General features: G+C 33.1%; 1 protein-coding gene and 1 long non-coding RNA gene across 2 annotated transcripts; both read left to right on the top strand.

Moving 5' to 3' along the window:
- Nucleotides 1-7,155: 7,155 nt before the first annotated feature.
- On the top strand, nucleotides 7,156-15,278 carry LOC138342296 (uncharacterized). The gene is made up of 3 exons (XR_011215148.1): nucleotides 7,156-7,579; nucleotides 7,658-7,830; nucleotides 15,060-15,278. It is a non-coding gene; the product is annotated as an uncharacterized lncRNA (long non-coding RNA).
- Nucleotides 15,279-27,489: 12,211 nt separating this feature from the next.
- LOC104645568 (protein RGF1 INDUCIBLE TRANSCRIPTION FACTOR 1-like) lies at nucleotides 27,490-30,496 on the top strand. The gene is made up of 3 exons (XM_069294635.1): nucleotides 27,490-27,750; nucleotides 28,446-28,598; nucleotides 30,255-30,496. The coding sequence occupies exons 1-3, from the start codon at nucleotides 27,508-27,510 to the stop codon at nucleotides 30,336-30,338; spliced, it is 480 nt and encodes a 159-aa protein (XP_069150736.1). The 5' UTR covers nucleotides 27,490-27,507; the 3' UTR covers nucleotides 30,339-30,496.
- Nucleotides 30,497-60,948: the final 30,452 nt, after the last annotated feature.

Here is a 60,948-nt window from a genome sequence, read left to right as displayed (position 1 = left end):
ATGATGCGAAATTTCAAAGAAGATATGATGCAAGCTTATGAAATGAGTGATCTTGAATTGCTAAATTATTTCTTGGGCATCGAAGTTTCTCAAGTGAAAGAAGAAATTTTTATTTCTCAAAAGAAGTATACTAAAAGTATTCTTCAAAAATTCAAAATGATGGATTGCAGGTCTGTGGCCATACCACTAGCAGCAAATGAGAAGTTTAGAAAAGATGATGGAGAAAAGAAAGTTAATAGCTCACTTTTTAGGAGTTTGATTGGAAGTTTGCTGTATCTTACTTCAACAAGGCCAGATATTATGTTTGCTGCTAGTTTATTTTCCAGATTCATGCAAGAACCAAGCCAAGTGCATTTTGGAGCTGCAAAACGTGTTTTACGCTACTTGCAAGGAACAATGCATTATGGGATAATGTACAAATTTGGTGGAAATTTGAACTTAATTGGTTATTCGGATAGTGATTGGGCTGGAAGTATAGATGACATGAAGAGTACTTCTGCTTATGCTTTCTTTTGGATCAAACATTTGTTCTTGGTTATCAATAAAACAAAGTGTTGTTGCTCAATCCACTGCCGAAGCAGAATATGTTTCAGCATCCAAGGTTACTTCTCAAGCTATTTGGCTTACGAGAATATTTGAAGACATTGGTGAAAAATAAAAAAAATGGACTATTCTGTATTGTGATAACAAATCAGCAATTGCAATTGCCAAGAATCTAGTCAGCCATGAAAGATCAAAACATATTTCCATCAAGTATTATTTTATCTGAGAAGCACAAGAGAAAGACGAAATTCAATTGCATTATTGTCAGACAGGAGAACAACTTGCTAACATCTTCACCAAAGCACTTCCTAGAGAAAAATTTTGCTACTTCCTAGAGAAAAATTTTGCTATCTTCGAGAACGCATTGGAGTTATCAAGCAAATGCATTAAGGGGGAGAGTTGAAATTAATGCATCAATGTTCAGTCTTCCAAAATTGTCTCTTAGTTTTTCAAGAAGTCTTTTTAGAATTCCGTAGTACATGAATCTAGTAAATTGTGATACATGTATTTAGTTATTTGTGCAAGACTTTTTGTTTTCTATTTTGAGTAGTATAAATAGAGATGTAGTTGATGATTGTAATAATCTCAAGTGGCCTTAAATAGCCTATAATAAACTTGAGAATTTTCTAACAGAATCAACATACTACTTGTTTCAGCATTCACAGTTCTTGCAAAATCAACCCAAAAATATAAAATGGCATTCTAAACCATATGAGCTAAATGTGACGTCCTGCCACATTTTCAGCAAAATTCGCAGCATCCAGATGGGGCAGGCGGCCCGGGCGATCCAAGAGCCTTGGAGAGGCTTGTGGAAGACTCTAGAGCATTCTAGAGACTTGAGTTAGACTTTGAGGCAGACTTTGAGGCAGACTAGAGAATTCTAGGAGCCTTTTTAGAAGAGCTAGAGACATGTTCTAGGAATGAAGAACATGTTCTAAAGTGCATGTACTTAGGGACTTGTAAATCAGCATTTATTTACTCTTAGGCATTAGAGTAGTATAAATAGTAGAATCATTTCATTTGTAAGGCATCCAATAATCCAAAAAATAATATAAGTCCCCTCTTCCAAAATTCTGTCTTTGTCTTTCTTCTAATTCTCTTAGCGTTCCGAGTAAAAGGCTTAATTGAGTTTACGAGATCGTGAAAGAATCGTGAATAAACCGTCAAGTGCCGCACGAAGTCTTTTCAGAATCTATAGGTCTGTGACAAGTGGTATCAGAGCAGGTTCATCGTAAGAGAATGACGAACGAAGGAGACGTTATTGGCGCTAGCACCACCACCAACGTCCGCACGGATGGAGTAAAGAAGAACATGAAAGGGAAGAAGAAACAGAAGGGAAATGAATGGATTCTTCCCAAACCCACACCAAGCGAGGTGCAAACATCTCACCTGCCCACAATTGTCGATGGAAGTGACGAAAAGACCGGCGAGGATGTCGTAGTTGCACTATCGGAGAAGAGTGGGTTGCAAGGGTAGAAATGGCCAGGCAGACCATTGAGATCTTAGACCAGCGCTTGAACGGGACGGACAACAAATTCAAAACCCTTGAAGACTTCGCCCTTGAGGAGATTGACAACATCCAAAAGGAGTTGGAGGTACGCCAGCGGGCCGAATTCAAGACGAAGGAAGCCATTACTTCCTTAGAGTTCAAGTTCTTGGAAGCCCTTGAGACGATTGAGGTGAAAACTCTCCAGGAAGATAGGGAGGTTGGTGGATCAACATCACTTGACCGGGAAAGGGAGGCCAGAGTCGAGGCTCCCAAGCCACCGATATTCAAAGGTGTCCGCGACGCCCTAGAGGTAGAAAGTTTCCTCTGGCACTTGGAGAATTATTTCAAGTGTAATAGGGTGAGGAGTGATGGGAACAAGATCAACACCACCGTGTCATATCTTGCCGATATGGCGATATTGTGGTGGAAGCGCAAGGAAGTCGAGATTAGGAAGGGCACATGTACCATTGATACATGGGAACAATTTCGTGAGGAATTTAAGAAGGCTTTCTTCCCTAATAATGCTGTTTATGAGGTGAAACGCAAATTTCGGGAGCTAAGACAGACGGGAAGTATCCGGGCATATGTGAAAGAGTTCACAACTCTAACAATCCAACTTCCCAACCTCAAGGATGAAGAAATGATGTTCAACTTCATGGACGAACTGCAGAATTGGGCCAAGACCGAGTTGGAGCGACGCCAAGTCAAGACCATAGACGAAGCCATCTCTCAAGCCGAAACCTTGACAGATTTCAAACATGATCGTCAAGACAAGGCGAAGGGCAAGGAGGTAAGGGGAATTCATGCTAAAAGTGGGGAGACCATGGCCGAAGCAGGCACACCCCAAGCAACATGACACTCCCAAACCGGATGGCAGACGGTTTGAACGTCAGAAGTACTCGGAGAAGCTGACGCAGTCCAGCAAAGGAGATGGGTGCTATATATGCGGCGGACCACACGGCTATGCCAGGTGCCCCGAGATGAAGAGACTTGGTGCCATCCTACGTGAGCGGAAGGAAAAGGATGCACAAGAGCAGGGGAAAACGGCAGGCACGACTCAGTTAGGCATGGTTGGACTGTGCGGTGCCATAGCTAAACAGATTGACAAGCCAGGGGACTTCAGTACGCAGTATATGGACCTTTACATAAATGGGAAACAAGCTCATGCCATGGTATATTCCGGGGCTGAAGCAAACATCATGACCAAGACGGCGGCAGAAAAGTTGGGACTGAAAATTGTTCCAAGCAACAATCGCCTCAAGATGGTCAACGCTCCACCAACTCCCGTATGTGGAATCGCTCATGGAGTCAGCATCACATTAGGGAAATGGCAAGGTAAAACGAATTTTACCGTCGCTCCTTTGGACATATCCGATATCATTCTCGGGCAAAAATTCTTTTAGCGTTGCCACACAATGATTGATCCCTACCTTCAACAACTCATGGTGATGGAAGGGGAAGGATCATGTATGGTACCTCTTGTTAAGGTGCCAAAGAAAGATGGATATGCCCACTTATCGGCCATGTAGATTGTGAAGGGCCTGAAGAAAGGTGCACCGACCTTCTTAGCCACCATTGCAAGTTCGGGTGAAGAACATGGTGTTATGGAGCCCTTGCCACCAATCATAGAAACTGTTTTGGAGGAAAACAAAGATGTGATGCCGGATGAGCTGCCAAAGACGCTACCTCCAAGGCGCGAGGTAGACCACACGATAGAGTTAGAGGCTGGACCCAAGCCACCTGTGCATGCACCTTACCGCATGGCTCCACCCGAGTTAGAGGAGCTAAGGAAGCAGTTGAAAGAACTCCTCAAATCTGGTAGCATCCATCCATCTAAGACACCTTATGGCGCGCCAGTGCTGTTCCAGAAAAAGAAAGACGGGTCGATGCGCATGTGCATTGACTATAGGGCGCTCAATAAGGTCACAATTAGGAACAAATATCCGATCCCGCTGATTGCAGATTTATTTGACCGTCTTGGACAGGCCAAGTACTTTACCAAGATGGATCTCCGGAAAGGCTACTACCAAGTGCGCATCGCAGAGGGAGATGAACCAAAGACAACATGCGTAACCAGGTACGGAGCATATGAGTGGTTGGTGATGCCCTTCGGCTTAACCAACGCACATGCCACTTTTTGAATGCTGATGAACGAAATTTTACATCCCTACTTAGACCAGTTCGTGGTGGTGTACTTAGATGACATAGTCATCTACAGTGACACTTTGGAGGAGCATGTGGTGCACTTGAAGAAAGTCTTCAAAATCTTGCGGGAGAACCAACTCTACGTCAAGCGGGAGAAGTGCGAGTTTGCCCAACCCAAGGTACATTTCTTAGGACATATTATCAGCCAAGGAGAACTTCGGATGGACGAGGCAAAAAAAAAAGGCAATCCAAGAGTGGGAAGCGCCTATGAAGGTGGCCGAGCTGCGTTCATTTCTTGGACTTGCGAACTATTATCGCAGGTTCATTAGTGGGTACTCCGCTAAAGCCACCCCACTAACCGAACTATTGAAGAAGAATAAGCCATGGGTGTGGAGCCAGGAGTGCAGGGAGCATTCGAAGGTCTCAAGACTGCGGTTGTAGAAGAACCAGTCTTAATGCTGCCCGATTTCACAAAGACCTTAGAGATCCATACAGATGCCTCTGATTTTGCCATTGGGGGAGTCTTGATGCAGGAGAGACACCCAATAGCATTTGAAAGCCGGAAGTTAAATGAAGCTGAACGACGGTACACAGTGCAGGAAAAGGAGATGACGGCCATTGTACATTGTCTACGCACATGGAGACATTATCTACTAGGAACCAAATTCGTGGTGAAAACCGACAATGTTGCCACTAGCTATTTTCAGTCGCAGAAGAAGATCACACCAAAGTAGGCTAGATGACAAGATTTCTTGGCAGAATTTGACTACATATTGGAGTACAAACCGGGAAGGGGCAATGTAGTGGCCGATGCATTGAGCAGGAAGATTGATCTAGCGACCATTTCCTCAGTTCGTAGTGAATTCCAAGGCGCAATCAAAGATGGTATGCAACACGATCCGGAAGCCAAGAAGATAATGGAACTGGCTGCCCAAGGCCAAACCAAGCGTTTTTGGGTAGAAGATGGATTCTTGCTTACCACTGGCCGGAGAGTTTATGTACCCAAGTTTGGATTTATCAGACGGCGTATTATAAAAGAGAGCCACGACACTCCGTGGGCTGGGCATCCAGGGCAGCGAAGAACGAGGGCGTTGATTGAGGCTCTTTATTTCTGACCACGTATGCGGGAAGATATTGAGCAGTATGTGCAGACTTGTCTTGTGTGCCAACAAGACAAGGTAGAGCAGAGGCAACCAGGAGGGCTGTTCGAGCCACTACCCGTAGCAGATCATCCATGGGAGAGCATATCTATGGACTTCATCACTTCTTTGCCGAAGTCAAACGGGTTTGGCACGATTATGGTCGTGGTAGATAGATTCTCCAAATATGCTACCTTCATACCTGCCACAGCCGGTTGCACTGCTAAGGAAGCCGCTCTTTTGTTCTTCAAAAATGTAGTTAAATATTGGGGGCTGCCGAGGTACATCATCAGCGACCGGGATCCTCGTTTAACTGGAACTTTTGGAATGAACTCTTCGAAATTCTTGATTCAAGACTTCACTTCTCCACAAGTTTCCACCCGTAAACTGATGGCCAGACTGAACGCGTCAACACCTTGTTAGAGTGCTATCTTAGGCAATATGTCAGTGCGCACCAGAAAGATTGGGCTAAGCTCCTAGACATGGCGCAATTTTCTTATAATTTGCAGAGGAGTGAATCTACAGGGCGCACACCATTCGAGTTGGCAACGGTTCAGCAACCCCAAACTCCATATTCACTGCCAACTTCGTTTGAGGGGAAGAGCTTGGGCGCTTACCATCTTGCCAAAGGATGGGAAGAACAACTTGACACTGCCAAGGCTTACTTGGATAAGAAATCCAAGAGGATGAAAAATTGTGCCGACCGCAAGCGTCGTCCCACGAACTACAAAGAAGGCGACATGATTTTGGTAAATTTCAATCCGAGGCAGTTTAAGGCACTGAGAGGCGTCCATCACAACTTAGTACGAAAATATGAAGGTCCGTTCAAAATTGTTGCCAAGGTGGGAAAGATTTCAAACAAGTTGGAGTTGCCTCCACACTTAAAGATCCACCCGGTCTTTTATGAAAGCGTTCTTAAGCCATATCATGAAGATAAGGATGATCCCAGCCGGAACAAATCGCAACGGGCCCCTTTCACTGTCACTACCTCGCAAGATCGAGAAATTGAAACCATCATAGATTACCAAGCCTAACGGAAACGAGGAAAACAAGCCAGTGTTATGTTTCTCGCTCATTGGAAGGGACAGACTCCTAAATAAGCCAGATGGGAGAAGTACGAAGACTTGTGGCAATTCAAGGACAAAGTCCAGGAGTTTTTGCAGCGATGCATCACGGTCATCGCATCATTAAGTGGGGGAGAATGTGACGTCCTGTCACATTTTCAACCAAATTCCCAGCATCCAGATGGGGCAGGCGGCCCAGGCGACCCAAGAGCCTTGGAGAGGCTTGTGGAAGACTCTAGAGCATTCTAGAGACTTGAGGCAGACTTTGAGGCAGACTAGAGAATTTTAGGAGCTTTTTTGGAAGAGCTAGAGACATGTTATAGGAATGAAGAACATGTTTTAAAGTGCATGTACTTAGGAACTTGTAAATCAGCATTTATTTACTCTTAGGCATTAGAGTAGTATAAATAGTAGAATCATTTCATTTGTAAGGCATCCAATAATCCAAAAAATAATATAAGTCCCCTCTTCCAAAATTCTGTCTTTGTCTTTCTTCTAATTCTCTTAGCGTTCCGAGTAAAAGGCTTACTTGAGTTTACGAGATCGTTAAAGAATCGTGAGTAAACCGTCAAGTGCCGCACGGAGTCTTGTCAGAATCTATAGGTCCGTGACATAAAGCTGATATTACTTTGAGGATATCCAAGGTTGCACTATCCAATCACAGAATGCTTATTCTGTCCATAGTACTTGATAAATCTGACACCACACTATAATTCTGATATTACATTACAATAACTGAACAGCCAAAAAGAACCCAACTTTCTCAACCACAAGGAAATTCTAATTCATCTACAAAGAATTCAACTTTTTTACACACGCGACGTCTCGCATCAGTGTATAGGTCATTCACTTCGTATTCTAAGTTACAGAATTAGATTTATTACTTGTCATTGCAGGTAATGTAAAGTTTTGTAAAAAGAAACATTTTGTACAAAAACAACAACTCTTCGAAGAGGAGGAACTATCCAATCACAGAATGCTTATTCTGCCCATAGTACTTGATAAATTTGACACCACACTATAATTCCTCTATTAGTTTTGGTTGATAGATATTAATTAACATTGGTTTTCCCCAGAAATTACAATGTTGTGTAAAACGTCATTGTCATTTTGTCTTGTAACTGCTTTCTTCATTTTGTCATCTGTCACCCTTTGCCTGGCAGGATCTGACTTTGATTTTCCTTCCTTACAAGCTACAGGTATTCTATGATTGCAGTTTCCTTGTTTGTTTTTATTTTTCTGTTTTTGCTGATAAATGGGTTTGTTTTCATTTTAAGGTGAAAATGATGTGGTGGTTTGATGGGGGACAAAAAGGGTACTTACTGAAGAAGAACCTCCATTGAACTCATCACTTATCTTGGCTGCTAAGAGAACATATAGAAAAGATCCTCTTAACAATTTCAAAAGATACACTGGAGGATGGAATATCAGTAACCGACATTACTGGGCTGTAAGTATTCAAACCTTTTATTTGTAAATCTCTCTTTTAAGGAACACATCTTTCAAACTTGATAATGGAGTAGTAACATCTCTTATGCTGCCAAGACAGCATTAACTGCTTTATATTTTGGAATTCAGACATAAAATCACCACCTACTCTGCCCTTGGAATGTAAACTTAAGTTTAAACTTTTCTGTAAATATAGTATTAATTTAGTTATATCAAATCTTTATTTACACATCATGGAAGGCTAGTTTGAAAAGTTAAACACCTCTTTTCTTGGGTTGTATAGATAAGAGAAAAGGGAAAAAGAATATAAAGATTCTTCACTTCTGTATTCAAATATGATTTTAGAACAATAAGACTCAATCTTACCTCGATTACTTCAAGGATTTTTATATTATCTTAAGTATTGTGTAGCTAGACATTACAATTATTCATTACGTGCATTAAAGTTTTTCATATATTGTCAGATCAAAAAAAAACTCATTGCATCCACCAAAAGAGAAAACTCTCCAATAATGTCAGGATTTTTGCGATAAACTTTTATGCCCCAAGGCACAAGCCGTATTTGATATCTTACGGTTATACTATCGCATAATAATTTATATGTACCCCACTAACATTATACCTTGATTTATGGACTATCAGTCCAAAATGTCACTTTTCTAAGTAAAACAAAATATACTTGAATTGTACATTTTACTTGGCCAACTATTTATATGTCCACACTATATGACAAATTTGAATTCAAGATCCTCGTCACAATTTATATCATTGAGCGCTACCTCATATCAAAGATACCGTCTACGGTTATTTGATATCGATTTCAACAAGACATAACTTATTGAGATCTCTTCATTTTTCTTCATTTTTCAGATACCTGAACCTTTTTCAAGATTTTATGAAGTGTTATGCCAATGTGCTCTTTTATAACACTTGCCTCATTATCACAACCATATTGATCATTTGCTCCTTCTTTTTTCAAGGAATTTTATATTTGGAATCGATTGGTCTATTACGCTTCTGGCGTATCATAGACTCTGTCCTTCAAGGACTTCATATTGGAGCATTTGCAGCTGAATTATATCACAGGGTCAGTGCATTCAACTGGCAACTGATTTGCAACATTATGCAACTGAATTATCCCTTGAACTTTAAGTTCAAACATTTATTTAACGAGGATCTAGATAATTAAAAATTAATCTCACACATAATTTTCAGTTGTCAATCATCTCTCCCCCTAATGTTAGAAAAATCTAACATTCATTCCAACCTTATTTGGAAGTTCATCTTTGTGCGTGGTGGAGCAATTAAAATCTTAGCCACACATTCAACATTTTAGATGAAAATTATATGGTTCCTGACCCTGAACCACTTTTAATGGGGAAACCTTGTTGGTTTGATGCATACATGTATTGCTACATGTTAAATAAAATTATCTCATACCAAATCTTATTTGAAAGTTTTGTTCTCATAACCATGATTTAGCTATAATTGGAGGCATACGATTTCTGCTAAATCAACCAGCATTATTAATATAATTTCATAGTTTGAAACTGTGCTCTTAATTTTAACAATTTAAGCAAACAACCTTACAAAAACCAATTTGTAAGTTGACAACAAAATACATGTGACCATCGCATAGATGTATCGATCATATAGTTGCAAATGATCCACATGACAGGTGCACGGGCCCATATTCACCTTTTTATATGTTCCAAAAATTTTAGGGAATTACAATCCCAACCTTAACTGGTACAATGATCATTTTATGAACAGAACAAGCAACACATGAGAATTCTTGAAGAATCTTTTATTTCTTCATCATGTAATCCACATGAATTCTCAATTACGTTTGCATCATATTTTAACCAGAATGGTCCACCGGTCATGCCAACTAATCTTTATTTCAGTACACTTATAATTTACTTTCTCATGTGATTTCATCAGCATGTTCATGTTTGCCTGCAACAAATAAGAGGAAAAGTGGGGTAATCTTTTACATAAATATTTATAACCCTCTTCGGTTGTAGTGATTTATAGTCTCAATATTTAATCTCAATTCATCCGAAACTTAAAAAATTTCTTTTGAGACTTACTACAATCCCAATATTATTCCTCTGATAATAGCTCAACTCGTTAGAGCTTGCAATTAATTTTGTGTACTATCACATATTGCATGACACCATCCCTATGGTGAACATCTCCTTCAAGGAGGAAATTATATTATTATTGTCATGGTCAAAAATCATTACGAGCAAGACATCTTTCTTGCTTTACTTTTGTTGTACCATAGGTACACAACAAATGACAAATTTGTATTACCACACAATAATGACCACAACCATTATAGGAAAGACCTATTTCTTTCTTTTTTCCCTTTAGGTAGTTCATAATAAACATACCATGGTGACGTATAAACGTACAATACGATTAGCCATTTCTGTCAAATAAAATTTATTTCCTCTCAAACCTCTCGTAGAGGTGAGTTTTGACATATATCATTTTTTTTCAAACCTTCCATAGAGGTGAGTTGTGACATATATCCAATCCATAATGATTTTACCACATCTAGACCTATTCTCTTATAGAATGGTCGAGCATGCACGATACTCATCACAAGTCACATTCTCTTCAAGGAATGGACTAATCATTTATATGTACTTCATAAATTTGTATTATAAGCACATTGTCATGACTTTAAAATTCATCATATTTCCATGATACACCTCAACATCACTTTGAAAGATCAAGTGTACCATCACTTTATCTTGTTGTCTTTTGATGGAGGATTTATAATTTTTTCAAATTATTAGGTCGACAACATTCAAAACTCTAATGACCTCTCATACCATTTTGATAATAATAATTGTCTTCACATTTTGAAGGACAATTTGAAGAACTCATAGTGTTCTTCCTTTTATTATTACCACAATGATGACTATTATAATTTTGTCCCTCCACGCCCTTATTCGTATCATTAATTATTTGTCATCTTTCAGACTAATCATTCACTGCTAACACATTCATATGATTGAATGGAGCAAGTCAACAGACGAATTTCAGAGTTATCACATTTTGCTACCACATTCCTTTCAACGAATGGAGCAAATTCAATATGATGAATTTCTAGACATTTCATCAAAAATATATTATTTTTACCTTAATCATCATTTTATCACCATTATGGTGCATTGAGACTCAAACTCAATGTCTTATCCATATATTATTATCACGGTGCATCAAAATTGATGTCTTACCCTTTTGGTGCGATAGAATTTGAATCTATCGTCTTATCCTCAAATAATTTTCATTATGTGCATCTGGACTTAACCTGATGTCTTACCCTTTTTGGTGCGATGAGACTTGAACCCATCGTCTTATCCTTAACCAACGGTATAATAGACCGAAGTACAATATGACTAACCCTTTGAGTCTTTCAAAACAATCAGAATAATATTCAACCAATAGTAGTATATGTCTTCGGATCCTCATAATTGTTTGTCACCGAATACTATTTTATTCTAAATCATAAAAATATTTTAGAAAATACATACCTGATTTTATGCTAATAATAGCTTGACTCTCATAACGACACCAATCAAAACATGATTTAAAGAAAAATGAAAACTCACTCTCAATTGGCTAGAGACTCGTGCTGATAACGTGTTGTTAAATCAAACTCATAAGAATATAATTATAAAGAGAAGAAGACAAGAGAAGTATATAGATAGAAGAAGAAGTTTCTTCTTATTCAAGTGTATGTAAGTCTCATTTGTATATCATACAATAGTGAATGAACAACCCTATTTATAGGTTGAGAAATCACTCCAAAAGTCACCATATTAAGTACCATAATAAATAAATACATTCGTATCCAAAAAGGTTCATGAAACCTAGTGAATATGGATAGCTATTCATGCACTTACTTTATGGATTATCCTCTCATTTAATGAATTTATAACAAAAATCATTATATAATATTCTCAAATATCAAACCTTTTGAATTCATCTCATTATTTCAAATTACGAGATGAACTCACATATCGAAATACCGATTCTATCTCATTAACAAAACAAAATTACATGTCCAAACACCTATTAGTATAACCATTGAATATTGAATAGTCAACTAAAAAAAAAGGACCAAAAGGCGGAATTGATTGCGTGCTTCATATTGATAGTTTAACTTCTTCAATTTTTTTAAAAAAGTCAATAGTCATATGTTTCTTGCCTTAATTAAATTCTTATATTACTTCCTTTTGTTGAGGCATCACATATCCATTAAAAAAAGGTTTAGGACATAAGTTATACATCAGTTTTGCCATATAGTTATTTTAAAATTAATCTGGAAAATATAAATAATTTAAAGTAAAATTATAAATATGAGCAATTAACTCTTGAAATATCACCTAGAAAATGTAAATGAGAGACAAAAATGAAAAAGAAATTCAAAAATTCTATAGAACTTTGAACAATTTACTTCTTTTAAATTATGAAGAGAAAACTCAACAAGTAACTTATTTGAAATGGGGGAATATTAATGAGAAAACATGGTTTGCTACTTGGAGACCTATTGATAATAGAGAAAAAAAATTCAAATATGCCATTAAACTTTGAGAAAAAGACTTGTGTATGATATCCATTAAAAAAATAGGCTTATCTATGTCATTTTTTCATTTGAGAAAATGTCATCTATGTCATTATTTGTAAAATGAAATTAGTTTCAATTTGCAAAATTATTTTTTACACGCGGTCAAATATGATTATGTTAATTATATCATTTTTTTTAAATGAAAAAGATTCAAAATGTCATCAAACTTTGAAAAAAAGGCTCATCTATGTTATAAGTTGAAAATTTAGCTCAAATATGTCATTTTAATTAACAAATAATGACATGAATGAGCCTTTTTTCAAACGACAATGATATAAATGAACCGAACTTTTAATGAATAACATAAATAAGCTTTTTTTACAAAATCTGATAATATATTTAAGCATTTTCCCTTGATAAAAGATCACATGCAGGAAAAAGGATAACACAGAGAGAAAAGAGAGAGGAACCATCTTGTTGAAATTTGAGTGACATGTCTTGATATGTTATATTTAGGGCCTAAAATTGTAACCCTAAAAGAAGATACATCTAAACAGGAAGGACTAGATCTTACTCTCTATTACAATTGAGAATTAAATAAGAAGTAACTAGAAAACTAGTTACTATTTGCAAAAAAAAAAATTAAAAAAATAACAAAACATGGTGGCAATAAAGGTGAAAATAGACCTAAGGTGGATCATGATCTATTAATCTTGATCTTCTTTTTTTGAGTAAAATTAAGGAATTCACTAATTAAGTTAACTTTTGATTATGTTCCTCTCTGCATAGTTTCCGAAACCAGAAATTTTTAATTAGAAAAATAACTTTACGTCTAGTGCCCGATGTTAAGCTACAAAAGTTGATCCTCGATAAATAAAATGTGTCAAACAAATAAAAAATGATATATTTTTTTAATGGAGGTAAGGAAAGGAGAAATTGAAGAGGTATTACAAATGAATTGAACCTTCATTAATAAGGTGAAGGTTCAGATATAGCAAATCAACTGAGTTATTAAGATTTCTAAAACATAAAGAAAAAAGAGAAGACATTTTATTAATCATACTTTATTCAAGCCATATATCTAAAGGTGATTTTTCAGTTTAACTAATGAGATTTGACTTGGGAATAAATCACCTTTACTACCTCATGAGCTCAAACAATATCTGGAGATTTAGAAATCAACATAAGAAATTTCCTGTAACGACCTGTTTAGTCGTTTTGAGCAGCAGATTTTATTTCTGGAAAACTGGCTGAGGCGACGGACCCCACGACGGACCGTCATGAGCACGACGGACCGTCGCAGGGTCTTGTTTCAAAACACTTAGAAATTCTGAAATTTGGGTACTGAAATCGACTCTCTGAACTTCGTAACGGAATGGCAGGACGGACCGTCGTGGGCACGACGGACCGTCACAGACTCTTCAGGGAAATTGAGTCTCTGAACTCTGTGACGGGAAAGCAGGACGGACCGTCGCAGGCACGACGGGCCGTCACAGACTGCGTAATCCCAGTCTGGGTCGAATTTCCTTAAGTGATTTAAGGGACGTTTTTGGACTATTCCTGCTTTAATTATAAAGTTAGAGGGTTAATGTTAAAAAGTCTAATTACTTGGGGGTTAAAAGAGGTAGCCTTAAGTTAATTAGTGGGTTATTATTGCCATCTTTCATTCTTAATTATATTCTAATTAGGGTAAAAGAAAGAGGGTTTGAATAAGAAAAATAGAAAGAACAAGAGAGAGAGAGAGAGAGGATCGATCGAACGAGGAAGAGAGAAAACAAAGCTTTGGGAAATTGCTTGCTTGATCATTAATCTTCGGTGGATGTAGGTTATGATTTTTATGCTACTCGTAGTAAACTCTTAATAGCGAATGATATGTATTGGTAGTATTGTAAACCATGCTATATGCTTAATTGTATGCTTGCATGAATGTGATTATATGATTGTGATAAAATAAGCATGATGAAGCTATTGAATCCCAAATCTTGATAAGAACCTAATCTCTTGTTAATGATGATGCCTTGGTATAAAAGAAGGCTTGATGAACTAAAGTAATGAGATTGATGATGCCTTGGTAAGAGAGAAGGCTTGATGAATTGATAGAATGAGATTAGGGGATCGGGTGTCACGAACCGACACGTAGATTTAGGAGATCGGGTGTCACGAACCGACACGTAGATTTAGGGGATCGGGTGTCACGAACCAACACGTAGATTTAGGGGATCAGGTGTCACGAACCGACATGTAGATTTAGGGGATCGGGTGTCACGAACCGACACGTAGATTTAGGGGATCGGAGTGTCACGTTCCGACACATAGTAGTAGGGGATCGGAGTGTCACGTACCGACACAAGAGGAATAAAGATAATGAATCTTAAAAGGTGTTAATATACTCAATCTAATGAACCTAATTCCCAAATGAGTATGGTATTGAGGCGTGAGTCCTCATGTATGAACTTGACGGTACTTATTGATGATTATAGTACTTGTTGTTGCTACATGTTGAGTATTGTAGTTGATTTATGATATCACTTGACAAATATATTGCTTTCTATTTTGAGTTGGCCGATGATACTTACTCAGTACTCGTGTTTGTACTGACCCCCTACTTTTATGTTTTCTTCCTTGTTATTTGTGGAGTGCAGCAAACGGACCGTCGTCTTCAACTCAACCGCAATTCTAGCCAGTCTTCATCACACCGGATCTTCAGGGTGAGCTAATGCTTCTAGCTTGGACTGGATCTTTTTCCTCATGTCTTGATGCCTTGAAGTTCCGGCATGGACTAGCTTTTACTTGTTTTAGCTTCTTAGAATACTCTTAGTTTAGTAAATTGATCATAGATGTTCTTGTGGTGATGACTTCCAGATTTTGGGAATAATGATAAGTTTTGAGTTATAGAAGTTGATTATTGATTTTATTAATGAGTTAAGTCTTCTGCATTACTTTCTGTTGATATTATATTGAAATGTTAGAGTTTAGATTGGTTGGTTCGCTCACATAGGAGGGTAAGTGTGGGTGCCAGTCGCGGCTCGATTTTGGGTCGTGACATTTCCTCTTAACATCCTTGGTTAATTATCAGTATAGCCACTTGCTCTACAACACTTTCAAGGTTCATCTCCTTTTTCCTTATTTACACAAACATAATTCAAGTTTTCCAGTAATTCCATTCCTTCTTAGGCCAAACTTTCATCACTTGAATTTTGATGTAACAATATTCACATTGATAGAGACTACCATTAAACAAAATTTCATTCTTGAAAAAAAATATTCCCTATAAATACCACTTGGTATATTCACCTTTTATTTTCAAATCAAGCTAGTGATCAAACTTTAAGTATTACAAAACTCCGTAATTACTAATAAAATGAATTCATTCAAGTTCTTATTTGTTATCTTACTATCAATTTCCATAACCATGGCTCTCTTTCCTTCATTATCTAGTCAAGAATTACACCTTGAAGCCCTAGATGCATCTTATTCGCGAGGAAAGACCTCTTTTCTTGCCCCAGAACAACGATATGTTGCAACCTGTGATAAATACCCTAGGGTTTGTGCTGCAAAGGGCAGTCGAGGGCCAGATTGTTGCAAAAAACAATGTGTGAACGTCCTCAATGATAGATCCAATTGTGGGAAATGTGGTAACAAGTGCAAGTACTCTGAGAGATGCTGCCAAGGGTGGTGTGTGGACATATATGTTAACAAGAAGCATTGTGGCAAGTGCAACAATGAATGCGAGGTAGTTCATGCTCTTATGGAATGTGCAACTATGCTTAATTAATTAAGTGATTACACTTTAGGTGTATAGAAGTTAAATTCCAATCAATTATATACACTTAAGTAAAATGTGTTGGTTTCATGTAAGGGATTTCATTATTTGTCGTATGGGAATTAATTTATGTTTAGAATAATAATTTCATCTTTAGATCTTCTATTTAGAAGTTTACGTATAGCTATTTGTTTTTGTGTCCAAGTATATAATTAAGCAGACTAAAAAACTTTCTTTTTAGATGGTTCTAAATTGTAATACCAAAAAATTTCTAAACTAAGATCTAAATATTTTTTCATATGCATATAGACCGGATACTTTCCTAATGATGCATTGGTGCTAAGATCCAATTTTTAAGTGTGGTAAGTGTATTAGATGTGAATTAAGATCTAGAAATTCTCTAGCACAAAGTTGAGTAGGAAGCTTCCTTACCGATTGAGTTTCACTACAAGATTTTACTTGAGTCAACTTCAAACGATCATATATCTCTTAGAATATGCAGAGTTATGTGTCTCATTAGCTATCAAGTTAAAGGGTTACGAGTTTTCTTTCCAACACCACCAAATTTGCATCAATTTGAGTCCAGAGTAAAGAGTTACAATCGTTTTATAACTACAAATACTCCAATCTGAGAATTTTGTTCCCAATTTCCACGAATTGAAAACTACCTTCCGTGAAGCCATTTACGAGCAGTGGTTCTAGCTCATGCAATTGAACTTAAAGTTCTCGCATGAATTCCAAGAAACAACCAATCCATGAGTTGTGTATCATTCTACAGACCCATGTATATCATATATATTAGTTATATATCAATGTTTTAAGATTTCACAAGAACAATATTTTGAGTTTTTTTCCTCACTTTTCACTCTTTGGTCTATCCCAACAGCTCCCAAGAGCTCTCTTAAACCCTACTAAGTCATGGTAAGTGTTTTCCATGATCTTAAAACATAAATCCAAAAATTTCAATAAGATTCAAACATCAAATCATCTTAAAACATAAATCCAAAAATTTCAATAAGATTCAAACATCAAATCCTCTTTCTATCTTTAGTGAATATAAAAAATTCAATTCTAGGATTTGAGAATTCCTTGAATTGAATTTTATAGAAAAAATGTCACGAATTATTCCTTGAGAATCAAGATAAGCACACACTCACAATTTTTAGTGATTTTGACTTCTAGTTATGTAGCCTAAGCAAGAATCTACCGTAAAAAAAACATGGGATTTTCACGAAATGAACCCAAGAATTTCAAGAAAAGACTCTTCATGTTAAAGTTCTTCTTCTAGATTTTTGTGGAGAATTTAAGTTAAGTAAGACTATCATAGTGAGGAACTAAATTCTTCTCCACGCCCTGTATCTACAATTTCAGTTAGTAAGATCAAAGCTAACTTTTTTACCCAAAGCTTGTGATTTTCAAATTGCTCTATTTTCCTATTGAATTGATTCTTGATTTTAGTATTGAAATTATAGTACTTCATATAGTTTATGATCTTCGATTTATGGTTCATGCTGATTTTACCACATGGATCCTTTCTAGCTAAAAGTTATTTGAAAATCTTGTCATGGTAATTTGTATGTATTGTTTTCATGAGTAAAGTAAGTTTCAAAATTTTAAAGAAGTCTTTCAAGAAAAAGTTCAAGTAAGTATATTTTGATTGAAGTGCATTATTTTAGAAACTTTCAAGAACATATTTTTCTTCAAGTGATTATTTTAGAAAAATTCAATATATTTTAACATCATGATGCATATTTTCCGAAAGAAAGAATAGGCATATTCTTAAATAAAACATGATCAACTTTATAAAAAATCATAGTCAAGTTTTATTAAAGTTTAGTTCTAAAAAAGTATTAATAAACATAAACTTAAAATATCAATTTTTCAGTTTTTTTCTCTCTTAAAATGAAATGTCTTTCTTAAATTTGATATCATACAATTATTGAATAATATTACGTTATTTTGATAGTAGTATTTAACACCGAGTTGGGTAAGAGTTCATCTAATTCATTGTTAGGGCTTAGAGATTAGATCTATTAGTTTTGTTCGTTCTTTATCTTGACAAGGTATAGGATGACTCTGTCTACAGGAAAAAGACGTTGTACCATCATGATGCTCAAAGTGATGACTGTCGATTAGAGAGATTTTCCAAGGAAAGTGAAGTCAATATTATATTAAGTATTCCCTGTTATTGCATACATTCAGTTTTAATGTCTTGTTGTTAACGTACACATGCATGTTTTACTATTAGGTTGACCTTATTTTAATCTATCTTTACAGTTCTTTATTTAGCTAAGTATGTTCAGTTTCAACCAATTGTTTTATTCGACTTTTTTACATGACGTACATTTTATGTACAGATGTTATTCGATGTTGAATCGTTTTATGACGTGGATTCAATTACTTTGTTAATGTGACAAATGGGTCCTTGTCCATGATCTTGCATATTCGAGTATACTACTTCTACATGAAACAACCCTTACAATCGCATTATTGGCTATAGATTGGTTTATGGAGCAAGCCTTACATAATATTTCTCGAGAAGAACATTATTACTAAAAAATTAGAGAAAAATGATGACAAAAAGCGACGGATTGTGTCGCCTGTTTGGTCAAAATCCACGGAAAAATGATGCAGTCAAGTTTGTTGCTTTTTGGCTTGACGCTTTTTAAAGAGCGTCGGACAACATCAGAAGACTACTTCGCTTTCTGTTTTTTTAATAAAAAATATTTTCTTAAATAATGTGACGCTGTCTGTCGATTTTTTTTTTAGTTTTCCCCCCCTAAAAGCAACATAGTTAACAAGCAACCTTCACGTTATTAGCACGACGCTCTAACCAAGTGAGGTTATGGGCCTCAATATTGATTTTTAGCTAATATTAAGGCAAAATTATGCGGATAAATAAACATATACTAGTTAATTAGTTAATATAGCTATAGTTTGAATCAATTACAACTCACAACTTAATTAACCTGTAATTAGGTCGCTTATACATATACAAATGCAAATTATACATACATACATACATACATACATACATACATACATATATACATATATATATATATATATATATACTCTTCATTCTCTACCCTCTCTCCTCGTTCTCCCAATATCTGTTGCCTCTCTCCTCCCTCTCTCACTCTAGCTCGCCAGATATACAAATGCATATGTATTCTCACTCATCTCTCTCCTCCCTATCCCAATCTCGCTCGCCTCTCTCCATCCTCTCTCACTAGCCTCTTTTCTCCCTCTAACGTGTAACTACAAATCGTGATTAGCAAACTATAGCTATAAAACATAATTAACTTATTTTTGAGTGACCATACGCAAAAATTCTCCCACCATTAATCGGATGTTTTTTCCAAATAATGTATACGAAAATATTTTTATAAAAAAGTAGTACTTCTAAACCACAAAGTAAAGGACTAGTGTACAAAAGAAAGTGAAAGTGCATTGTCAGATAAAAAAATTTGTAAGATTTGAGTTAGTATCAACAATCGACAACTCTTAACTCCATAGATCTATAAAATCAATATAAAAATCTTCGTCAAATGTGAGTGCTGCAAAAGAAGAAGAATGCTCTGTTTCTGGACTAAACTAACAGAGGAGTAGAAAAGAAAGAAGAAGAAGAAGATAGATTACATATTGTAGAAAGAAAATTAAGAAGAAACCGTGTAAACAAGAAACACTCAACAATTCACACGTTGTAACTATTAGGACTACCGTGGAATATTTTTGTTTATCACATCCTATATATACCAAACGACTGCTTAAGAATTTTCAAAGGCACTACCATGTCTTTGAGTAAGCAAGCTAGAAGGTTCAAAATCGAATCGAAATTGATAATTCGAATAAAAAAAGTTATTGGTTTATCAGTTTTAAGTTATTGTTAGTGGTTTTAATAATGTTTATAATTTTTTTGTTATCGGGTTATTGATTCTTAACGGCTTAAAATTCTTCTTAACGGGTTAATCGATAATTAATCCCATAGTAAATTTAAATAATGAAAAAATGACGGAAATCCCACCTTTAAGTTCTCTTATTACCATTATCCCCTATTAGTTTTACAAATTCCAAAAATCTCTTATTTTCACGCATCAGATTAATGTATTAGCGCATCAAAATAATGTATCTCCCGCATCAGATTAGTGTATCTCACACATCAGATTAATGTATCATGTATAAAATGTAATGTATCTTACTTAACGATTAATGTATCAGATTAGTGTATCATGTATAAAATGTAATGTATCTTACTTAACGATTAATGTATGTCGCGCATCACAGTAATGTATCAACACTTATATTTTTGTATCAGTTTGAGAGATTTATGTAATTATAAACTTATAAGGGACAAATGGTAATTTTGCCTTAAAAGTATGTGATTTGTGTCCTTTGTTTTTTTATTATGTTTATACCATTTTGTATATAAAGTTCTTGACTTAGAGTTTGATTTCCTACTTTTATTTTTGGTTGAACAAAATGTAACTTGTGAACTCATGTGCGTAGTTTATTTGGTTTGTCACCTTGTTTCTAAGTGATTTTCAATGATTTTTTGTGTCAAATCTTATAGATTAAAACGTAACTAAACCGAACCGATAAACCAATAACATAAAAGTCAGTATCTTAATGATTCTATAACGGTTTAGCATCCTTACAAACCGATAACCAATAAATCAAATCGATAAACTTTAAAACCGAATCGGGCGATACACGACCCTAAAACCATTAACATTATAGATTAATTTAAATCAAGTCTAATTCTATATATGTACCTTTTGTACTAATTATGATTAATGAATGTATCTATTATCACTTCAATTTATTGCTTAAACATGATAAATTAATGTGATTTTATGCAAACACTCCATGCACAACATGTCTTTTCTTTTTCTCTTTAGTTATTTTTAGATAATATTATTAGTATTTGAATAAGTGTGTTGCATGTGTGTTTCAGGAGAATTTTCATAAATTTGTTAGAATAATTAAAATTTTATGAAAATATACATGTAACGAATAATAAAATGCAATAATTACTAACATATCTTTGAATATGGAAAATCGTATCAACTAAGGATCATATCTTAATGTTTAAAATCAAGTTCTTTTAAGCAACCAACGGTAAGTTTTGAATTTTGGTTAGTAATTAACAAACTTTCAATAAAGTTACAAATAACTAATCAATCAGACATTTATAAAAAGTTAAATTTAAAAAGTTTAATAGATTAAAATACAAAATAAAATAAAATAATACAATGTACTCATCTTTCTTAAAAATTTAATCATACAATATATATAGATGTAAGCAAAAATACATAAATAGTACATAATTTTCCAACTTCTCGTTGACTGCTTCTATCACAACCAATAAAAATTCAAGATCCTTCTTTGTTGAGTCTAACTAAAGTATGAATCAATAAAAAAAATATAAATGTATCACCACTTTAACTATAGAATGAAAAGGATACCTAAGGATCTGCGAAAAAAACAAGATAATTTATATTAATGAAGCAATGAAATAAGGGGGTTTAGGATACTAAGATTTAGGATTGTAGTTATTTCTAAGTGTTAATGCAATCAAGAAATAAGGGTTTCAATTATTGAAATTTAGAGCTTGTTTATATTCCAACATGTAAAGTTAATAAAAAATTTGTTATTCATTTAATGCATTAAGACGAATGTATGTTACTTCATGAAAACGTTGATGACTTTCTAATTCACCATCCTTTACTATGATGTGAACGTTATGAAAATGAAAAAGCGTGAATTATGGAATTAATCTTTTGAATAAAGGAATTAGAAATAAGAAATACATTAAAGTAGATTATTAAAATGCTCTCTCTCTCTCTCTCTCTCTCTCTCTCTCTCTCTATATATATATATATATATATATATATATATATATATATTAAGTAAATTGAAGGAGAAAAATAAAAATAAATACACTTTTGAATTAAAAAAATGTAAATAATAAATTTTTGTAAAAGAATAAGAATGTCAACAATTTCTAATGAATATTTTCATCTTTTAATTTTCGACTTAACACCTTTTCACTTCAATAATAATAATAATAATAATAATAATAATAACAACAACAACAACAACAACAACAACAATAACTATTTAATATTTAATTGATTAACTATTTTATATATTTTTACTAAGTATATTTCAATTTTTAACTTTTTTGTTTCCGCTTTTAGTAATATATGATAGATGTTAATAAAGAAAAAATAAACTTAGTGAATATAATTTAGTGAATATTCTAATATTACCTCTCAAATGGATATTCTAATATTTTCTTTCATCTTGTCTTAACTATTCTCCAACAACTTGCCAGAAACAAATCTTTAGAGAAAAGACTTATCACTGTGATTGATTTTCACATCCTTTCGGATAGATGACTAAAAGTGATAGAAATTAAAGTTTTTAGCGTTATATAAGCAAATTCGAACCATTTTTTTTAATATTTGTTTCTTGATTTAAAATCTAACAAAGATATTTTTGATACGAAAATAAGTAAAATGTTCGATGATCTCACAAGCAAAGAAAACACGAGATACGAAAAGTAGAAAAACAAATTATTTCAAGAAACAGTCAATTGCAAATACTTATCCGCCACACTAACTAATCATGTGTCAAATACTTAACCTTGAATAAGGAGTCAATATTAGCTCCTCGGACACTAACAAGACTACTTAATTGTAGAGCTGTCCATATGGGTTGACCCACCCCATCTGGGCTAATCCATATAGACTTTGAAAATTTACGGGTCAAGTTGGGTTAGCCCATATTTGGTGTGGGTGAGAAAATAATTGGCTCAACCCACAAGTACGTGGGATGGCCGGATCGGCCCTCTTTTCTTTGAAATATTTCCTTTATAATTTTTTTAAATTAAATTATAGTTTAAAAATATTATCATAAATATCGATAAGACAATATTACATGGTGTTAGTGTTAGTGATTGTTAACTAAATCCACAAATAACATTATCTTTATAATATTTATTATGTTTGATTTCAAATAAAAGTATAAATAACTAAATAGAAATATTAACCTAATTGTTTTTCAATAATCATAATAAAACACAAAAATTATGACAATATTCCATAGGTTACGACCTATTTATTGATTCCCTAGAAATTTTAGGTAGCTTTTGTTTTATGTAGTACATATGTTATTATAAACATAATTTCCATTTAAATTGTAATATTCCGAACTTTAAACAGATTTTGAGTTTAAACTCTTGTTATTTTTTTATTCTCTATTTGATTTTTAATTTTAACTAGTATTTATTTGGTCCATGAGATGACCCTATTTATATTTTTCAAGCCCCACAAATTCACAAACTTATTCAGGCTGGGCTAAAAAACTTTTTATCTTAAATGAACTCCGAAAATCATAGTTCACCCTTAATAAATAACGAGTTAGGTCAGACCGATCCAATGGACCTAGCCCATATTGACGGCTTTACTTAATTGACTATCTCTAATCCAATTAAAAGCATTAAGAACACATGGATATAGCTATAGAAGTAATTCTTCATTTTTAGCTCAAATGGCCAAAATATTCTTATTTTGAGAAACACTTTTATTAAAATCAGTTTTTAGAAAAATAATAATTTATGTTTAGCTAATTATTTGAAAAGTATTTTTAAGCACTTTGAGAAGAGATTGTGTCCAAATTCCTCATGTGCTTAGCCCCTGGAAATAAAGAAAATGGTGTGAGGTTATTATATGATTGAATAGAGGGTACATATAGAGTTCAACGAAAATTTTGTTAAATATGAGATTGATAGTTAATAATGACCCCATATTAAAAGAGGTTGACAAGAAGGTAGTTTTGGTGATACATATATCCAGAGTTTGAATTTAATTTCTCTTCTTCTTTCTTCTTTTGATTTTTCAATTTTTTCATTCAAGTAGTAAATCCTGTTCTAAGTTTTATATAAAATTTTTGTTATCAATAAAAAATTGAAAGCTGTTAGCCCGTTGAGGTTTTATTCATAACTTATGTCCTCTTACAAAGTACAAAGTTTCATAATTACAAATATTAATACAAAGTTACAATATAGTATGAAAAAAAATTAGTTTGACCCATTAAACATGACTAACCCCTTAAGAGTCAAGGGTTGGGCTAACTAGTATTTTCTCTTAAAACTTCAACCCCTAAATCAGACCTAAAGGTAAATCAATCTGACTTAGAATCGGAACGGTTAAGACTGACCTTTATGAGGCAAGATATGTGCTAGCTAGTATTTTTTGAAGGCCTTACGTAATTAAGCATATTTCTATATTTTATATGTAATATTTTCTTGTTAATTTACATTACATAACTTTATTGACAAATCAACAAGTTTCCACCTAAAAAATTGTTAATGGATTCGATGACCATTTATCACATACTCATATTATGAGTTGCATCTCAATAAAATATTGTTGAATCATTAACAAGCTTTACATGTAAAGAGAGAATCAATGAATTACCTCTTCCTTTTATTTTCTTTTCCTTTTAAGTATAAATCAAAATTAACACACACAATTACTAATTTTTCTTGATTTCAAATTCACTAAATCTAATTACTTCATATATGGTAAAATCATAGATGTGTACAAGCCCCTTACTTGGAGATACATTAAGTGAGAAAGTTTGACTTTACATATGGGATTGTTTGGGGGAAAACTTTAAATGGAGGACTAGAATAGATAAAGAGGAAAATACATATGGTATTGTTTGGCAATCAAAATGAAATGACAATATTGTCCATTACATACATATATACAATACCTCATTAACTCTAGGTTTTATCAATTTGAAAATCTGTCTTGGATCCATCGCCTCTCATCTTAAGGGTAAAACTGGTAAAAATGTTCCTCATACCTCATTGAACATATCTATATTGTCTCTTGAAATATAACGGACAATTAGAAAATTGGAGGCCCAAATTTGTCCTTATGTTCTTCTAAACTAAATTTTATTTGACTAAAAAATTGTCTTTATTACTTCAATTGTTGTCTTGCCAACTAAGTACACTTCAAGGGAACAATACATTTGTAATAAAATCCTACTACTAGTTTTATATGTCTTCTTCAGAAAATTGATACACTCTAGAGAGGAGAAAAGTGGAAGAAAAAATATGAGTAGCTCTGCTTCATCACCTTTTGAAACAAATGAGAAGGTACATACATATATATATGTGTGTAGTATTAGTAATTTTCAATTATTATTTCTTTGGTTTAATTCATTCAAAATTGATTGTTTATTTCTGTGTGAGATCTAATTCTTACCATTTTGTTTATGCATTTGTATCTCAAAAAGGAAATAGAAAATTATTTTTTCCTTTGATTGTTGATAAAATTTCATGAGGCTGCCTATATGTTTGATAACCTCTTAATTAATTTTGTATAAAAGAGGGCGAATTTTCAAGAAATTTAATTTAGATCTACTATATGAAGTTGTGCTATGATTTTATTCTTATAAAACTAATAGATGATAATATATTGGAAAATTTTCCATACTAATTTTATGAGAGAATTACATTTTACTGTTATTTAAGATTTATTTCAATAACAAAATTTCTAATCAGTCAAGAATTTCTACTAATTAGAGCGTATAATTGAGTGATGTAATAGTTAAATATTTCAATAAGCCTATTATAAATATACTTGGTAGGAGATCCATTGTGGTCAAGGGTACTCCTCTATCTTAAGTGTATTTTGAGCTTGAAAGAACTTACTTCGAATGAAGAAACTTAAATTATTAGTTCCTTATATTTTGATTGACCAATTTATTAGACCTATTTTTAAATTACCCCTATTCCTATTAGGGAGGTGAGGCAATAAAAGATTTGATGAACTGTCCAAATTTCTGATATCAAATAAAAGCTTACTCAAGTCTCATAGTCATTAATTAATTTAGTACTTCCATATGAATGACTAAATAAAAAGAATCAAGCTCACACGTCATAAAAAATTTGTTTGAGTCTTATAATCATTAATTTATTCAGCCAATGTCACCTCTTTCAAGTTTTGTGAGGTGAGTGACCCTAGCTCTACACAACTTTCCTTCCTTCTATAATTGGTGTGCATCATTAAGGTTGTGATCATACAGATGAAATTTCATAATTCCTAACCAATATCTCATATGAACCTTGTAAATGGAGAAAGATTGTTAAGGAAATTTTCCCCTCTATGGAATCTATGTGTCCAAATCTAAATTAGTGTGTTTTGAATGTACCTAATGTCACTCTAAAAAACGGTCTGTCACAAAAGCTATAGGTGATGTGGTTTCTCTCTGTGATGGAAAGATAACAGATAGGGTTTAAACAAATTCCATGAGTAATAGGATCACTCGATGTGCAAGATAAGATGAAATATCTCATGCTTAAGTTTGAGATTATTTTGAAAGTAGTTTATTCCAAATTCTATATTGGATAAATTAGTTTAAGAATTATAATCAAAATTATATTCTCGAGATAATTTAGTCTGCATATCAAAGGATCTTATTAAGTCGCACAAACAACATACTATCGAGAAAGTGGACCAAAAATAGATATATGATTTGGTTCATGTTTTTTGTTCTTTAATAATCATTGAGATGGATAATGTCATCAACTCAGAATTTTATGAAAGTGTTTCTCTTTTCTGTTACACTAGAAGTTTATCATCAATCAATAGTATCTTACGAAAATCTTAATATACATTTTTTTATTATAGATAAAATGTAGGTAGATGTTCTTAGAACTTCAACTAGAAAGAAGTGAAGTCTTTGTTTCTCCTAAAACTTAAACTCTAAACTAGCTAAGTCCCATCAATTGATTGGATTTGGTTCATTCCTAAACAAACAAATTTTTAAGTCCTTAAAGTTCATTAATCTTCATTAAACAATTGTTAGATGAGACGCTTGATAGATACTTAGCTTGATAAATATGTTATTTTATTCATAGTTCTTTTGATATGTGTATGTTTGATGATAATATCGTTTCAAGTAAAATTTACTATTCAAAATAATGAGAAAGACTGTTCAAGAGATAATTTGCTTAATAAATATTTTTTATGTTCTTCATAATTATTTTTGATATATGTATATTTGATGATGATATCGTTCAAGTAAATTACTGTTCAAATAATGAGAAAGACTGTTTCAAAAGATAATTAGCTTGATAGGTAATTTTTATTTTCTTGTACTATGTATTTTTTATGATAATATTACTTTACTATATTTTAAAAAGTGAGAAAAACCTTTTGCAATTCAAGCAGATCACTTGGAAATATCATAATCTGTTATTGTAATGGATTTTGCAGGGGGAATTGAAACCTGGAAGGAGTATGCCAACATGGCTAGGACCACTTTTGAAGAAGACTTTCTTTGGGGAATGTTTGGTGCATTATGGACTTCAAAAGAATGAAAGGAGCAAGTACTGTATTACATGTGATTCTGATTTATGCAGGTATTGCATCTCTACAAACAAACACAATGATCATGACCAGCTAAAGATTTATCGACATGTTTACAAAGACGTTGTTCCTCTCGAGCAGATGAAGAAGTATATTGACTGCAAACTAATTCAGGTAAATTTAAATTGATATAGACAGTTACAACTAGAAATAAAAGAAGATTACATATATTGGTTATGAATTGATGCTCCGGACATTAATTTATTTAATTATTTGAATGATAATTAAATATAAGTTAATGAGATGTTAATCAGTTGTTATTATTTTGGATGTTGTTTTAAAATTTTTGTTTATTAATATAAAAGTTGAGATTTTTAATTCAAAGTTGAAAATATTTATGATAAAAGCAAATAGTTTTTTATACATACATACATGCATAAAATTTGTACTTTTTATTATAATCATCTTTTTTAAGTGATAATAAATTCGTAAAACGATAACTAATTTTTTGGGAGCCTTTTGTCTAAAAGCAAGTGTTTTACTAGCTCTTTTCTTGAGCCATCTCTATTTGGATCCACTAATTAAGTCATATTGTGTTTGGAATTGAGCTTGAACAAAATGACTAAAGTTTAATCTTTTTCTCTTAGAACTTAAGATCCATATGGTTGATTTTCTTGAGTTTGCTTGAAGTTCATGTACTTATAGATGAAGTTCAACTATTTTTTGTTGAACTGAAGTCATATATAAATTCAGACATTTTTATTTCACACATGTATATATAGTCTTACAACAAAGATTTATTGTTTTCTTTTTTACATAATTAACATCTATATGTTAGTGATGAGATATATATAATTTTCTATGTGCAGACATACAAATGCAACAAGAAATGGATAATTGCCTTGAATCCTCTGCCACATTCTGGGTCTGGCTCTTTAATTGCTGGAGATCCTACTTGTCTCACTTGCAAAAGGAGATTGCATGACCCTGAACGGTTTCAATTCTGTAGCATTGCTTGCCAGGTACTTTTCTCTCCCTCTGTTTCAAATTTAGTGGTTGTTTGGCGATGATTTTTATTTTATTATTTAGTATTTTTTTGAAATTGAATTCGGGAAACTATGCTTGATTAAAAACAGTCTCTTTACTTTTACGAGGTAGTGTGTAAGGTTGAGTACATTCTACTCTCTCTAGGCCTTAGTTGTTAAATTTCACTAGATATGTTATTGTTGTTTTTGTATAATCCTAAATAGAATGTGAAAATTGAAAAAGCGTACTCCCTCTCTCATAATTTATGTGATATTATTTGAATTGACATGAATTTTAAGAAAGAAAGAAAGACTTAAAATGTTTGGTCCAAAATCTCTCATTAAAGCTAAAGTGAGTATTTTAAAGCCAAATTATAAGTAAAGATATAACTGTACTAAATGTTATGAATCAATCTCAGTCCAACATGGAACGTAACATCACATAATAAGGTATTAGGTAAACAAGAAGTAATAAGATCAAAATACCTTCACAAAGGTTGAATTGAGATCCATACCCAAATAGCAACTAGTAAAAAGGAAGAGAAGTTGGAAAGATAGATTAGAATTATTGTTGTATGAAAGTCTAGTTCTACCCAAATCTCTAGAGTGTGTTTGGTATGAATGAAAATAATTTTTGGAAAATATTTTTCAACTTTCTCATTTTTGGTTGAGACAAAAGTATTGGAAAATGTTTTCTAAATCAACTCATTTTCTTCAAAATTAAGGAAAATGACTTCCCTTTAAAAATTAAGGAAAACATTTTCCAAAACTTTTCTCCAACTTCAAATTACATATTTTTTGGCAAAAAAAAATCAATTTTAAAAATATTTTCAATTTCAAAATAAATATTTTTCACCCAATCCCTGACCCCCTATTCCACTCACCAACCATTGATCAGCACCCCACCCCCACCCCACCCCCACCCCTCCCAAAAAAATTTGAGGTCGTTTTTTAAAATATTTTTATTTTAAAACTCCTCCCTCCCTCCCTCCCCCCGCCAGCCCCCTACCAGCACCCCCTCCAAAAAAAATTATTTTTAAAAAATATTTTCAACTTTAAAATTTTATTTTTTCACCTAACCCTGTCCGCCCCCGGCAGCGCACCACCCCACCCACACCCCCCCAAAAAAATTGTTTCTAAAAATTATTTTCAATTTCATAAATTATTTTATACTCTAGTAAAATAAAAGATTTTTCTCAAAAAATATTTTCATTCATAAATCAAACACTAAAAATTATTTTTTAGAAAATATTTTCTACTCACCAACCAAACATGAGAAAATGAATCCAAAATCTACTTGTTTTCCAGGAAAACATTTTCCATGGAAAACATTTTCCTTCATACCAAACACTCCCCTAGTCTTACTTTTGATATTTCTATATGTTTGTTTGGGTTCTTTTATTACGGTTTTAGTTGTAACATCAACTTTTGAAATTGTAATTGAACTTTAGTTTTATTAATATAGTTGAGAAGTGGTTATTTTTATATTGTATTTGAGTTCTTTATACAAAATATAGGGGAAACCCCCTGTTTTTGAGACACATAAAAAAGTAATGAAACACTTAAATTGAGGTAGATAAAATATTATATACATTTACACTGCCAATCCACAAATATTTTTGTGAATAATATATATTATGATGGAATTTGTAGGTGGAAGCAAAATGGGGAAAGATTGCTGAGACGAAGCGGAAGCGCAAGAGGAAGGGAATTCCTTGCAGAGCTCCTCTAAAATAAACATGCTTTGCTTTAATTTGATCATTTTAAAATACTTTGCTTGGATAATTTTAAACTGTGTGATTTTATGTTGCAACTAAAAAAATGTATGTAGTTTCAACTATTTTAGTTTTAATTTAGACTTTTAAACCTAGTTCTTGCATGCATTGTCATTGTGGTTAAAAGTATGTGTGGACGCATGATGTCTCTTTTAAAGAGCCTCTTATTTTTAATTATAAGGTAGTTTTCTTAATCGAGCTCAAAAAAAAATTTGTCTCCATCGAAGTTTTCAGTCTAATATCTTCATAGTGTTAGACTAGTTCGTCTTCACGCTCTACATCTCAATTTAGTCAGTAGCAAGTGCACAAATATGATATCTAACTTTTAGAAAAAACTTATTTATAGTATCCATTAAAATTTTGACTCAACTATGTCAATGTCATTTGAGAAAAGACCCATCGATTCCATTATTTTTTTACTCTGATTCTTGCAAAACTATTTTTTAACCTCAAAAGTACCCCAAACTATTCAGTTCTAAAGAAATAAAGGCGTGATACGGAAGCTTACAATTGCAAATCGTGTTTGTGATAAATTAGATGACAAAAATTTATACTAAAAACATAATATTATTATATGGTTTGATCAATTGACCTACACATGAAAACTAATATAAACTCTATTCGGAGAATAATCTCCTCATTAACAAAAAATTTTAATGACTACATAGTAGATTCTATTATTTTGGTCTGGTACGGCAAGAGAGGTCTTTAATTTATAGAGTTCCAAACTTTTTTTTCTAAGGAAAGTATTTTCTTTTTTAAAAATTAAAAGAAACTATGGTAGGCTTTCCTTCAAAATAAAAATAAAACTCAAATACGGTAAATAGGAGTACATTTTATCGACTATTTGGTTTGCACAAGTAGACACTTGAACTTGTATGAGTTTGAATAAAAGATACATTCATCCTTCATAGAACCCTACATCGAAATTGTGTCCTATGTGGCGTACAATGTGTATTATGTCATGTAGGACACATGAGTCTATCTACTTGTTCAATTTTATACATGTTTAAGTGTTAACTTGTGCACAATTAAAGTTGCAGGACATAGTTCTCCACTAAAGCCATGTTAAGGGTCATATTTATGAATTGTGTTTTATTTAATGAAATCCATCAAGAGTAAAAGTTTTTTCATTTCAAGGATTAGATAACAATTATTATTTTATAGATATTTAGTTTCTCTAAGATTATGAACATTGAATAGATCTTAAATAACTATTCCGATCCTTGTAATAGAAATTTTTCATCGACATTAATTTTATATCAACCAACTTCAAAAAGGTACTAACAAAATGTGAAATGTAATCAGGGATTATATGTAAATCTTGTTCTACACACAAGCAAATAACATTAGTACATTACAACACATAGTGCAACCAGAGAAATCCCATCATTCTTCATTGCAGCCCATGCAATCAGCAAGGAATCGATACGTTGTCCAAACATATAACTGTTAATAAAACACTTTTTACTTTATCAAGAACAAAAGTCTCTAATGTTCCACATGCAAGCTATCCCCATACATGATCTATGTTTAATATGTAGCAAAAATCACTTTGATTAGAAATCACAAGCCTGGTTTAAGGAAAAAGATGAGATCTATTTCCCTCCTAGCGAAATTTGCGACATAGATACTCTTAAGAACTTTACTCAAAGTAGCGTAATTCTCTTCTAGAAATGTTCTATGCTTGCAAGGAACCTTTGGTTATGTCAACATTATTGACAAAGTGAAAGAAAATTCAGCCTTTGGTTGTCTAGATATGTCAACATTATTGACAAAGTGAAAGAAGATTCAGCCTTTGGTTGTATAGATATGCAAAACAAAGGGAATATATCCTAAAGAAAGTATTCGATTAGATATTACTAACATGGAAACCACTAAATTTCGTCAAAGAAAAATAAGAAATTATCTATTAGCAACAAGGAACCAAAATTATAGATACTATCTTAGACCTTAACCATTGTTCCATAATAGTTGTGGTTCCTTCTTTTCCCCTCCTTAAAAAACTTCTCGATTCTCAAGAATATAAATAATGTATTTAGTTTAACATCATTCTTTGAGTCATTTTATTGTAATGGCTGAGTTTGAAGCTGACTTGTCTTGGTGGGATAAGACGAGTGTCATCATGTCCATTTTTGGATCGTGACAAAATGGTATCCGATCCTAGGTTCATTGGTCTCACGTGTGTATAAGTCGAGTCTAGGTAAAGTCTCAAGGATTTGTACGGAAACGTATGTACTTATCTTCGAGAGGATATAGTGACTTTTAGGAAAAAACTACACTTCTTGAATCTCTATCGTGCATCTTTTGTCTGTTCTGATTGATATCACTTCATTCCATTCTCTCTCACTTATGTCATGACTCGTGCGTAGTTCCTAATGTGAGTAGTTGGTGTCATGCATGCCTTGGATGTTTAATATGGTACTAATGTTGAAGGGATATACTTGTATGAAGATGTGTTGTCACGTTTGGAATGTTCAGTAATACGAAGGAATTGTTTGAGGTTATAGTTTGATGATTCCCTTTGAGGATAAATAAACGATTAGGTTGAGAAATGGTTTAAGGGACTTCATGAGCGTCTTGTGTTATTCGTATTTTTTTGGCTAGTCATTTAGTAGTGGAATTAGTACTTGTGTGGTATAGATAATATGTGGAGTAGTTTGACAATTGAGAGTGGAATGATTAAAAGGATGATTATATAATGAATAGTGTAACCTTGAAAAATACAGTTAGTAAATTTGTCATAAAATGAATGAGTTGCTTAGAGAATGATGAGAGCAATGTTACATCAATTAAGTTTAAAATTTCTACTGCGATTTTATATATTAAGTGTATATAAAAAGGATCATGATACGACTATCACAATGGTACCAATTCTTACTTTGTAAGTTATGGATCTGATCTACGAAGGAATGGATAACACTTTGGATGAGACTAAACAAATTTTGTAGTGCATTATAGTTACTTAATTGACAGAAATGTGTGGGCTATTTGTGTACAATCTTCTCGATAGATATCATGTGTTATAGTGGTGGATCCAACAAACTTTTGCATGTGGTACTAGTGTCACATGAAAATGAATACGTCGTTTGTAAGCGTGAATACTAACTACTCAAGAAGTTATCAATTGTAAAACATGATTATATAATAAAATTTGATATTGCATTCGTATTTGCATAACCAACTAGCTTGTTACTACGGAGGGATGGGTTAACCATTATTTTTAAGGAAGCTTTCAGTGGTAAATCTTTGTAACAGTATTTATGTGTTTAGGTTGTGAAGGATATCTTGAGGATTTTAAATAAGTGGTGATTTCTTTGTAAGCTTCAGAGTAGTGGATGGATATTGGAATAAAAATCTTATGGATAAAGAAAATTTTCAAATAATTTACTGTGAGAAGACAATTAAGAATTTTACAACGGAAGTACATATAAAAAGTTAGGTATGTCCTTTGAATGGACGGCATAGCAGGGTTTGAGGTGTCATGTTGATGACAAGGTTGACTTCGTGGTGATGATTAACACTAACTAAGCATGACGCTAATAAGGATTTGTGATAGATTGTGGTTGAAATGTGACTATATGTTAATGATTGTTGGTTTAATGAATTTCATATCATATTGATGACTTGTGAGTATCTAAAGTTCTGATTTGCTACTATTTGATAAGTAGTGTATTTTATGAAAAGTTATATGACGTGTTGTGACACCACTCAAATAGAATTGAAATAAGTTATAGCTACAATGGAGAGACTTAGTATAATGTAGATTAGTCTATAAAAAGAGGATATCAAGAACAAAGATATTTACTTTGAGTGCAAGGACAAAAGATATATTTTCAGAGTAGAAAATTGAGTTTAGAGACACGTAGTTTCATCCACTTTTCTCTACTTGTCATAACAGTGTTACGGGCTAATCATAGTGGTAATAAGAAATATTGGATAAAATTTGAGAAATTAGTGTAAAGACGTTCAACTGAATGTGATGATAAATTCATTTGTGATTTTGAGTTTGATAATGAGTATGGTTTTAGTATATGGAGAGGTGATAAATGACAAGCTAAGATACATGAATTCATAAAATCATCAAGGTATAAGCTAATGTTGATAGATAAAAGGATTGGGTTACATAAAATCATCAAGGTATGATCTAATGTTGATAGTAAAAAGGATTGGGTTACATAATTGTATTCAAAATTCAAGTTTTTCACAATGAGTTTATGTTTGTGGTTGTGTGTTTTTCAAGTTATGGATTGGTAAGATAAGAAATAATCGATTGCATTGAGTATGAAGCATTTGGAAGGACTTTAAAAAATAATTTGAGTCCTAAATTGGGTTACTTTTGATTGTTTTATCTATGAGGGGTTTCACGTAATGTTTTGGTTTAGAGAATAAGGTAAAAATATCATGAGTTGGGTTACTTTTGATTGTACTACCTAAGAGGGGTTTCACGTAATGTTTTGGTTTAGAGGATAAGGTAAAAATATCATGAGTTGTTGGCCAAATGATGGTAAGAAAGTCAAAAGGAAAAAAAGTCTGGTATATTGAAGAGTTTAAGGTATTTAAAATTTGCATCATGGGCAGAATTAAGATATGTTAAGGGATAAGACCTCTCATATAGACTCTTGGTTCGAAGATGGATTTTCATATATTAGTTATAATACGACTATGTATGTGAATTGATTCGGTATAGTTTGACTTCTATAAAGATTGACTTTTGAATTGGCTGACAAGTAATGATGGGAAGATTATATGTGGTTATGCCGAACTAGATTGCTAAACTTATGATAGGTAACTTATGGATATAATGGTGCGGACCGATGGTTCTACATGGTTAATGAATATATCGAGGGGATGGAAACTGCTTTATTCAGGAGACAATACAGACGGTTATGCATTTGATAGTGAGTAAAGATTATGAGCTTATAGTATACAAAATTGTTGGAGTGACCTAGAATTTTTTCTAGGTTTTGGCATGAGATATATGAGGTTTGAATGTTAATTAGTTGCAATTTTGTATGTGAAAGATTGTGTGGAGTTGACATTATGTGTGATTTAATAACTTTATCTCGATGGAATAGTACAATTAGATTTGAAATTAGTTCTATCAGCCTCGAGTAGGACCCGTGCCTATCATGGTATGCTTTAATGGAAAGAGATTATGGATAATTTCATATATTTTAACTTGGAGGTTTCATGCGAAATTATGAGCATGGACTACTCGACTTGAGAACTCAAAGGTACTCCTCATCTCAAGGTTGTTTGATTTATAGGGTTCATGCGGAATTATGGGCATGAACAATTCAACTCAAGGACTTCATGGGTAATATGTAATAGTTTCATGATTAGAAATATAATCACAAAGAAAATAAGAAACTCAATACTCAAGACTTAGAACTTGAACATACTACTCATCTCAAAGGTACTCAACCAATGGGGTTCATGCGGAAGTTATGAGCATGAACGACTTGACTCAAGGGTTAACTCATGTATATCAATATTCTCATTCTCGTACTTACTTACTCAAATCTTAGTTTAAATTAATAGTTGATATCAAAGAATTCACAATTGAACTCAAAAGATTTCTTGAACTCTACTCTTAACTCTCTCTTCAATATGAAAATTTAGAGTTATGATTCGTGATATGAAGGATCTCATGATAAAAAAGTATATCATGAATAAATTCTCTTTATCCTCATACTCACTTGCTCGAGTCTTGAAACAATTTACTAGATGTTGTAGTAGACTCCACAAAAAGACTCACAGGGACTCTCTCAAAAGGTTTAGAAGAATTCTCAAAACTTTATATTAACTTTAACTTGAATTTGAATTATTAATTAAATGTTATGATTAATGTTATGAGTGATTTATAAGTGTTTAGAAGTAGTTTAAAGTGTTTAGAATCAAAAGGAGTGAAGATACACTTTGAATGAGCTCAAACGGGACAATCGACGAAAAAGGAATGGGACAGGCGACACTGGCGTTTTCCCGGTGCAGGGCGATAGCCCCTAACTTCAGAGACATCATTTGGGCGAACTGCAGGCGTACTTTCCCAGCCCCTTGGGCGCATCTGGAGTGTCCCGGGCCAGTATCTCCCTAGGTAAGCTTTCGAAGAATTTCACCTCTTGTTTTCTGACCCTAAATTGCTTTTAATTGATTTTTTTTCTCAAATTTTCTTTTAGATTCAAATACCCGACCTAAGTACACGATAATACACTAAATATACACTCCAAACAATCACTCTCATCTCAACAAATCATAAAAACCCCAACAAGATAAGATTTATAATGAATCTCAAGAGTATCTATCAAGAACTTAAATCATTCAACTTTTTGAGAATGAAATTACACTAAAATAAACATGTGTGGCGTATGAGTGAACAAACCCAACAAGATAAGATTATTAATGAATCTCAAGAACACCTATCAAGAACTTAAATCATCCAACTTTTAAGAATGAAATTATACTAAAATTAACATGTTTGGCGTATGGGTGAACAAACCCAACAAGATAAGATTTATAAGGAATCTCAAGAACACCTATCAAGAAAAAAAATCATTCAACTTTTTGAGAATGAAATTACACTGAAATTAACATATTTGGCGTATGGGTGAACAAACCCAACACTATGGAAGCTTACATACCTCTTAGGGATTAAAGTCATGACGAAAATCTACAACATAACACTAGACTCGCGACGAACACTTGACCTCTCCTCTTTCTTCTCTTTTCTGCTCTTTCCTCTTCTTTCTCTTCTTGAACTCTCAACTAAAACCTAGGTGTATATGAGGATTATAAAATTGCACCTAATAGTATTATACCCTTAAAAACTTCCTTAGAATAAATTATATCTGATTGGGTAAGGAAAATACCTAAATATTCGTCACTGTATTCAGCTAATTTTCCTTAACTAAACACCGTAACTTCAAAAGGTCATATCTCACTCATCTGAACCCGAAACTTAGAAATATTGGTGGCATTGGAAAGATAATCCAAATACATATCCTATGTTGTATTTTAACACACCTAACTCATCTTGTGGTAGGAGTTATGGTCATTTCAAGTAGACCCAAAACTCATACTTAGCTTAAACCTCGAAAATTTAAGATTTTTCTATTTCCAAGTTAGTTCTTTTAGAACTTAAGGTGCTATATCTAGTGACCTTAATACTTGATAACTTTTGAATTACTTGGTAAAATATCACTCCCTACGAAGAACAATTCGAGTCTTAGCTCAAAAATATTCCCGGTTATAACACTAATCCTCTTATTTCCTCTTGATATGGTATGATCCTTGGGCGGACTTTGTGTAACGACCCGCTAGTCGTTTTGAGAACTAGGACTAGTTTGACTCCTTTTGAAAATTTAAAGGGTTATTTTTAAACTATTAGATAACTATGAGTACCCAATTGATGAAACTTTTATTAAATAAATAATTAGATAATAGGTTAGTGGAGTTTCACGGTTAATAATTTCTTATTTAGAAGAAAAGGAAAACGAAAAGTGGGGAGGCGAAACCTTACCACAGGCGACCATCGAGAGGGAGAAAAATCATAGCCATTGTTCAGGTAAAGATATGAGATATTCGTTCTTTTCAATTCTATATATAGTAATATATTGTCGGAGTGCTTGGGATTATGTTATTATTTTATGCTATATTGATAATGGGTGATAAGAAATAATGGGTAAGTTGGTGATGATTACTAAATTATATTACATTGTTAGCAATTGGGTTAGTATTCAAATATATATATATATATATATATATATATATATATATATATATATATATATATATATATATATATATATATATATATATATATATATATATATATATATATATATATATCGATCGAAATTGAATAGTTGAATGGCTGCAGGTTAATGTTTTCTGTGATTTTGTCAAAAGAATTTATTATATATATTGTTAGTTTCAGAATGGTAGGAATAAGATTGAGCCAATCATTGTCAATGATTACCAATGATTGGAATTTGATAAATATTCTTGAAAATTGGCACTTGTTTACAAATGGGTTTCTGCAAAAAAATAATAATAATAATAATAATAATGTATACAATGATAATAGATTTTTTAATTGGAAATTAATGGTGGAAGTTTTTTTTTATGTTTTTATGTTTGGATTATATAGCGGGGGTGATAAAAATGGATGCCAATCATTGGGCAACCATATGCCAATGATTGGCATGGGAGATGTTTGAAATGGGCAGTGCCAACGAAGAAAGAAAAAAAAACGTGAAAAGGGGGGAGGGGCGTTCCACTTTTGCCAATGGGTGGGAAGTTGGTTCGTGTTTTATTCGTATATTAAAATGCTAGTTTTTAATATATATTGGGATTGGTAATTAATTATTAGGTGTTATTTTATATGATTTAACATTGAATTTTAGTCCATTTGAAGAGGTTAGAGTTAAGTTCTTGGCTTGAAATTTAGAAAGTATGAAAAATTTGGCATGCCAATATATATCAAGATTTGGAGTTTGTTGAAAAAAATGAGTGAGTGTTAGCGTCTATGATAGACATATAATAATTTGAATGTCTACAAAAAATTGCTTACTTACGAATATTGCAAAATTGGTAGATTGAGAAAGTTCCGAAACCTTGCGAAAAGGAAAGAAAAAATCTTAAAAGATTCATGGCACAAGCTCGGCATCTAAGGTATGTTAAGACTTTTTAGACTTGTTGAAGGACGTTTTCCTAACTAAAGATTAAGAAATGAAAATAGACAAGGGGTAAGGGGGATAGACGGTGGTCTCGTATCAATGGTGTGACGGGCATTGGTACGAGTACCGGCGTTATAAAAAGGAAAAGTACTATTATAGAATGTGGACTGAAATTTGAGAATGCCAAAGCATATGGGCATTAGCTGATATATTATTGACTTGAATTCCTTGTGTGATTGTGTTTTATTTATTTCACCCGTATAGTTGAGATAATTGAGGTGGTTATGTATTATATTCATATTGATTGATTGAGATGCATCATCATTCCCTCTATTGAAACAATATTGTGCACATGCATAGAGATGAGACTGAGTATAAGTTGGGAACGTGGAGATCGTTCGTGCTGGGGATGGTGAGATGTTAAGATTGTAATTTGGGCACGTGGAGACCGTCCGTGCGAAAATTGTTTGATATTATGATAGTGCGTTGAGATCGTCCGCACAGACACGTGGAGATCGTCCGTGTCGGTATATGGACCTCGCGAGTCCCCCATGGGTCATGAACTCTCGATGTATTTCCGAGGAGTATCATGTATATACGGTTGAGTGAGTACTGGGTATTCTGACACATATCATTACATGGCATCATATTGCATTGCATTTCATCCCATCATTCATTCTTGATGACTATATGTTTCGTTTGGTGTTTGGAAAATATTAAATGTTGATTTCCTTTATTGATGAAACTTAAATAGTAAGTGAAATATATATATATATATACTTGTACAATCTAAGAATTTATTTTCTTATATAACTCCCGTCACTACTTCTTCGTTGTCGGTCAAAGAGACATACTGGGTATACGTGGTTTCGTACTCATACTACGCTTGTTGCACTCTTTGTGGTGCAGATTCGATTTCGAGTAGGAGCACATCTCGTGGAGCAAATTGAGTCCGGCTTGAAGTTCTTGGAGTTGTGGTGAGCTGCTTGGCTGTTCCGTGGCCCACACCTCCCTCTATCTTTTATTTATTCTGTTATTAGTATTCAAACAGGATATCCCTTATGTTAGATTTGTCATTTAGTTTCAGACTTGCTTCGAATTTTAGAAGCTCTTGTACTTAAGACACCAATTCTTGGGGTGATATATTTTATCTTCTTCATTTCGTACTTATAAGGAACTCAATGTTGTATATTCTTGCTAAGCGTTGGTCTTTTTTACTCATTTGTTGGTTTAGTTGGGTTAATATGTATGGTTGGATTACCTATTGGTTGGGAACATAGGTGCCATCACGACTTGCAAAATTTGGGTCGTGACAAATTTGGTATCAGAGCGCTAGGTTCATCGGTCTCAAAAGTACAAGTGCAATGTCTAGTAGAGTCTTGCGGATCGGTATGAAGACGTCCATACCTATCTTCGAGAGGCTATAGGAAATTTAGGAAATATTTTGTTCTTTTATTCCTTATCGTGCACACTTGACCTTGTAGAAATTATAATCTTGATTTCTCATTCTCTCTCAGATGGCGAGGAATCGTACATCGGCAAGTGGTGGTCAGGATCCTATTCCTGCGCCTGCTTGTGGGAACACTGTCCGAGGTAGAGGTAGGAGACGAGCTCGAGGTCGGGGTAGGGGCCGTGTTGCAGCACCTGTGAATGTTCAAGTACCAGTAGCTACTCAGGGTCGTGATAGGACCGTACCTCCTGATGCAGAGGTTATTCATGGGGATGTGCAAGATCGTGTCGAGGGGGATGGGCCAGCTCAAGCTCCAACCAGTACTATTGTCCCCCCAGTGCTTCAAGATACTTTGGCTCGTATGTTTGGAATCCTAGAGGGGATGGACCAGGCAGGAGCTTTACCTGTCACTTCTGATGGCTCACAGACCCGTGTTGGAGGTCAAACTCCAGATCCGATAGTTGCTCCAGATTCTCAAACTCCCAGGACTCAGCCAGCTGCCGCTGTAGCTCCTCGTTTGGATAGTATGGAGTTTCCAGATATGACATCACATTTGGTGAACAGGCCTTCTATGACTATTGATGAGCAAAAGATGTTTGGGAGGTTCAGACTAATGAATCCTCCTACTTATACTGGTGACTTAGCTGAGGATGCATATGAATTCATAGTCAGTTGTAATGAGAGGTTGCATAATCTTGGATTAGTGGAGTCTCATGGAGTTGACTACACAGCGTTTCAGATGACTGGCTCTGCTAAGCAGTTGGAGGGATTATATTAGTATTAGGCCAGCTGGATCCCATCCACTATCCTGGACTGAGTTTACTCAGGTATTTCTATCCAAATTTGTTCCACGCAGTGAGAGGGAGCGCAAGAGGGCCGAGTTTGAGGGTTTGCAGCAAAATGGTATGTCAGTTGCAGAGTATGAGGGTAAATTTCATGCCTTGGCTAGGCATGCTTCGATGATACTTCCCACAGAGGCTGAGAGAGTGAGAAGGTTTGTTAAGGGGCTGATTATTCCGATCCGTCTAGGAGTTTCTCAGGTTGCTGCTTCTGGTGTTCCATTCCAGAAAGTGGTGGATGCTGCTAAGGAGTTGGAGATGATTCGACGTGAGGGATTTGAGCACGAGAGGGCAAGAGGACTCGTTATTCAGGTGATTATGGTGGTGCTCCGCCTAGGAGTCGGGGTTACTTGGGCAAAGGTTACCACCCTCAGTCCAGCAGACCCATTCATACTGCTATACCAGCGTCTGAGGCTGGTTACGCTGGGCATAACTCTTCGAGCTCGGTACATACTTCGCAGGGTTCATCTTCTAGACCTGTAGTTCGTGGAGGGCATTCTGGTCATTCCGGTTCCTCTCATCAGCCGGCGTCTCGTAGGGGTTGCTTTGAGTGTGGTGATATGGGACACTTTGTGAGAGACTTCCCTAGGACCAGACGTGGTGGCTTACATCAGGGTTCTAGGTTTCGACTTCCAGGGCTGCACAACCTCCAGCTAGGGCTGGTGCACAGAATGGTAGAGGTGGTTCTCATTCAGGTAGAGGTGGTTCTCAATCTGGTCGAGGTGGTGGTCATGGAGGTTCACAATCTGATGGAGGTTGTTCTCACTGTTATGCTTTTCCAGGTAGGCCAGAGGTTGAAGCCTCAGATGCTGTTATCACAGGTATTATTCCGGTTTGTCATCGACCAGCTACTGTATTATTTGATCCAGGCTCTACTTATTCTTATGTGTCCACATATTTTGCTCCTAGTCTGGATATATTGTGTGAGTCTCTTGATTTGCCGATACGTGTTTCTACTCCTGTCGGGGATTCTGTAGTTGTAGATCAAGTGTATCGTTTATGTACTGTTACTTTGATGGGGTATGACACTCATACAGATCTAAAGGTCTTAGAAATGATAGATTTTGATGTGATTCTTGGTATGGATTGGTTATCTTCTTACCACGCAATTTTAAATTGTCATGCCAAGACCATCACTTTAGCTATGCCTGGAATTCCTATAGTAGAATGGAGAGGTACTCTTAGTCGTCCTTCTAAGGGTGTGATATCAATCCTTAAGGCTCGTCAGTTGGTACAGAGAGGATGTTTGGCGTACTTGGCCCACATTCGAGATACTAGTATTGAGACTCCTATGCTTGAGTCTATTCCAGTAGTAAGTGAATTTTCAGAAGTATTTCCGACCGATTTGCCAGGTCTTCCACCAGATCGAGATATTGATTTTTGTATTGATGTGGAGCCAGGTTCTCGGCCTATTTCCATTCCTCCTTATCGTATGGCACCAGCTGAATTGAAAGATTTGAAGGAGCAGCTGCAGGATTTGTTGAGCAAAGGTTTTATTAGACCAAGTGTATCTCCTTGGGGTGCTCCAGTGTTATTTGTGAAGAAGAAAGATGGATCTATGCGTATGTGTATTGACTATCGGCATTTGAACAAGGTAACCATCAGAAATAAGTATCTGATACCTCGTATTGATGATTTATTTGATCAGTTGCAGGGTGCTTCAGTTTTCTCCAAAATTGACTTGAGATCTGGCTATCATCAGCTGAAGGTTAGGGCGGAGGATATCCCTAAGACGGCTTTTCGAACACGTTATGGTCATTACGAGTTCTTGGTGATGTCTTTCGGACTGACTAATGCCCCAGCAGCTTTTATGGACTTGATGAATGGAGTGTTCGGACCGTATTTAGATTCCTTTCTTATTGTCTTCATAGATGATATATTGATATACTCACGCACTAAAGAGGAGCATGAGCATCATTTGAGGATTGTTCTTGGGATTCTAAAGGAGAAGAAGCTTTATGCAAAGTTTTCAAAGTGTGAGTTTTGGCTTAGTTCGGTAGCATTCTTGGGACATGTAGTGTCCAAGGAGGGTATCATGGTGGATCCTAAGAAGATTGAGGCGGTTAGAGATTGGGTCAGACCTACTTCAGTTATTGAGATTCGGAGTTTCTTGGGCCTTGAAGGTTATTATCGACGGTTTGTTGAGGGTTTCTCATCCATTGCATCTCCATTAACTAGATTGACATAAAAGGAGGTGACTTTTCAGTGGTCTGACGAATGTGAGGTTAGTTTCCAAAAGCTCAAGACCTTATTGACTACTGCTCCAATTTTGACCCTACCCATGGAGGGAGAGGGTTTTGTCGTATATTGTGATGCTTCTCGGGTTTGTCTTGGTTGTGTGTTGATGAAGAAGGGAAGGGTGATAGCTTATGCTTCGAGGCAGTTAAAGGTTCATGAGAAGAACTACCCTATTCATGATTTAGAGTTGGCGGCTGTGGTGTTTGCATTAAAGATTTGGAGGCATTATCTATATGGTGTGCATTGTAAGGTGTTCACGGATCATCGTAGTCTCCAGTATATATTCAATCAGAGGGATCTAAATTTGAGGTAGAGGAGATGGTTGGAGTTGCTCAAAGACTACGATATGACTATTCTTTATCACCCAGGCAAAGCAAATGTTGTAGCAGATGCCTTGAGTCGGAAAGCGGTGAGTATGGGTAGCCTAGCCATGTTTCAAGTTGGCGAGCGTCCCTTAGATAGGGATGTCCAATCCCTGGCCAATAGCTTTGTGAGACTTGATATTTCAGAATCTGGTAAGGTGTTGGCTTATATCGAGGCTAGGTCATCCTTGTTGGAGCAGATTCGGGCTCAACAGTTTGATGATGGTGATTTATGTAAGATTAGGGAAAAGGTTTTAAAAGGAGAAGCCAAGGCTGCAATTCTTGATAGTTAGGGAGTTTTGAGGATTAAAGGTCGCATATGTGTTCCTCGTACAGGTGATTTGACTAGATTGATCATGGAGGAGGCTCATATCGAGGTACTCCATTCATCCGGGGGCTACTAAGATGTATCGTGACTTGAAGCAACACTATTGGTGGTGTCGTATGAAGAGGGACATAGTAGATTTTGTATCTCGATGTTTAAATTGTCAGCAAGTGAAGTATGAACACCAAAAGCCTGGAGGTATGACTCAAGGGATGCCCATACCTAAGTGGAAGTGGGAGCGAATTGCTATGGACTTTGTGGTAGGGTTACCACGTACCTTGGGTAAGTTTGATGCTATATGGGTCATTGTGGATCGACTGACTAAGTCTGCACACTTTGTACCAGTTCAGACTACCTATAACTCAGAAAGGTTAGCCAAGATTTATATTCGGGAGATAGTTCGTTTGCATGGGGTTCCTATATCTATTATTTCAGATCGTGGCACCCAATTTACATCTCATTTCTGGCGGTCTATGCAGAAAGAGTGGGGCACTCGGGTGGATCTTAGTACAGCCTTTCACCCTCAGACTAATGGTCAGTCTGAGCGGACTATTCAAGTTCTTGAGGACATGTTGCGGGCGTGTGTGATTGACTTTGGTGGTCAGTGGGATCAATTCTTGCCATTAGCGGAGTTTGCTTACAATAATAGTTATCATTCGAGTATTGAGATGGCACCATTTGAGGCTTTGTATGGTAGGAGATGTCGATCTCCAATTGGTTGGTTTGACGCATTTGAGGTTAGACCTTGGGGTACAGATTTGTTGAGGGAGTCCTTGGACAAGGTCAAGTTGATCCAAGATAGACTTCTCATGGCTCAAAGCAGGCAAAAGAGTTACGCAGATAGGAAGGTTCGTGATTTGGAGTTTATGGTTGGAGAGAGGGTTTTACTTAAGGTTTCACCCATGAAGGGTGTGATGATATTTGGAAAGAAGGGAACGTTGAGTCCAAGGTACATTGGTCCTTTCGAGGTTGTGGAGCGTATTGGTGAGGTGGCATATCAGTTGGCTTTGCGACCTGGGTTGTCAGGTGTCCATCCTGTATTTCATATTTCAATGCTTAAGAAGTATCATCAGGGTGGTGATCATGTGATTCAATGGGATTCAGTGTTACTTGATCAGAATTTGACTTTTGAGGAAGAGCCGATCACCATTTTGGATAGGCAAATTCGGAAGCTAAGGTCCAAAGAGATTGCTTCAGTAAAGGTTCAGTGGAAGCATCGTCCAGTGGAGGAGGCTACATGGGAGACAGAGGCAGACATGAGGAGTAAATATCCTCATCTTTTTTAGCGCGCAGGTTAGCTCTTTTCTTTTTCCGTTCGAGGACGAACATTTGTTTAAGTGGTAGGTGATGTAACAACCCGCTAGTCATTTTGAGAACTAGGACTAGTTTGACTCCTTTTGAAAATTTAAAGGGGTATTTTTAAACTATTAGATAACTATGAGTACCCAATTGATGAAAATTTTATTAAATAAATAATTAGATAATAGGTTAGTGGAGCTTCACGGTTAATAATTTCTTATTTAGAAGAAAAGGAAAACGAAAAGTGGGGAGGCGAAACCTTACCACAGGCGACCAGCGAGAGGGAGAAAAATCATAGCCATTGTTCAGGTAAAGATATGAGATATTCGTTCCTTTCAATTCTATATATAGTAATATATTGTCGGAGTGCTTGGGATTATGTTATTATTTTATGCTATATTGATAATGGGTGATAAGAAATAATGGGTAAGTTAGTGATGATTACTAAATTATATTACATTGTTAGCAATTGGGTTAGTATTCAATATATATATATATATATATATATATATATATATATATATATATATATATATATAAATCGATCGAAGTCGAATTGTTGAATGGCTGCAGGTTAATGTTTTCTGTGATTTTGTCAAAAGAATTTATTTTATATATATTGTTAGTTTCAGAATGGTAGGAATAAGATTGAGCCAATCATTGTCAATGATTGCCAATGATTGGAATTTGATAAATTTTCTAGAAAATTGGCACTTGTTTACAAATGGGTTTCTGCAAAAAAAAATAATAATAACAATAATAATGTATACAATGATAATACAATTTTTAATTGGAAATTAATGGTGGAAGTTTTTTTTTATGTTTTTATGTTTGGATTATATAGTGGGGGTGATAAAAATGGATGCCAGTCATTGGGCAACCATATGCCCATGATTGGCATGGGAGATGTTTGAAATGGGCAGTGCCAACGAAGAAAGAAAAAAAAACGTGAAAAGGGGGGAGGGGCGTCCCACTTCTGCCAATGGGTGGGAAGTTGGTTCGTGTTTTATTCGTATATTAAAATGCTAGTTTTTAATATATATTGGGATTGATAATTAATTATTAGGTGTTATTTTATATGATCTAACATTGAATTTTAGTCCATTTGAAGAGGTTAGAGTTAAGTTCTTGGCTTGAAATTTAGCAAGTATGAAAAATTTGGCATGCCAATATATATCAAGATTTGGAGTTTGTTGAAAAAAATGAGTGAGTGTTAGCGTCTATGATGGACATATAATAATTTGAATGTCTACAAAAAATTGCTTACTTACGAATATTGCAAAATTGGTAGATTGGGAACGTTCCGAAACCTTGCGAAAAGGACAGGAAAAATCTTAAAAGATTCGTGGCACAAGCTCGGCATCTAAGGTATGTTAAGACTTTTTAGACTTGTTGAAGGACGTTTTCCTAACTAAAGATTAAAAAATGAAAATAGACAAGGGGTAAGGGGGAAAGATGGTGGTCTCGTATCAATGGTGTGACGGGCATTGGTACGAGTACCGGTGTTATAAAAAGAAAAAGTACTATTATAGAATATGGACTGAAATTTGAGAATGCCAAAGCATATGGGCATTAGCTGATATATTATTGACTTGAATTCCTTGTGTGATTGTGTTTTAATTATTTCACTCGTATAGTTGAGATAATTGAGGTGGTTATGTATTATATTCATATTGATTGATTGAGATGCATCATCATTCCCTCTATTGAAACAATATTGTGCACATGCATAGAGATGAGACTGAGTATAAGTTGGGCACGTGGAGATCGTCCGTGCTGGGGATGGTGAGATGTTAAGATTGTAATTTGGGTACGTGGAGACCGTCCGTGCAAAAATTGTTTGATATTATGATAGTGCGTTGAGATCGTCCGCACAGACACGTGGAGATCGTCCGTGTCGGTATATGGACCTCACGAGTCCCCCATGGGTCATGAACTCTCGATGTATTTCCGAGGAGTATCATGTATATACGGTTGAGTGAGTACTGGGTATTCTAAGACATATCATTACATGGCATCATATTGCATTGCATTTCATCCCATCATTCATTCTTGATGACTATATGTTTCGTTTGGTGTTTGGAAAATATTAAAAGTTGATTTCTTTTATTGATGAAACTTAAATAGTAAGTGTAATATATATATATACTTGTACAATCTAAGAATTTATTTTCTTATATAACTCCCGTCACTACTTCTTCGTTGTTGGTCAATGAGACATACTGGGTACACGTGGTTTCGTACTCATACTACGCTTGTTGCACTCTTTGTGGTGCAGATTCGATTCCGAGTAGGAGCACATTTCGTGGAGCAAATTGAGTCCGGCTTGAAGTTCTTGGAGTTGTGGTGAGCTGCTTGGCTGTTCCGTGGCCCACACCTCCCTCTATCTTTTATTTATTCTGTTATTAGTATTCAAACAGGATATCCCTTATGTTAGATTTGTCATTTAGTTTCAGACTTGCTTCGAATTTTAGAAGCTCTTGTACTTAAGACACCAATTCTTGGGGTGATATATTTTTTCTTCCGCATTTCGTACTTATAAGGAACTCAATGTTGGAGATTCTTGCTAAGCGTTGGTCTTTTTTACTCATTTGTTGGTTTAGTTGGGTTAATATGTATGGTTGGCTTAGCTATTGGTTGGGAACATAGGTGCCATCACGACTTGCAAAATTTGGGTCGTGACACTTTATCATTTGTATTATGACAGATTTGGTGTTGTTTTTTTAATCATATTTCAGATCATATTATATTATAAGTGGGAAGCCTCTATGTCAAAAGTTGAATTACAAAAATGTCCTTATAATATCATAATATTTATGGACAAAAATGTAAATGTACATTATTTATAAATAAAAACTATTGTATTTTCTATTAAACACTATTATTATTGTATATTTGTGAACAAAAATATAAATACACATTGATTATAATAAAAAATTAATATTCTAAAAATGAAGAACTTACCATCTATGACATGAATTAATCTAGATATAATTAACATTTGTAATTAAATGACTAAAGGAAATTAAAAGTTTTGTAACAGTTAAAATGACCCTAATTTTATACCCTTTAAGGATGAAATTTGTCATATAAAAAATATATTAATTAAACTTCTTGGAATTAATAATATTGCTTCAATTTTTATATGTCATTTATGTGAAGTCTTTATAACTTCAAAAGTTATACTTTTCAAATTTCAATACCTTTAATTCATTTCCGCATCTTCTTTTTTCAGATTTTTCTTTATCAATTATTTAAAAAACTAAGCATATTCTATTTTATTTACTCCCTCCGTCCGGTATTGTTTGTCATGGTTTCTATATTTAGAGTCAAATTATAAAAACTTTGATCAACATTTTAAGATGTATTTTTTCATCATATTAATATGCAAAAAATTGTAATTTATAGTACTTTTCATATAGTTTTAGAATATCTATTTTTTTAAATATCGAATTAATGTGTTCCAATTTACCTTTGAAAATTAGTCAAATTGACTTTCGATAAGCGCAACATGACAAACAATTCCGGACGGTGAGTAATAAATTTCATTATATCTTAATTAATAATATATTTAATTTCTTATCAGTTACAAATATTATATATTTTCATATTAACTTCAATTGTATTTGTCTTCTCAGAGCTTCTCTAAAGTTGCATCATATTATAAAAGTTCAAAACTTAAGAGAAAAAATAATCAAATTTTCAAGAGTTTTTTCTCTTTATAAGTTTCTCCAACTCTTTCACCCCTTCCCTTTCGTAGGCAATCTATTTAGTTATTTAACGTGTCTGTAGTTGTATCTCTTTTGTATAGACTATTCATTTGTAAGAATTTATTTGTTGCAATTAATCGTTACTCTGATAATATGTTTGTTGTACTTTTTAATTGTCAATATCACTATTCATTGTTGATTTTTGTTTGACTTTATGTGTTTTTTCTTCTTTTTCTTATAGACACACTCTAACAATCTATTTGATTTTCTTCCTTCCACAGATTTACGATTAATTTCTATCTATGTGGTTGGACTTTGAAGCTCTTCACGGCTTGCAAGAATGATTGGGGGGGGGGGGGGGGGGGGTAAGTTAGTTATCAGTTTCTCTTTATTTTCACAACTTTTTACCATATAAATTATTCTAGCTAAATTGTGTTGATTAATATATCGATGTAAAGAGCTTGAAGTAAGAATGCAAAAAAAGGATAAAAAGTACGTAGTAAAATATTGTATATGAAATAGAGAATGCATTGAATTCATATATTTTCATTAATTAATATGTGAAAAGATGGATAAAGAATGATTAAATATCATCGAACCCATCAAAACAAGGTGTGATTCAATAATTTTTCTAATAAAAAATATATTTTTAATTTTTTACAACACTCTAATCCTTATACTTATTTATTATTTATAAGAAATGATTAAAATGTGATTGATATACAATTGAATATTTTTATCTTGATTTTATATATATATATATATATATATATATATATATATATATATATATATATATATATATATATATATATATATATATATATATATATATATTATTCATATACTAAATTAATATATTATAAAATATCTAATTAATTAAGTTTTAAATAGCCAAAGCTCAGAAGTTGAATGAACAGTCATTTTGCCCTTCAATCTAAAACAATTCCAATAATAAAAAATGGGATGATCAAAATCTCAAAGTTGGATTATTATTTTGTCGTTTGCCCATATACTATAGTTAAATATTATATTAATTAAATAATAAATATTTGTTGTAATTCTTTTTTCTTCCCGTTAATATTAATTAAACAATAAGTTAATTGTGGTTTTTTCTCCGCATGTTATTTAATTTTCTGCTCCTTAAGTTTTTAATTTGATAATTAGTTGAATTTTTATTTTAATGCTCCTCATAATGCTTACTTTAATTCTTCATTGGATTACTATTTTGTCTCTATATCAAATCGAACGTTATAAAATATATGGTTATATATAAAATTGAAATTACCACTACAAATTTTCATATGAATTAAAATCATAGATCATTTTTTAATTTTAATTTCTAGCAATACCTCAACAGTTTTATTTGTAGATTAGTACGTTTTTCAGGTTGATACATCATTACTTTAATTATAATAATGACTAATAAATGAACTAGGAGAATAATTCAGATTTTGAGAGTGTTTCATTAATTAATGTAGTCTTATTAAATACTAAGCAATGACTCCTATAAAATATTTAAAGGAAAAAATATTTAAGAATAAATAGTAACATGTAATCAGGATATGATATTGGTAAATCACTTAAACTATTTGTCATTGATATGCACTTCAAAACTCAGTATAGAATTGAATTTTCATATTAATATTTGCATGTTTGCCTTCTTAATAAAGCTTTCACTAAATATATATCTTATACTTTATCATCCCATTACATTTTCTTCATTTACAGAAATCTGATAGTTATTTATAGTTCACTTATTTTGATATAATAAAATACGAAAAATAAAATGTTGTAAAAATAATTAATTATAATATTAGTAAAAGCTCTTAAAAAAGTTTTCATTTCTCCATCATATGCAAAATATTACAAAATAAAATACTACAGAGTTATTGTAAATGTATTGTTTAAAAGTGCAAGTCAATAATTTCTAGGTCTAATTTTTATTCATTATGTGTATTAATGCTATACACCTTCACCTTCTCCTCACTAATCTCCCACACCTGTATAATCTTTTCCACATTCTCAAGAAATTAATGTCATGTTTAAGACACTCTTTGATTTTACTTAATCATATCCTACAAATGGTGTCATTGTGCACATTATAAAGAGACTTTTGCCCACTTGGAAGAAACAAAAAAATATCTCTAACTGTCACTATATTTCTGTTGGTTTTATCTTTCAATATTATTAGTTTTAGCTTCATTTTATAACACTAAGAATTTTATTACTCATATATTCTTTTGTTGCTTACAGAAACAAAATATATTGTGTACAAATTCTTACTACTTCTAATGGAGCTTGCAATGAGAGAAGGCATATTGGAATCTTCAAGGAGACTGAAATCAATCTTTTAACGATCGAGTTGGAATGTTAACAACTTAATTAGTAAACACAATCAATTTTTATATCTGTGAAGTTAGGCTTATATAAAATTTACATAATAGTAGGGATCAAACGTGCAACACACGTTTTCAAGACTAGTTATTCTATAAGTGGGAAGAGCTCAAGTCAAAAGTTAAATTACGATTTTACCCTTCCAAAATTAAAATATTTTAATAAATTTAATGAAAATAGTAATGACTTCTGAATTTTCTTACATTAATTCCTATATATATATATATATATATATATATATATATATAACATCTAATTAGTTAAATATTAAGTAAAGCATATCATATTGTTATTATTATATCTATTGAATTAAACATTAAATAATAATAATAATAATAATAATAATAATAATAATAATAAAAGTGGTAAGTGTATTTTTACTCTTTTATAAACTAAAAAATTAATTAATATAAGTTTTGGCACACCATTAACATTTATACCCAAAAACTATTTTTATTATTATGATTTCATTAAAATCTAATTAACGGCTCTTTGCTTCAACTTCATTCTATTTATTTGTTTTTAGAAAAAAATTACTAATCATGCAATTCTAATTTTACTCGAAATTTAGTTTAGAAAATCTATATATAACTATATAGTTGGGAAATGAAAATGGTGATTTCACACCTCCAAAACTCAACATCTATATATGTTTTTCTGTTCTTTCTTTTTGTAGATTTTTTAACTTTCATATGTATTCAATAAAATCTTAATTTCGAAATGATTTCCTAATCAAAATGATTAAAGTATGATTTATGAGGCTTAAATAAGGGAAGATGAGGAGATTTTGGAAATGAATTACTTCTTTCACTATATACAATAAATAAATCTTAAATAAGGAGAGGAAGAGATTCAATTCAACTAGATAGAGTAAACAACTTTAATGACTCAAAGAAAAAAAGATATAGAATATAGCTGGCAAGGGAGCTTAGCATTGAATAAATAATAAAACGACTTCTATGATAACTCCCCCATGCCCCCCTCGTTTTTATTCACAAATTCAATGAGATCTCTTTGTATCATTTTGCCAACCGTTACTAGAAGTACATATACCATTATAAGTATAAATTATATCTAATTTGCTATTTATTTTTGTCCTTTTCAACTCTCAACTTGACCACTCAACTTTTAATCTAACTATATATAGTGGTCTCTGAGTTTATTCAAATTATACTGTGGTAGTTTTTAAATCTTTTTCTATCTTCAGAGAATTTTATATCACATTTTGAAATTAAATTAAATCAATTACCAATGATGATGATGATATTATAGTTTTCTTTCTATTTAATTCCACGAGTTAATGGAAATTTTTGGTATATTTTTATCGAATAGATTCATTGTTACTTTATCGTTCGTAGACGTTATTTGCATATTGCCCTTTTATATGCATTTATTTGTTGTACCATATAAATTTTGGTTTATATTGTTTTCTTTTTTCTACCATTAATATCTCACAAATGGTTGTATTGTATTTTATAATTCATTTATATGTATATAACTTGACAAAAATTTCTTTGTCAAAATTTCAAGATGGCAGTATATATAACTTAGAATGAGACAAAGAAGATGAAGGGTACATATACATGTAATTATTATTTATAAATGTCAATTAAATACTTAAACAATGATCATTTTTTATAAATACTTTTATTTTGTAGGTGTAGACTATGAAATTGATAGTGATCTACTAGTCATCCTAAGGAAGACATATGTTGATCGAATTTATCTACAACAATTAAAACACCACTCTCCTTCGACGACAAGTTCTCGATATGTATGCATCTGTAAAAAAAAAAGTGGACGGTATTATTCCTTAAAAAAGGGCGGAAACTTTGGCATTTAATATTTTTTAACTTTAATGTCGAATTTGAATAATGTGCTCTAATATATTAAAAAAGAGTTTTTAACAAGTTGAATACTTGGTATATTATAAGAATTGTATAATTGAAGTCGCTATATTATTAGTTTACAAATTCACTTTATAACAATATTTTTGTATGATGTGTTTTTATCATAATATTAGTTGAATATGCTCACTGTTCAATGATTCGAGTTTGTATTTTACACATCGACACTTATATTTTAAAAGCATTTATACTAATTAGCACGATATACACGTGCAATGCACGTGTTCGAGAACTAGTATTATTATAAGTAGGAAGAACTTAATACCAAAGTTAATTTACCGTTTTGACCCTATAGTATTAGTTACTTATTAATTTATTAGTTAAATATTAATTTATTAAAAAAATAAATTTGGACGTAATTAAATTCTGCAAAAACGTAAAGGTTCTCCTCTACCTCCCTCGATCAGTCTAACAGTTGTATTAAATATTTAATTCTGTAGAATGATTTTAGAGATGTAGAAGCAAGTGTAACAGCAGCAGTTTGCTATATTGATATTTCAACATGTTGTTGCATCTTCTTATGGTAATGTAGAAATATTTGTATTCATTCTCATGTGTGGCCTTGCTCTTGCATTCAATACACCAACTTGTTTATCAAATATCTCAAATATATGGGTCAAAATCTTCTAAGGAATGCCCTCCTTCTTATTTGGCAGTTTTGCTCCTGACTCGGAAGTAGATATTAATATGTATTTTGCAGGCTACAATATCAATCATTGATTTGCAATTTTATTATTTAGTTTTATTCACCATTCAAAAAAAGTATCTTGGGCAATCATACAACGAATTCTTCTGTGTTTTATCGTTATATGTGTACTGTTGTAGTTTTGTTGTTTTAGTGAACGTGAAGTCTTATGTTCTTTTTCGATTTTCTTTTCTCGTTGCAGGTGCTTTACTTAGCTGGAGAGGAGAATACGTGAGGTCATTTCTTAAGGTTAATCTACTCTCCTCACCTTGACTCTTTGCTTTTACTTTGTTTTAAGGCTAATTGAAAATATATTTACGTCGTTAGATTCTTGAAATTAGGATCACCTCTATTAAAGTATTGATGGTAGTTGTGAAATGTTTCTCCGATATTTAGTTTTGATGGTAAATGTCTTATGTTTTGAATATCTAATGAGTTTTGACTATATACATTTCACTAGAAAAACTTGTCTCCTTGATAGCTGTATTTCAGGAGCTTTGATATCTGAGACATTTGTGAATAACATATTAGTCAATTTAGGACATGCATGCTTGTCTTATAAACCCCTGGATATTAAAATCATTTTACAACAACCCCAACAAAGAATCAAAAAAGTCATATATTAAATCATATTTGGATATTCAGATGATAAAAAATTGAGTTTTGGAAAAATATCTTCAATCTTTTGCAGGATTTTCTTTACTTTATGTCTACACCCATCACAGTGTATATTGAATTTAAGGACACGAGTCTGCATGCACAAGCAAAGCCAGTCAAACTGTACAAGAGAAACAATACACATACAAATGTGAATAAACTCATAACACGTTTTGATCTTTCATTCAAACGGATACTAATTACTTCATAAAATGGAAACTCAAGCAACCCCCCAAATTTTTTTTTATACACACACATTAATGGAATGTCCCAATTGAGGAAATAACAAGTACCTGGATCTTCTAGAACTCTTCTTTACTCATATCTCCAACCTAATGAACAAAAGGGGTAATCTTGAAATGAGACAAGATGAGATTTTTATAGCTAACAGATCTGGAAATAAACCAAAGACAACTAAAAATCAACACAAAAATGATGAATTTACACGCACTATAAAACTCAAACACACCTTTCTTCATTCTTTTTTTATTTTTCCTCATATGGTTTCTACCAAAAAAAAAATACAAAGCGCAAAAATGTGAATGAACAAAAAAATCTTGATTAGAAAGAAAAGAAAACTGAAGTGATTTAGAGAATCTAGTTCATTTTTTCAGTACATTTACTATCTCTTCGTGTTGTAATACTTTTAATAGGTTTCTTCCTTTCAACACCATCAAAATTGGTAACGTTTCTCCAACTTGAATATATTTGCTTCAATTAACGTGATATTTATACTATTGTTAGTTGAAGTTGCTTGCTTTTAAAAGTAAAAAAAGAAGAATTAGCATGTCTAGTGAATATTATATTCTTCAGCATCTTTATTGTTCGACAAAAGAACACTAATTAGACACAAAAAATTAACATTTACGACACAAATATATATTGTATTAGTACATCCTAACTACTACAACCTTACAATGATAACTGTGGGAGAGCTCGAGAATCAATGCCTAACTATTAGCTAGTTGAAGAAATATGCAACATCATGGGTGATTAAAGTAATAGTCATTCTACGGAGCTTAACAAAAGATTATAAAAATGCTAACAGTGAGGATATTCGTTGGCAACTGATATTCGTCGACGAAGAGGTAACTCTATTTTAATATTTTATTAAACTCATTACATAATATGTTGCCCGTATTTTATCTTACAAGATTCAATTGTCACATTAATGTTGATGTCTACTCATTGGTAAAAGCAATATAATATCTATACAAGTATATATATAAAGGTCATGAATGTATCTCGAGAAAGAATGTTATAACTTAGCATGGCTTACACGTGCAACGCACGTGTATATGTCTAGTAGTAGTAATATACACGACCTTGCTTATGAGAACTTATAGAAGAGCTTGTATGAATAATTATGTTATTCAACAATGTTGTTGAAAGTTTTACATCTTGGGTGTACCTCTTGTTGGGTGGTTACTTGATCTTGTTCTTCCTTGGGTAAGATAAGTTTAATTCTCCCTTGATGAGTACCAAATATGTAAAGATCATATTTTTATAGCTTAAGCTTGTGGAAAAGTTAAGTTGTGAAAAAAGAAACTTGATAAGATCTTTGATGGTTTATGCATTATGAGTATATGGTGGTTGGTTCAAGATTACTTCTGGTCTTAGCCGGTATCAATTCCAAATGTCATCTTAGTGATGTGAGGAAAGATTTGTCTTGATGGTTATGTTATGGTCCAGGGGTTTTAATCATAATTAATTCATGTGTTAGTGTATGGTTTGGTAATAGTTCCTGATTTGTAGGTCTGTCAAAGCTTGATTCAAAAGTGCAGTTATTAAAAGTTGATCTTGAAGGAATTGTCTCGATGAAGAACTCGCTTAGAGAGATGTACACTGACTAACAGGTCATAACTCAACTTTTTATTAACATCGGTTATCCTTTCTTTTCTCTTACTTATGTTCGTGAAAAAACATGATCTTTAGTGGTGGATAATGTAATTACCTGAAAAGGATATATTTTAGATATTTTTATAGAATTACAATTCTACCCCTCGCAATAGTTGCCCCTAGTTATTTTATATGGAAAAGGGTTAAAATACCCTTAAACTATCTGAAATAGTTCATATATACCCTTAAACTATATTTCGACTCAAAACTACCCTTTCCGTCAAACTATTGGGTCAAAAGTGCCCTTCTTATTAACGGAATTACGTGGACGCCATATGGATGTCACATGGCACGCTAATGGAGTTCCACTTCCACATAGGCAAAAAGAAAAAGGGTCAAAATTACCCTTAAACTATCTAAAATAGCTCATATATACACTTAAACTATATTTCGGCTCAAAATTACCCTTCCCCTCAAACTATTAGGTTAAAAGTGACCTTCTTATTAGAGTTGTAAATGTCACATGGATGCCACATTGAACGCCAATAGGGTTCCACTTCCACATTGACTAAATCCCTAAATTTTAATTACTCGTTTTCCCCTCATTTCATTATTTTGCATAAACGATTTCATCTCCCTAAGGTTTCATAGTTTTCTTTGTCACTGGGTTTATAAGTAGATATCGTGGTTGTAGGTTAGTAAAACTTTTATGTTCTTTATTGTGTTTACAACCACGAAAATTCACTTTGAAACTTAGCTCCAAAAAAAGTTATGAAACATTAGCCGCGAAATGAGGGAAAAGTTGTGAAATCCTAACTATCATACTTTGAAATAGTAAACATAATCAAATAAGAAAAAAATTTACTAACCAACTACCATGAATATCCACTTTGAAACTCAGCCTCGAAGAAAGCTAGAAACCTTAGCCGCGAAATAAGGGGAAAGTTCTGAAATCCTGACTATCATGCTTTGAAATCGTAAACATAATAAAGTAAGAAAAAAGATTTACTAAACTACAACCATGAATATCCACTTTGAAACCCAGCCACGAGAAAATTGTGAAACCCTAGCCACGAAATAATGGAGAACGGGTGAATCATTTCGGAAAAATAATGAAACGAGGAGGAAGGGGAGTAATTAGATTTAGGGATTTAGTCTATATGGCAGTGGAACCTTATTGGCATGCAATGTGGCATCCACATGAAATTTAACAACTCCGTTAGTAATAAGGGTACTTTTGACCCAATAGTTTGATAGGAAGGGTAATTTTGAGCCGAAATATACTTTAAGGGTATATTTGAGCTATTTCGAATAGTTTAAGGGTATTTTTGACCTTTTTTTGTTTAGTCTATGTGGCATTTGAACCCTATTTGCATGCAACGTGGTATCCATATGGCATCCACATGACATTTAACAACTTCCGTTAATAAAAAAGGGTACTTTTGACCCAATAGTATGATGGGAAGGATAGTTTTGAGCCGAAATATAGTTTAATGGTAACTTTGAGCTATTTCGAATAGTTTAGGGGTTTTTTTGAGCCTTTTCTGTAATTTATATTAGTTGGTAATGTTGATTTAAGAACTTTAAACTATTCGATAACTATGATTTCTTAAATGATTTATATTTATTTAGTTGATAATAATGAGTAAAGTCTGAAATTCATTTAAAACCCTATACCACTTGACCCATATTTATTAATATAAACAACAATTTTAGATCCTAACTTTAAGAGGAAATAAAAGCAAGGAAACTGGCGGCATCGCTAACCAGTGAAATGACCGCCAGTGCAGGTACGAATTAAACTTGTATGTAAAATTAATGATTTAGTTTATGGTCAGGCGATAATATTATATTATATTTATGTGTTGATGGAAATAATGTAAAGAAAAAAATGCATGTGTTTTGCAATATGTGGTTAGAATGTATTTTATTATGTATGGATGGGTGAAAATATGGTTAATAATGACCTACTGATTTTAGGATAGTCATAGGACAATAATTGGTACTTTATTGTTGGGGAATAAATTTTAGGTACATAACTTGTATCAATTTGTACCGTTCTAGATTGGTTTTCCCGTGAACAAAAATGCTATGTTCATGAATTTGGATTTCTAGTGAATCTTCAATTCCTTCTTATAATTATCACATATAATTCAAGTTTTGATATATTGAGATAGATAATTAAATATTAAATGTATTATACTTTGTGAATGACTTTAGACTCGTGTTATTTCAAGAGAAACTAGTACATAACCCTAGACTTGAAAACTGAAGAAAAATTGAAAGAATTGACATGTTAATTAGCATCAAGACTAAAGAAAGTAATTTTAGATTGGATATGTTCTTTATTCTAAACTAGACACATAGTAATATGATGTTGTCAGTTTTAAATCTTATTGTGGTCATGTATTTGAATAAATTGTTTTGAGTTGGAAGTTCAACGAAAGGGGAAGACTCAAGTCTCGAGTGGATTGAATGATTGAGGCAAGTGAATTTCTAAACTCTTGTTAAGTGTATGGGACTCTGGTATTTCCTAATAATATGTGTTTGGGGATAATGAAACTTGGTGATGGATTGACTTGTCCACATTGATTAATTCTAATGATGAAAAATGGATAATAAAAAGCAATGTGATTAATAATTTGTGTGCGATGTGTTGAGAAAAACATGAAAGGCTTGTTGAATCATTCTTTATGTTGTATCATGATTATGTTGTTGTGAATTTTGCAATGTTATGAAAATGGTCATCTCCTCATTATTTGTGTGAACTTGTCATTCTCATTGTTCAAGGAGATGGCTCTGATAAATGTTATTTGAATTGATAAAGAATAAGAAATTAAAGAGGTTTTACCATTTCGAGGGATGTATCACGAGCCGTGATGGATACTATATTTCAAAGGACGTATAACGATCTGCGGTGATTACTATTATCGAGGATCGTATTGCTTGTCACGATAGATGCATGTACAGATATATCCCTCATGGGTCCCCAACCGAGAGACAACGGGTGTGTTTCACTAGGTGAGACATGCATCACTAAACTTGATATTGCATTCCATTACATTGCACATATTTATCATTAGAAAACTTTATATTGTGTTTTGCTGATCTTGTGAGTGCCTTTCTGTGAAACTTTGAATTGATTAATATTGAGCTTGTTGTTGAGGATATGTATTTTTTACAGTATTGGTGTTGAGTTGTATAACATCTCACAATTTGAAATAGCTAAGAATAAGCTAAAAAATTAAAAATATTCATTTTCGAAAAGAAAAGAAAAATCTGAAAAAATTTGTCTAAGTTAAGAAGAGGGTTTGATCATTTAAAATAAATATATATATATATATATATATATATATATATATATATATATATAATTCAATAATTATAAGTTGATTGGTATTCCCCACAAAAACCCTTCAATAACATTCTGGATCTCCTTATTTTCCTAAAAACAAGTAAAAGTTATATTTTAAAAGGGCAACTTTCATATATAGCAAATACAAAATTCATATTTGTATGCTATAGTAAAATTTGCATAATTGTGTTCCATAGCATATATATATATATATATATATATATATATATATATATATAAGAGAAAAGCAAAAGAGACTTGGGCAGAGAAATTTTTGTATTGTGTAATTAAAATTATATAGGACGATTATATACAATTTGAATTTGTATAAATGAGAAAGAGAGAAAGAAAAAAGAGGTTTGGGCAGAGAATATAAAATTGAATCAAATTGTATAAAACGAGAAGGATAAATTATATACCATTTGAATATGTATAAAACGAGAAATAGAGAAATGCAAAATAAACTGGGTAGAGAAGTACTTTTATCTTATAATTATAAGTGTATAAGACGAAGATATATGTATTTACATATGTATATACAATTTTCTCTTACTTTATACAAACAGAAACAGAATTTATACAATTTGTTTCTGTTTGTATAAGCGATAGAGGCAAGGGTGGCGAGCAAGATCTGGGAGAGTGGAGAGCGAGATCTGAAAGAGGGGAGAGAGAGGAACGAAAATATATGTATATATATAATTTTTCTCGCTTTATACAAATAAAAACACATTTTATACACTTTTGTTTGTATAAAAGTGAGAGGAAGCGAGCGAGAGATGGAGAGAGAGAGAGAGACAGGAGAGTGACAAGCAAGAGTTTGAGAGAGAGAGA

This window comes from Solanum lycopersicum, chromosome 2 (assembly GCF_036512215.1).
Source record: "Solanum lycopersicum chromosome 2, SLM_r2.1".
Taxonomy (NCBI): Eukaryota; Viridiplantae; Streptophyta; class Magnoliopsida; order Solanales; family Solanaceae; genus Solanum; species Solanum lycopersicum.
Note: the sequence above shows the minus strand (reverse complement) of the source record. Positions and strands in the feature narration are given on the sequence as shown.

Excerpts from the sequence above, each read along its gene's own strand:
- LOC104645568 (XM_069294635.1), top strand. The coding sequence starts at position 27,508 with ATGCCAACATGGCTAGGACCACTTTTGAAGAAGACTTTCTTTGGGGAA. Across the intron at positions 27,751-28,445 it reads TTGACTGCAAACTAATTCAG|ACATACAAATGCAACAAGAA; the intron begins GTAAATTTAAAT and ends TTCTATGTGCAG. Across the intron at positions 28,599-30,254 it reads TCTGTAGCATTGCTTGCCAG|GTGGAAGCAAAATGGGGAAA; the intron begins GTACTTTTCTCT and ends TGGAATTTGTAG.